Source organism: Phyllostomus discolor, chromosome 3 (genome assembly GCF_004126475.2).
Source record: "Phyllostomus discolor isolate MPI-MPIP mPhyDis1 chromosome 3, mPhyDis1.pri.v3, whole genome shotgun sequence".
In the NCBI taxonomy this organism is placed as follows: Eukaryota; Metazoa; Chordata; class Mammalia; order Chiroptera; family Phyllostomidae; genus Phyllostomus; species Phyllostomus discolor.
In genome coordinates this window covers 147,379,236-147,451,324 of record NC_040905.2, presented here as the reverse complement: position 1 = coordinate 147,451,324, position 72,089 = coordinate 147,379,236, and the positions used below count along the sequence as shown (strand labels likewise).

At 40.7% G+C, this 72,089-nt stretch overlaps 4 protein-coding genes across 4 annotated transcripts; 1 reads left to right on the top strand and 3 right to left on the bottom strand.

Annotated features, from left to right (window-relative positions):
• Nucleotides 1-17,789: 17,789 nt before the first annotated feature.
• Nucleotides 17,790-18,626, bottom strand: LOC114502765 (interferon alpha-4-like). Its single transcript, XM_028519940.2, has one exon. It carries the CDS (start codon nt 18,581-18,583, stop codon nt 18,017-18,019), a length of 567 nt encoding a protein of 188 aa, XP_028375741.1. The 5' UTR covers nt 18,584-18,626; the 3' UTR covers nt 17,790-18,016.
• An 8,223-nt stretch (nt 18,627-26,849) lies between these two features.
• LOC114511668 (interferon omega-2-like) lies at nt 26,850-27,419 on the bottom strand. The gene has a single exon (XM_028530444.1). The coding sequence runs from the start codon at nt 27,417-27,419 to the stop codon at nt 26,850-26,852; it is 570 nt and encodes a 189-aa protein (XP_028386245.1).
• Nucleotides 27,420-50,705: 23,286 nt separating this feature from the next.
• LOC114507612 (interferon omega-2-like) lies at nt 50,706-51,533 on the top strand. The gene has a single exon (XM_028525521.2). The coding sequence runs from the start codon at nt 50,964-50,966 to the stop codon at nt 51,531-51,533; it is 570 nt and encodes a 189-aa protein (XP_028381322.1). The 5' UTR covers nt 50,706-50,963.
• Nucleotides 51,534-67,927: 16,394 nt separating this feature from the next.
• Nucleotides 67,928-68,575, bottom strand: LOC114502773 (interferon alpha-4-like). The gene has a single exon (XM_028519954.2). The coding sequence runs from the start codon at nt 68,573-68,575 to the stop codon at nt 68,009-68,011; it is 567 nt and encodes a 188-aa protein (XP_028375755.1). The 3' UTR covers nt 67,928-68,008.
• Nucleotides 68,576-72,089: the final 3,514 nt, after the last annotated feature.

Sequence of the window (72,089 nt, the reverse complement as noted above, 5' to 3'; positions counted from 1 at the left end):
AAAGGTGAATATTTAGCAATAATGTGAAATTGAAGAGATTGTGGGACAAAGAAAATGAACCACCAGCAACCACACCAAAGGCTGATCTTCATCCAAAGAGGGTGATGTGTATATGGTAGGATTGAGAGGGAGTCCTCTATTATGAGATCCTTCCAGAAAACCAATCAGTTAATTCCAACAAGCACTGCTCCAATTAGACCACCTAAAGCAGCACAGAATCAGTCAACAGAAAACACATGATCTTCCACATGGATCACACAAGGCCACACGATTCTTAGAAACCCAGCACAAACCATTACAACTAGGCTGGGAAGTTCTGATTCATCTGCCATATTCACCAGACATGTACCTTTGGATTTCCATTTCTTTAGGTTTCACAAACTCTCTTAATGTAAAAAATTACAACTCCTTGGAAGACTGCAAAAGGCACCTGGAAGAGGTTTTTGTTCAAATGATAAAAAGTTTTTGGAGGATGAGATTACAAAGTTGCCTGAAAGATGGCAGAAGGTAGGAAACAAATGGTGACTACGTTGTTCAATAAAGTTATTGGTGAAAGTGAAAAATGTGTCTTTATTAGTACTTAACACTGAATGAACATTTTGGTGAATGCAATATATAGAAAATTTTGTTACACAGGTTCTTGCTTTACAGACTAAATGGATGTCATTCAGTGTGTTACATTTAAATTACATATGTGTTGTTTGCCAACTTGAAGTTCTGCTGGTTAAACAGTGACCATGGGGGCTGCTACACTTATGCTTCTCTACCTCCAGCTACATTTTAAGGCAAGTTCAGCATTGCTAGCTGTTGATTTCGCCAAGTTGATGCATAAAATTAACCATTACAAAAGCTGCCCTGGAAAAAAGATGTCCAGATTCTCTGCAGTCACTTTGGTTCTTGTGAACAGTGAAATTATAGAACGTTAGGAGCTCAGACTCTGGTGTCAGAAGGCCTAGCTTCTGAAATGCTGCTACTGTCTTGAAAAAGTTAATCTACCTGTGGCTCTGTTTTCTTTTTCATAATATGGGGACAGTGGAAGGAACTGTAATCTGCCACTTTGTTAGTTCATGTGCACTAAAGCAAGTAGAACAAGACTGATGCATGAAAGTGCTTGACAAACACCTGTTTTTAAAATGCAGGCACTCAAAAGAGTGTTTAGAGGGATGGGTTGTGGTATTAATTCCATGTTTAGCATCAGCCCAGACCATAGTAGGTACTCAATATGCCATTCTTATTTTTAATATGGTGATAATTTTCCAGCTGTATCATCCTGAGTATTACTGAGATTGAGGTAACTCCAGTTTCTGAAGGGATTCATTAATCATATGAAATCACATTGAAAACAGATAACATCCTGATTTTGCCAGTTAGAATTCAAATTGGCTGATCTTATTTAAAAGTGAGAGTCTTGTTAGTGGTGGGCATGATTCTACCTCAGTGTTCACAAACTGATGACATCTGGCAGGAAAAAAATAAAGAATGGTCATGTGGCTGGTTTTGCTGAGCTGGCAGTTGGCCATTGAACAGAATTACTTTCTTTAAGACCCTGTCAGAGCATCAGCTTCTGTCCTTTCTTCATTCTACTGTGCCCTTGAATCCTTTCCTTTGCTACAGTTTTCTTGCATTAAATTGAACTAAATTATATTTTGTCATTTTGTAACTTAAGGGTCAGCTTTTTGTTCTATTCAGGCCTGAAAACTGGTTAGATCAGGGCTACTCACATCAGGGAGGAAAGCCTGCTTTACCTGGTCCATCCACTGAAGTGTCAATCTCACCACAATACACCTCACAGACACACTCAGAACGATCTTTACAAGGATCTGGATACCGCATAGTCCTGTCAAATTGACACTTAAAATTAACCACCACAAGGATCTTGTAGGAGAGTGCAGCCAGAGGGGGCCCCAAATAGAGATTTGGAATGGGGTCCAGAACTCAAGGTGTCCAGGTGATTTTAAGATGTCCTCACCCCCCCACCCCAGGTGTGGGTTGGGGGAAGGGACAAATGAAGCAGGGCCATTGAGAGCTGTTTTGCATAGCAACAGCCTTGCACCTACCCCTCTGGGGTGGTCATTTAACATATCTATAACCTTAACTGGTTGCATAGATATGTTAAATAGCTGTGGCCACACTCTGAACCAGGGGAAGGGAAGTAACTTCCCCAGCAAGAGGTAACTAGTGGGGGGCAGGTCCCCCAGTTACAGTGCCTGAATGGGAGCTTGGAGATGATTGGCTCCAAGACATGGGGCCACGCCTGCGCAGACTCATGATGGCAGCCCAGTAAAGCTGGAAGGATATGAGTTCTGGCTTATGAGGCTGAGTGTGGGAGGAGTCGGAAATGGGGCTGCAGAGGAAGATTGGCACCGGGATTTAAACTCAGGCGAGGCAGCAATTGAGAAGAGATCCATGAGGTTTTGGCTAACTGGAAACTCCTGCAGCCTTGTGAGGCGGGGGCAGGGTCTGGCGCAGACAGGACGGAGTCTCCGCGGCCGCCTGCATCTCAGTAGCCCATAGACACTGCCAGCGATGTAGCCGCCTACAGCTCCTCTACCGCCTGGCTCCGAGCCCCAGCTGGCTTTGCAGCCGAGGCCGTGAGAAGGGGCCACCAGTAAGTGACTTGGGAGCACCGGGTCACCGCCTGGCCGCCGCAGCCACCGCCAGGCCTCACCGCACTGAGCCCACGCTCACCGCTCAGGATCTCGGAGCCTCAGGCCAACCTCACAGTCACCTGTTCTGGATCTGGGGCCAAGACACGATGAGCTCCGCACTAGCCCTCTGGGTGCTGCTGCTGCTGCTGCCACTGTCGCTCTCCCAGAAAGGGGGATACCTGCTCCCCCAGGAGCCAGGAGAAGAATCACCACGAGACTTTAGCTGGAGATCCTGGCAACACAACCAATGGTGCTGGGAACTAAGGAAGGCCTGCCAGCTGAGCACAAATTACTAGGAAAAACCGAGAGCTGCCTAAGCCACGCACTTCTCTTTCTTTTCCTGAGATACAGTACCCCAGACTGGGCAAAGGGAGGAAGGAAGGACTGTGTGTTTGTCGGTGTTTCAAGGGACTTTGGGATTTTAACAAAGACATTAAGTCATTACTTTTAGGTCTGTATAACTTGAAAAACTAATTCCGTTCTTTTCACCAATCTCTAATATGGAGAGCTATAGTTCTCTGGCCAAGGGAAAGGTGAGCCTAGTACAGGGGGACCCCAGTCAGAAAAGGGGATCAATTTGGTAGCATTGTGGGACCCTCTTCCCTGGCGGCCAGTCGGGGAGGATCATGGGAAACCACATGCGCAGTAGCTTTAAAGTAATGCAACTATTTGTATATACTCAGTAAAAGCCCACCAAAACTAGCCAGAAAGGATCCTCCCTATAAGAATAGAGTCCCTCTAGTCCATGAGGTCAATCTCTGCTTGGAGTTGGCCTGCTCCCATGTTCTCTACTATGAACTCTGGGTGTTTGGTTGAATTCTTTGTCCCAATCACTAAGAACCTGGTTACCTGTGCTCCCCTGTGACAATCTGAAATAAAATACTGAGAATTTTATTACTAGTATTGCTAAACCTGAATATTTGTCACCCTAGGTAGTCTGAATTTGGTTACATCATTTCATCCTGACATAAAATCATGTGAGAACAGTCTCTTGGAACATAATGTGAGTGATTAAAGGGTTTAAAGTAAGTTTTGTTTCCGTCACAAAGTGCTTTCCTTCTATAGGAAGAAAATAGCACAGGGGTTGCATACAACATTTTGGCAGTTAAGAATAGCCACGATGTCTACATTGTGTGAAATTGTGTGGGTCTGCAGAAAACCATGACCCACACCCCCAAACTGGATGTGTGTTGTCAGGACAGATCAAGTGCCCACAAATCACCCCTATCAAAGCCCTGAATTCACACAGAGATTCTGCCCTGTTCACCCTGAGCCTCCCTTCTTCCATAATTTGCTTATTTTTCTGGAACACAGGTCATACATCTGCACTATAAGGTCTGTTCAGTCCCCAGCCTCCCTCTTCCCCAAGCAAGTTTATAGTTGGAGTAGCATCTGCACATTCAGTCCAGAAACATGGACAGTGTGGACTTTGTCCAAGTATAGCATCACCCACATGCCCAGCACTGAGCCAGGCCTGCAGGAGAGAGGAGACTACAGCTCTTTCCACCCTGCTTGACCTCAGGCTCTTCCTCTTTTGTAGAGGAGTGAAAAAGAATGGCTCCTAGTCTATTTTGTGCCCAAACCTGCCTCTGTTCCTCAATTTCACTGGACTTTGGGCAGGTCTCTCCTCTGAGCCCTTGACTTCTACATTGTCTTTTGAGATACAACTTAAAAATAAGTTCTTTAAGACCTGTGTAACCATCTAAAAACTACTGTGTGGAGGTCAGTGGTTATTCTACAGCACCCCTAATTCTGTTTAATTGGACTGTCTGTGCAGCTTGTCATATTTTCACAGCATTGTTTATTGGTTAAAGCATATGATTCTGTACCCTAACTCTATAAGCTGTACCCTAACTCTAATTAAGAGCAGTGTCAGCTTGACAAATAACATAAACTTTTATCCTCTGATGCGTGCCCACCTGCCTGCAGTGAGCACGGAAAGCTGTGAATGGTTCATCAAAACATGAGAAAAACGTACACAGAGACAACCAGGTCTTATGGGGGAATCCGGACAGAATGGCCACCCTCTCTCAAGTGAAGAGAGTGCCCTGCCCCCCTGCACCCTGCTGTGCAAGCAGGGTTTTATTCTTGAATACCAATACAGTTTGCAAATTACAAGTAGTTAGCTTTTGAAAGGTGTTGGCAGACTTCCTACTGGGATTGTAAGCCAGAGATTTTGGGGTTTTATCATTTAAAAAGGCTACAGGACTTAAAGCTTAGTTCTGTTTCCTGCCCATGACTTCATATTCTAATTGAAGAGCATCCTCCAGCAAGCAGATTTCACAGGGTCTTTCATATTCTATGTCTTAGGCCTGATTACCTCGGGGAGTCCACCCTTTCTGGTTTGGACTGTTTTGCCCCTTCAGGTCTCAGAAGACAAAGTCAGCCAGGAGACTTAGATTTCTCGTATCCAAGAGCAAAGACTCAGGCTCTGACAAAGCCAAAGGGGGCAGGGGTTGATGTCTGATCACCCCTTCATTTCCACAGCCTGGTGAGTCTTGTCCCTATCATTTCTTCGTGAACGCGTCTGTCTTAGATTCATTCTCTATCCAAGAGAATTGTTACCCGTCATTGACTGTCGTTCAAGCATGAGGAATGAGGCATATGAACAGGCAGCGTTCATGCCAGGGAAATAAGTTTTGTCTCCTTCAGTGGCTCCTGGTCCAGAGGTCTTTCACTCAGACTAAGTCAAGGGGGGTTACAGCTTCCTGAGACCAGGCAGGGCGGTCCTCAACAATTCTCCAGTGTTTTATCCTCTTTCACATGAGGCCAATAATGATGTTGTTTCATAGGAGTTTTGTCAGGACTAATGGGTAAATACACACAACACCCATAAAAGTATGGTTGGCAAAAATAATCAAGATAGAGGTGCTATCTGCAGAGAGGAGGCAGGAGAGCCGGCTGAGGGAGTGACTGGAAGGCAACACTAGGGAGCCTTTGACGTCCTGGGCAGAACCATTTTCATTCTTTTGTTGTTTTTCAAGGGTAATAGTTTCACAGTGCATTCAGTGAATGAATATTCCTTCTGCCATTTCCTGAAGACACATGCAATTTCTGTGCATTATACTTCTAAAAGGGTTCTGGGAATTAGGAAACATCATTGGTAGATTTTTATCCTCCAGAAGCTGAGATATGATGGGATCCAGGCCTATTTTTCTAAGGAATAATGGGAAACCCATCTAATGTGTTGAGATAAAACTAAAGCAAAGAGAAAAGCATAAATATTCCTCCACCCTTTAATGGCCTTTACCACTTTCCACCTACAGCCTTTGAACATGCCTGTACCTACACATTAAACATACCACAGATATCTTAGGTGTATATATATGTGTGTGTATATATATATATATGTGTATACACACATATATACATATGTTACATACGCCACACACATATATGAGATGCCCAAAAGTTGTGGTTTGAAGGTAGGACCATGATAGGAATTGCTTTGAATCTGTAGATGGCTTTGGATAGTGTAGGCATTTGAATGACGTTAAGTCTTCTTATCCATAAACATAGCATGTGCTTCCACTTATTTATATCTTCTTTGCTTTCTGTCTTCAGTGCCTTATAATTTTCTGACTACAGGTGTTTTACACCCTTGGTTAGGTTTATTCCTAGGTGTTTTATTAATTTTGAAGCAATTGTGAATGGGATTGTTCTTAATTTCCCTTTTTGTTTGTTTGTTATTGACGTATAAAACCTTATTGACGCAAGCAATTTCTGGATATTAATTTTGTATCCTGCTACTTTGCTGAAATCATTCACCTGTTCTAGTAGCTCCTTGGCAGAATCCTGGGGATTCTCCATATACAGCATCATGTCACCTGCAAATAAAAACAGCTTTACTTCTTCCTTTCCAATTTGGATGCCTTTTAGTTTTCTTCTTGTCTGATTGCTGTGACTAAGACTTCCAGTACTATCGGGAATAACTGAGATGAAATAACTAGATATCCTGAGAACATGACATCCCTGTCTTGTTCCTGATCTTAAGGGGAATGCTTATCATTTTTGCCCATTGAATATGATGCTGCTAGTGGATTTCTCATATGCAGCCTTTATTTTGTTTGGGTGTACTCCCCCCATTCCCACTTTGCTGAGTGTCTTTTATCATAAATGGGTGCTGGATTTTATATCAAATACTTTTTCTGCATTATTGATATGATCATGTAGCTTTTACCCTTCATTTTGTTTATGTGTTGAATCACCTGTATTGATTTGCTATTGTTGTACCAACCTTGCATTCCTGGAATAAATCCCTCTTGATCATAGTGAATGATCTTTTTGATACATTGCCACATTTGGTTTGCTAATATTTTGCTGAGGATTTTAGCCTCTACCTTCCTAAGGGATATTGACCTTTAATTTTCTTTTGTAGTGTCTTATCTGGTTTTAGAATTAGGATAATGTTGGACTCATAAAATGAACATGGGAGACTTCTCTGCTCTTGAACTTTATGAAATAGTTGGAGAAGGAGAAGTATTACTTCCCCTTGTAATATCTGGTAAAATTCACTTGTGAAACCACCTGGCTCAGGGCTTTTGCTTATTGGGAGTTTTTGGTTACTGCTTGAATCTCATTAAGTGTAGTATGTATATTCAGATTATTTGATTCTTCCTGGTTTACGTTTGGAAGACTATATGTTTCCAGGGATTTATACATTTCATCCAATTGGTCCAATTTGTTGGCATATAGTTGTTCATAATATTTTCTTACAATCCTCTGTATGTCTTTGGTGTCAATTGTTATTTCTCCTCTTTTATTTCTGATTTTATTTGTTTGGGTATTTCGCTTTTTTCTTGATGAGTCTGGTTAAGGGTTTGTCAATCTTGTTCATCTTTTCAAGGAAGCAGGTCTTGGATTCGTTGATATTTTGTAACATTTTTTAGACTCTATTTTCTTTACTTCTGCTCTGCTCTTCAATATTTCCTTCCTTCCTTCCACTGCCTTTGGGCTTCATTTGGTGTTCCTTTTCGAGTTCCTTTAAGGGTAAAGTTAGAGTGTTTATTTGAGTTTTTCTTGTTTTTGAAAATAGGCATGTAATGCTATGATTTTCCCTCTTAGGATTGCTTTCCCAATATCCCACAGGTTTTGGATTGTCGTGCCTCATTTTCATTTGTTTCAAGGTATCTTTTGATTTCTTCCTTGATCTCATTGTTGAGCCATTCATTATTTAATAACATATTATTTAGGTTCCACGTGTTTGCATGTTTTTCACTGTTCTTCTTGTGATTGATTTCTAATTTCTAATTTCATAGCATTGTGGTCACAGAAGATGCTTCATGTGATCTCAGTCTTCTTCCATTTATTGAGACTTCTTTTGTGTCCTAACATGTGGTCTATCCTAGAAAACGTTCCATGTGCACTTCAAAAGTGTGCATATTCTACTGCTCGGTGTGAAATGCTCTGAAGATATCAAGTAAGTCCATTTGATTTCCTGCCTGGAGTAACTATCCATTGAAGTCAATGGAGTGTTAAAATCCCCAACTATGACTGTATTTCTGTCCATCTCTCCCTTTATGTCAACCAATATTTGCTTTACATATTTAGGTGCTCCTATGTTGGGTGCATAAATGTTTACCAGGGTTACATCTTCTCATTGGATTGTTCCCTTTTTCACTATGTAGTGTCCCTCTTTGTCTCTTAATATGCCCTTGGTTTTAAAGTCTAATTTGTCAGACATTAGTCTTGCTACCCCACCGATTTTTTTTCTTTTCCATTTGCATGGAATATTTTTCCATTCCTGTACTTTTAGTCTGTGTGTGCAGCGATGTATTTCACAGAACTAGAACAAACATTTAAATTTTTTTTATGGAACCCAGAAAGGCCCCACACAGCAACTATGAACCTGAGAAAGAAGAACAAAGTTGGAGGAATCATACTACCTATAAGGCAATAGGAATAAAAATATACTATGAAGACATAGTAATCTAAAGAACATGGTACTTACATGAAAACAGACACATAGATCAATGGAACAGAATAAAGAACCCATAAATAAACCCACTCCTCTATAGTCAATTAATATTCGACACAGGAAGCAAGCACATACAATGGGCTAAATATAGTTTATTCAATAAATGGTGTTTAGAGATTGGACAGATGAGTGCACAAATAGAAACTAGACCACCTTCTCTCACTATGCAAAAGAATAAATTCAAAATGGATCAAAGATTGAAAAGTTAGGCCCAAACCATAGAAATCCTAGAAGAAAACATAAGCAGCAAAATCTCAGACATTGCTCATAGATTGCTCTCAGAAATATTTTTTATCAGAAATATCTCTTCAAGCAATGGAAATAAATGAAAAAATAAACAAATGGGACTACATCAAACTAAAAAGATTTTTCACAACAAAGGAAAATATCAACAAGATTTGAAAACACACAGGATGGGAGAATGTATTCACCAATACATCTGATAGGGGTTAATATCCGAAATGTATCAAGTACTTATGAAACTCAACACCAAAACCACAAACAACCCAATTAAAAAATGGGCAAAGGCTCTGAATAGACACCTCTGGGCCCTCTGTGTGTCCTCCTTGGAGAAGTGCCTGTTCGTGTCTTTTGTCCATTTCTTAATTGGGTTGTTGGTCTTCCTGGAGTGGAGTCATGTGAGTTCTTTACATACTTTGGAGATCAAACCCTTGTCTGAGGTATCATTGGCAAATATCTTTTCCCATATAGTTGGTTCTCTTTTCATTTTAAGGCTATTTTCTTTAGCCATGCAGACGCTTTTTATTTTGATGGGAACCCATTTGTTTATTTTTTTTTCCTTTATTTCTCTTACTTAAGGGGACATAACGGTGAAAATATTGCTGTGTGGAACATCTGAGATTTTCCACCCTATGTTCTCCTCTAGGACCTTAATGGTGCCACAGCTTACATTTAAATCTTTTATCCACCTTCAATTTACTTTGTGTATGGTGTATGTTGGGAATCAAGTTTCCTTTTTTTTGCATGTAGCTGTCCAGATCTCCTAACACCATTTGTTGAAGAGGCTGTTTTTACTCCAGTTTTTTGCTCCTGCCCCCTTTGTCAAATATAAATTGACCACAGAGACTTGGGTTTATTTCTGGGCTCTCTATTCTGTTCCATTGGTCTATGCGTCTGTTCTTATGCCAGTACCAGGCTGTCTTGATTACAGTGGCCTTGTAATACAGTTTGATATCAGGTATTGTGATCCCACTTACTTTGGCTTTGAGGTTAGTTGTGATTCTTCCCGTGGCTGCATGAGGAGGGAAAGCATGTCTACCTACACCTCCATCTTGACTGGAAGTTACCTAATTTTCTTTCTTTCCTTTCTTCACCTTGTTTCTATTCTTTACTCTTAATTATATGACTTCCCTCTATCCTTTAAAATCATTTTTCTTTCCTTCAGTAATATCATGCTCTTTCTTCTTTCTATAATATTCCTATTCTCTTTGGGCATTTATTGATCACTACTGAATTGTCATTGATATTGCTGCCATTGTTGTTTCTCTTCAATTTTGTTCTATTTTTCACTTTATTTCATGCCTCATATTTTACTCTTCTCTTTTCTTACTCCATTTGCCTTCTTCCTTCCCTTTCTTATTAATGTTGTCATTTTATTTTTCTCTTTGTTTGTGTTGATTCTATTCCCTACTTTCATTATTTCTTCCCCATCAATGCTCTCAAATCAATTTTCTTTACTTGAGTTATGTCATATTCTTTTTTTCTTTCTTATAATATTCATATTCTCTTTTTGCCTTTTTAAATCTTTGCTCATTTGTCATTGATATCACTGTTGTTGTTGGGGGGTACGTGTGCTGGCATGAGTTTGTTTTCCGTGCCATTTTGTTTTGTTCTGTCAGCACCTGTACAACAGCATACAAGAGGTGGTGGGGTTTGAGACTCTCAGTCAGCTTGCCAGAGCAGGGAACCCCACCAATGAATGAACCCAAAATATCACAGTACAAACATGGTAGGAGGGACCACATAAACTGCATATAGTGCATCTCTACACTATCCAGCTCAAGGGATCAAGGAGACTGCACAACTGAGTCCCATAGTACTCATCCCACAGAAGACCACCCGATGAAGAAAGGCAGGCAAAACACAGCAATCTAATATGCAGAAACAAACAAGAAGAGTCACAAAAATTCTTTGTATTCCCAATTCTCCGTATTCCAAAAATACGGAGACAAAGAAACAACCCCTAATCAAAATGAAAGGAGGAATCCCTAGAAACAGAATCAAATGAAAATGCGACCAGGGATTTATCAGACATAGAGTTCAAAGTACTTGTTATAAGGACACTCAAGGAGCTCTGTGAAAACTACAAGAACTTTATGGGAGCTGCAAGGAAGTTAGCGGTAACTATATCAGCATGAAAAAGACATAGAAATTGTGAATACAAACCAGGTAGTAATGAAGCATACAATATTTGAAATGAAGAGTACACCAGAAGGAATTGAAAGCAGGCTAGATGAAGCAGAGGATAATCAGTGACTGGGAAAACAAGGGAGAAAAAAACACTCATCTAAGCAACAATAGGAAAGAAGACTCAAAAGAGAATACAGGTAGTTTAAGGGAGCTGGGGGACAACATGAAACATAACAACATTCACATCATAGGAATACCACAAGGAGATGAAAAAGAGCAAAAGATAGAAAACCTGTTTGAAAAAATAATGACAGAAAATGTCTCTAACTTGGTGACGGAAAAGTCACACAGGTCCAGGAAACACAAAGACTCCCAATCAAGATGAACCCAAAGAAGCCCACTGGAAGATATTTTATAATCGAAATGGCAAAATTTAAAGACAAAGAGAGAATCTTAAAGGCAGCAAGGGAGAAACAGCTAGTAATATACAACAGATCTCTGATAAGGCAATCAGTTGATTTTTCAACAGAAACGCTACAAGTCGGGAGTGACTGGCATAAATATACCAAGTAATGAAAAGCAAAGGCCTACAACCAAGGCTACTCTGTCCAGCAAGGCTATCATTACGATGGAAGGGAAAATAAGGAGCCTCCCAAACAATGACCAAAAACAGGCTAAAAGAGTACAACTCCACCAAACCAGCATGGCAAGAGATTCCAGTGGGACTACTTTCAGAAGCAGAAGAAATGGAGAGAGAGAAAGAGGAACAAAAGTACAAAGGGAAAAATGGCAATGAATAAGTACCTTAATCAATAATAACCTGAACTGTAAATGGATTATGTGCTCCAATAAAGACGTAGGATAACTGGCTACATAAGAAAACAGAACATATATGCTGTCAACAAGAAACTGATCTCAGAACAAAAGATTTAAACTAGTTGAAAGTGAAAGGATGGAGAAAATATTTCATGCAAGTTAACATTATAAAAAGCTGGGGTAGCGATACTTAAACAAATTAAATTTCAAGACAAAGGCCATAATGAGAGATAAATAAAGTCGCTACGTAATACTAAGGGAGTTTACCAAATAATTCTTATAAATATATATGCACCCAATGTAGGAGCACCTAAATGTATAAAGAAAATCTTGGGGGATTTTTAAGGGATAAACAGCATACACTCATGGTGAAGGACTTTAAAACTGCACTGTTAACAATGGATAGATGTTTCAAACAAAAAATCAACAAGGATAATGCTGCATTAAACAACACTTTAGATCAAATGGCTGAATTGATATTTATAGAATATTTCACCCCAAAGAAGCAAAATATACATTCTTATCAGATGCACATAAATCATTTCCACAGAGAGACCAAAAGGTAGGACACCAAATAAACATTAAATTCAAGAAAGTTGAAATCACATCAATCATCATCCTGGATCACAATGGCTTGATACTAGAAACCAACCTCAAGGAAAAAAACCTCAAAGACATTGAAATACGTGGAGGCTAAATAACATCTTCTTAAATAATCAATGTGTTAGCAATGAGATCAAGGAAGTAATCAAAAAGTATCTGGAAAAAAAATGAAAATGAACACAGACAAACCCAATCTACGGTACACAGTGAAGGCAGTCCTTAGAGGGAGTTCTTAGCAATACAGGCCTACATAAAAAAGAGAAAAATCTCAAGTAAACAACCTAACCCTACATCTGAAAGAACTAGAGGAACACTGACAAAGTCCAGAGCAAGTAGAAGGAAGGAAATAGGATCAGAGCACAGTTAAATGACATAGAGACTGAAAAAAAAAAAAAACAATTCAAAAGACCAATGAATCCAGGAGCTAGTTCCTTGAAAAAATGAACAAAATTGACAAACTTTTAACCAGACTCATGAAGAAAAAAAAGACAGAAGACCCAGATAAATAAAATAAGAAATGAAAAAGGAGCAGTAGCAACTGATACCACAGAAATACAAAGGACAGTAAGAAATTACTATGAACAACTATATGCCAAGAAATTGTACAATCTGGGCAAAATGGATAAATTTCTAGCCACATACAATCTTCAAAAACGGAATCAAGAAGAAGCAGAAAGCCTGACGAGACTGATAACGACTAGCAAAACTGAAGCAGTCATCAAAAACTCCCAGCCCACAAACGCCCTGAGCTAGATGGCTTCTCAGATGACATTCACCAACCACTCAAAGAAGAAATAACTACTCTCCATTTCAATTGATTCCAAAAATTTCAAAAGGAGGGAAGACTCTCAAACTCTTTTTACGTGGCCAGCATTATCCTAATTCCGAAACCCAGTAAAGACACAACAAAGAAGAAAATTAACGGCCAATATCTTTGATGGACATAGATGCTAAAATCTTCAACCAAATATTGGCAGTCTGGGTCCAGCAATGCATTAAAAAGATCATGCACCATGATCAAAAGGGATTTCTCCCAGGGATGCAAGAATGGTACAATATTCACAAATCAATAAATGTAATACACTACATAAACAAAACAAAGCACAAAAATCACATGATCCTATTAATAGATGCTAAAAACTTTTTTTTTAAGATTTTATTTTTATTTATTTTTAGGGAGGGAAGGGAGGGAGATAGATACAGAGAGAGAGAGAGAGAGAGAGAGAGGGAGAGAAACATCAATGTGGGGTTGCTGGGGGTTATGGCCTGCAACCCGGGAATGTACCCTGGCTGGGAATCGAACCTGGGACACTTTGGTTCCCAGCCCGCGCTCAATCCACTGAGCTACACCAGCCAGGGCCTGCTAAACTTTTTAATAAAATCCACCACACATTTATGATAAAAACACTCAGCAAAGTGGGAATAGAGGGTGCACACCTCAACATAATAAGGGTCATATACAAGAATCCTACTGCCAAGATCATACTCGACAGGCAAAACCAAAAACAGTTCCCTTAAGCTCAGGAACAAGATAGAAATGTCTACTTTCACCACTCTTATTCAAGACACTACTGCAAGTTCTAGCCACAGGAATCGGATAAGAAGGAGGAAAAAAGGCATGCAAATTGGAAAGGAGGAAGTAAAACTGTCATAATTTGCAGATGACATGATAGTGTACATAGGATGCTCTATAGATTCCACCAAAAAAGTACTCTGCCTAATAAGTGATTTCAGCAAAGTAGCAGCATATAAAATCAATCTTCAGAAATTGATGGCATCTTTGTATACCAACAATGAACACTAACAAAGAGTAAATAAGAAAAAAATCCTATTTACTATAGCAACAACAACAAAGAAAAGTACCTAGGAATACATTTAACCAATGAGGTAAAAGATCTGCACTTGGAAAACCATAGGACACTGTAGAAAGAAAGTGAGGAGGATACAAATAAGTGGAAGCAAATATCGTGGTCATGGATTGGAAGAATTAACATCAATAAAATGTCCATACTACCCAAACCAATCTATACATTTGATACCATTCTTATGAAAATACTAATGGCATATTTCAGAGGTCTAGAACAAATACTCCAAAAATTTATATGGAACCAAAAATGACCCCAAGTAGCCTGAGCAATCTTGAGAAAAGAAGGACAAATTTGGAGGGATCACAATCCCTCATATAAAACTATACTATGAGGTTAAGGTAATCAAAACAGTCTGGCACTGGCATAAGAACAGACACATAGATCAATGGGACAGTATAGAGAACCCAAATAAACCCCTATCTCTATGATCAATTAATATTTGACAAGAGGGGCACAGCCATACAATGAAATAAAAATTGTCTCTTCAGTAAATGGCTCTGGCTGGTGTGGGTAAGTGGGTTGACTGCTGGCCTGTGAACCAGGTTGATGGCTTGATTCCCTGTCAGGACACATGCCTGGGTTGTAGGCCAGGGCCCTGGTTGGGGGCGTGTGAGGGTTTCCCCTCACATGCCCCAACGTGTGTGAGAGAAACACCCTGATGTGTGTTTCTCTCACACATCAATGTTTCTTTCCCTCTCTTTCCTCCTCCCTTTTCCTCTCTCTAGAAGTGATTAAAGAAAATCTTTTTATAAAATGAAAATAAATCGTGTTGGGAGACCTGGACTGGTACATTAAAAAAATGAAACTAGACCATCAATTTACACTGTACACCAGTATAAACTCAAAATGGATAAAAGACTTAATATAAGCTATGAAACAATAAAAGTCCTAGTGGAAAACATAGGCAGTAAATTTTCAGAATCATTCATAGCGATTTTTAGGCAAAGGAAATAAAAAAAATAATCAAATGGGACTATATCAAATTAAAAACTTCTGCATGGTTAAAGTAACCATCATCAAAACAGAAAGGGAGATGACTCTATGGGAGAACATACTTGCCAAAGGTACACTGGACAAGGGTTTCATCTCCAAAATACATAAAGAATTCATAGGGCTCAACACCAGGAAGACAAGCAGCCCAATTAAAAAATAAGCACAGGACCCGAACAGACACCTCCAAGGAGGTCACACAGATGGCCCATAGACATATGAAAAACTGGTCAACATCACTGGTTATCAGAGAGATGCAAATTAAAACCACAGTGAGATATCACATCACACCTGTCACAATGGCTACCAATAATAAGTCAACAATCAACAGGTACTGGTGAGGATGTGGACAAAAGGGAACCCTAATGCACTGTTGCTGGGAATGCAGACTAGGGAAGCCACTGTGGAAGACACTATGGAGTTTCTGCAAAAAATTAAAAACAAACTGTCTTTTGACCCCAAAATTTGACTGCTGGAAATAAGAATCCTGGAACACGAATTCAAAAGAATTTATGCACCCATTTGTTCAAAGCAGCACTATTTATAATCACCAAGTACTAGAAACAGCCTAAGTGTGCATCAGTAGATGAGTGGGTCAAAAAAGTACGGTACATTTACACAACCAAATGCTATGCAGCAGAAAAAAAGGAGGACCACCTACCTGTTGCAGACACACTGGATGGAGCTGGAGATTATCATGCTAAGTGAAATAAGCTAGTCAGTGAAGGACAAATAGCATATGATGTCACTTGTAAAAGGAATCTAATGAACAAAATAAACTAATGAGCAAAATAGAACCAGATGTGGAAACATGGAACAGACTGAGAGTGGCCCGAGTGGAGGGGAGAGGGAAGTAAAGTTGGAAAGAAGGGGAAGGGATTAGTCAAACACCATGTATGAATGACCCATGGACATGGGCATCAGTGTGGGGATTGATTGCGGGAGTGGGGATGAGCTGGGCAGAAGAGGGAAAAGGGTCAAAAATTAGGACAACTGTAATCGAACAACAACAAAAATGATTGTCATTCAATATGACAATGTGAATATTATTCTATGAAGTAATAGTTGATATCTGATATAATAAATCTGTGAAACTAAAAGTACACTTTTTAGAGTTGTTTAATTAATGTTGATGAGATTTTCCTGATTACCTGGGCTCCCATTCATGGACTAGCAGCTCCACCTGCCCCCTAGAGTCCCACAGTATGTGGAAGGGGTAAATCAGAGGGAGCCTTTCCTCTGCAGAGTAGGGGTAGCCAGAAAACACCTCTCTGTCTCTCCCTTTCACTGCCCAATCCCAAAGTGTCCATGCCCTGCCTGAAGCTGGAGACTCTGTCTGTAATACAAAGAGTAAGGAAACGGGCTAGTGACAGCACTAGAATCCATTGTTGCCAAGAAGTAGCCTTTCTGTAGCAGCGTCAAGGGACACCTGCAGGAAGTGGTAGGACTTCTGTCCACAACAGAAGCCTGCCCTCCTGTTGGTGGCTGCCCTTGTTGCACTGGGAGACCAGGGGGCGGTCTTCCCTGAGAGGACTTTCATTTGCCCACCCACAAATTGCATCTTGCTTTCTGTTTCCTTTTAGCTACAGGGTCTGTTACATCACAGTCCACAGACATTAAGGAAAGCCTCTCTTGCAGATGTTTCTGCAAAACCTAGAAATGTTACTTTTGCTTTCTACTTGTGACATTCTGCTCTTTAGGGAAAACTTGATAGTGAGACAAGGATGCTGAAACCATGACTGAACAAAAGCAGTTGTGTGGTTGGGTGGAGAGGTAGAGAATGAATGGCAAGCATGCTCTGGGGATTTCCACCTGGAGAGGAGGGAAACTTGTGTGATATGGGCATGTATTCTGGAATGCCTCCATGGCATTCCTTGTAGATTGCAAACTCGCATACCCAGCTATCAATGGACATTTGCCCTTAGATGTCTACCAGTCAACTGTAGAGCAGACCTACTGCTTCGAATTGTATGCCCTGGCATTCTCCACAGTAGCTGCTGGTGAGAGAATTCACTTGTTTTTTCTTCCTTCAATATGCCATTTAACATAACCGATAGTAATTTTAATTCATTGTGTTTAGGATTCTTTCCCACCAAAAACCAAAAATACATGAGAACAGTAACTGTGTTTGTTACAATCACCTCTATATCCTGAGGGCACCACACCGCCTGGCTTAGAAGAAGTCAGTGGGTACTTCTAGTTTGAATATAATGTGATGGGTAAATGAATTGTGCCATCCATGTTTTAATCAAGCTGCACAATCTGGCTTGCTGTTTCTCTTTGGGATAAGTCAATACAAAAAGTTTCCTACTGTAAAAATTTAATACACACAGATAATTATAAATCGACTAAACATAAAGACTATATTTTATTATAATAACAATATAAAGGGGCACATGCTGAACATTACAGCAGCCAAAAAGTCAAACTTTCCAAATACATAAATAATTGAACTTTTAAATTAACGAATGAGTGAATAAATAAATAAATAAATAAATAATGCATACACACATACATACATACATATAAATGTAACAAAACATCAGCATAGGCCTCTGTAAGCCACTGGTGCCTGTAAGGCTGAACAGGATTTGACTTACTATTCCTGGAAACTTTTAACAAATCGATTTCATTCATGAGAAGATCAGAGCAGAAACAAAGGAAGTTGGACCTGGCAGAACAGGAGGAAGTGTGATATTATTAGGGAGGGAGAATCATGTCCATGCTGAGCCAGGTGTCCCTCCTTACTGCACAATCTCCTCTTCCTCCAAGTTTGCTGATAAAGTCAAGGATCTTCTGATTTCTGCTCTGACAATCTCCCAGGCACAAGGGCTGTGCTGCTTCTCCTGCAGGTAGAAAGTGATTCTCTCAAAGTATTTCCTCACAGCCCAGATGGAGTCTTTACTCATCAGGGGAGCCTCTTCCAGCCCCATCTCCTGCGTCAGACAGGCTTCCAGGTCCCTCAGCTGCTGATCAAGTCCATTGCAGAGTTGGTGTAGGAGGGTCTTGTCCCAAGCAGCAATCACGCCCTCTGAGCAGAAGAGGTGGAAGGTCTGCCTGATCATCTCATGGATGGCAGAAGTGGCTTGAGCCTTCTGGAACTGGTTGCCACTGAACGCCTCCAGGGGGAACCCAAAGTCCTTGCTGTCCTTCAGGCAGAACAAAGGGGTGATCCTTCTCATTTGTCCCAGGAGCACCAAGGTCTCCTCGTTAACCAGGCTGTGGGTGTGAGGCAGGTCACAGCCCAGAGAGCAGATGGAGTTGCAGCTGAGAGCCACCAGGGCCACCAGGAAGGAAAAGGGCAGGGCCATTGGGGACCTTGCAGATGCTGCTGGCCTGGCTGAGCTGGGGGACTGTCTGAATCTTGTTCTCTAGACTCTCTGAGGTCCAGCTTTGTGCCGGTGTCTTATATAGGGAACATAGGACTTTTCAATTTCTGAATGTTTCCTTTCCTTTCCACTTCTGCTTTTGCTTTCTTTTATGCACTTTCTACATGCATTTTGATCAATATTTGTCAACCACATTTTTTTCACTATTGCCCCCTGTCCACAAAGACTTTCAGATGTTTTTCTAGTTGAAGCCCCCAAGAAAACCATAAACACAGATATATATTGTATATATATATTGTATATTGAATGTAAATAGTAATGTACTGCATTTTTACCTGTGTTTTATAAATAAAAGAAGAAAGTGTAAACTGAACTCATTTTATTCAGTACAGGATTAAAAATGAATAAATGCAAATTTTACACTTCAAGGTACATTTAAAATCTATTGTCATTTAATTTAGTTAAAATGTCAATGTCAATAACTTTATAACTAACTTATGCAGCAAATTTTTAGAAGATTTTATTTATTTTTGGAGAGGGGGAGCGAGGGAGGAAGAGAGGGAGAAAAACATCAATGCGAGGTTGCCTTTTGCATGCCCACTGCTGGGGCCCTGGCACACATCCCAGGCATGTACCCTGGTTGGAAATTGAAGTGGAGACACTTTGGCTCAAAGGCCAGCCCTCAATCCATTGAGCCACACCAGCCAGGGCCATATACGGCAAATTTTAAAGTGATGTATTAATTTATATAAATAGTGATGTATCCAATTACATGTTCAAATAAAATCACCCCCTGGCTTATTTCACTTAGCATAATGCTTTCCAGTTCCATGCACACTGTTGCAAAGAGTAGGAGCTCTTTCTTTCTGCTGTGTAGTATTCCATTGTGTAAATGTATCACAGTTTGTTGATGCACTCATTTACTGATGGGCACCTAGGCTGCCTCCAGCACTTGGCTATTGTAAACAGTGCTGCTATGAACATTGGGGTGCATAGGTTCTTTTGAATTAGTGTAGAATTCAGGATTCTTAGGGTATAATCCCAGCAGTGGAATTGCTGGGTCAAAAAACACTTCCATTTTCAATTTTTTTAGGAAATTCCCTACTGTTTCCATGGTGGTTGCACCAGTCTACACTTCCAGCAACAATGCACTAGGGTTTCCTTTTCTCCACAACCTTGCCAAGTCTTGTTGTTTGTTGCTTTGTTCATCATGGCTATTCTGACTGGTGGGAAGTGATATCTCATTGTAGTGTAATTTGCATCTCTCTGATGGCTAGTGATGCTAAGCATCCTTTCCTATGTCTCTGGGCCCTCTGTATGTCCTTCTTTGGGAAGTGTCTGTTGAGGTCCTGTGCCCATTTTTAAAATGGATTGTTTGTCTTCCTGGAGTGGAGTCCTGTGAGCTCTTTATTTGTTTTGGAGATCAAACCCTTGTCCGAGAGATCATTGGCAAGTATATTTTCCCATACATTTGGTTCCCTTTTCATTTTGCTAATGTTTTCTTTAGCCTGGCAGAAGCAGTTATTTTGATGAGATGCCATTTGTTATTCTTTCTTTTATGTCCCTTGCTCTAGGGGACATAATGGTGAAAATATTGCTGTGTGGAATATCTAGATTTTCCTGTCTATGTTCTCCTCCAGGACTTCTATGGTATCACGACGTATATTCAAGTCTTTTATCCATCTTGAGTTTATTTTTATTTCTAGTGTCAGTTGGCTTCATTTTTCGCATGTAGCTGTCTAGATGTCCTAGCACTATTTTTGGAAGAGGCTGTTTTCACTCCATTTTATGCTTCTGCCCCCTTTGTTGAATATTAATTGACCATAGAGACTTGGGCTTATTTCTGGGCTGTCTATTCTGTCCCAGTGATCTGTGTGTCTGTTCTTATGCCAGTACCAGACTGTTTTGATTCCAGTGGCCTTGTAATACAGTTTGATGTCAGGTATGCTGATCCCTCCTACTTTGTTCTTCTTCCTCAAAATTGCTGAGGCTATTCAGAGTTATTTACGGTTCCATATAAAAAATTTTAAAAATTAAATAACACTTTAAAATAATACCCATGTATAGATATATTTTTACATCATAAAAACCAGTGAACACTGTTTTAAAATTATTTTCTTAATATTTATATTTAACTTTTCATACTGTTCATATCAAGAAATAATTTTTAACTTCATCAGCTGCTATATATGTTTACATATTGTCAACATTTTACCTGTTTAGCACTTGACATACTTTGTTGAATAACTTTAGGAGCACTAAATAACACAACTATTGGCATTCAATTTCAAAGCCCATATCACACTGAGACTTCAGCCTAAGCAACATCCACAAGATGGTCGGCGGCAGCTCGTGAGTGAGCAAAGGCTAGGCTACCTCTCACAATATCACTGTGAGATCCAGTGAGTATGGAAGGAAAGTCCTCCAAGGAGCCCTCAGGTCACCATAGGTCCGTGGCGCTGATCTGGCATGTGTTTTGTGTTTCCTCCCCCAACACAAGGCCAATCCTTCCAATGTGATGATACACAAGGGACTTCAAAGAGAAGAATGAACACTGAGAAATACAATTTTGGGGATAAAGTTGAGTTCTGGAGCACCGAAAACCAGTGTAATACCTATGATTTGTTCACACTCATAAGAACTAATTTTTGCACACCTTTGGAGGTAATATTACCCACAATGAGAATATATGATTTAAACATCAATTTGAATCCTTCTCTGTATTTTTGTGTGACTTTTCAAAATACTCAAAGGACTTTCACAGTTTCCCATCAAGTCTCTTATTCCCTAGCAAAAGGAAACTGTCTATGGAAGCAATGAAACTCAATTATTATTAACTATGCCTGTGTAAAGAATTAACATTCAGATTTGATCCTAAACTCTTTGCTTTGCGTAAGAAGTTATGTTGTCTCAGCTGTCCAGATTCTTACCCTTTAAAAGGTAGGTAGAGCCCTGGCAGGTGTGGCTCAGTGGATTGAGTGCTGGCCTGTGAATCAAAGGGTTGTTGGTTTGATTACCAGTCAGGGCACATGCCTGGGTAGTGAGCCAGGTCGCCAATAAGGGGCACACAAGAGGCAACCACACACTGGTGTTGGTTTCCCTCCTTTTCCTTCCCTTCCTCTCGCTAAAAATAAATAAATAAATAAATAAATAAATAAATAAATAAATAGTCTTTTAAAAAATAAATGGTAGGTAGGACATCCTTGGTAAATCAGCTCTCTAGTAAATACACTCTCTTATTTTCTGTGTTATGCTGGGCACCAAGCCCAGTGTGATCACTGTTAAAGTAATTTTTACTGAAGCAGTTTCTCACATACTGGAAGGCATTCATGAATGACCAGGCTATTTTGCTTTGTTATGGCAACATTTTACTAGGATTATAATAGACAATGGCTAATATTTTCACTCTCTGTCTAATGTTTCCACTCTACTCATACTGGTGTCAATAACATCTACTGAGTTTACTGCTAAAATCCCTAGGATTTTTTTTAAAGGTGCACACACTCTGGACATTCAAGTTGCAAGAGCAACAGCATATTTTCAGCCTTTGCCTAGCATTATGTTAAACTCACATGTATGCATGCCTTAAATTCTCACTTGCTCTCTGCTTCCTCATGGTAGAAAAATAAGTAGGCTGGTGTCACATAGAGAACCATAAATCGAAACTCAAGCTCTCCCTGCTTCACACAGCTCACAGCATCAGACAATTTCTCACACTACTGTTTGGTGCATCTTTACTGAAGTGGCAATGATGTGTCATCATGATGAGCTTTTTGGAGACCCCTCACAAACACTGGTGAGTGATCACATGCTTTCGGGTTCCTCCATGCATTTCTGGGGGATAGTGGCTCTATTTCAGTCGGAACTCTAACATTTGGCATGCAGTAGTTGGAGCACAACTTCAGGTCAAAAGGCAAGAGTTTGGATGCTAATCCTTCACCTGCTGTGTTGTGTCCTATCCTGCTCATTTTTCTTCATTTTCTAAATATGGCTGTATTCCCTCTTCTACACACCAGACATGTAGACTTTAATTATCTGCTGTGGTCCGAATGTTTATGTTCCCAGAGAACTCCTATGTTGAAGTCCTAACCCCCAAAGTGAAGGTGTAATGTGGTGGAGCCTTTGGGGAATACTTAGGGCATGAGAATAAAGTCCACTTTAGTGGAACAAGTGCCCTCATAAAAGAGGCCTGAGGCAGACCCCTCCTGGTTCTGCCTTGTGAGGATACAAGCAGAAAATAGCAGTGTGTGCCAAGAAGCAGGCTCTCTTCAGAGCCCAACCTTCCTGATACCCCGATTTGAATTTCAGCTTCTAGAACTATGAGCAAAACATTTCTATTCTTTACAAGCTACTTAGTCTATGCTACATTGTTAAAGGAGTCCAAATGGACTAAGATGTGTCCTGACCGATTTTCTTTTGGGAACACTTCCCAGGATTTTGTGAAATACTTAAGGAGAGAAAAGTCATTTCACACAACCTTGTCTGCTAGGTGTCCATCCCAGTCCCTACAGTTCAGGAGCTCGATCAATACTCACAAAAGGAGCAATCATCGTCCTAGAGGGAAAACAAATAATACCAACATATACTACACAAATATGAACTGAGAGACCAATAGAGCTAAAGGTACTTTATAAATATTTCACAGCTCTACAAGAAAAGTTATAGCTGAATATTGTTTGAGGTACTATTTTTTAAAAATTGTTTGTTTCCAGAAAAATATATTCTTCAAGTATGTATTTTCAGTATTTATAACATCAAAATGAGAATCATGGGCCTGGTCATAAATGGGAGACTCACTCCCCACTTTTATTTCAGTGATTCTCAAGTTGCTCTTAAAGACTTTGTTTTCCAAATTATTTCTCAAAGGCGGTGTGGGGGCCAGTCATGCAAAGGTGACAGAATAAGGAACAGAGCCAGATTTGAGCACAAACTAGACTAGGAGCCATTCCTTTTCACTCCTCTTCATAGAACAGGAAGAACCTGAGGCCAAGCAGGGTGGTCGGAGCTGTAGTCTCCTCTCTCCTGCAGGCCTGGCTCAGTGCTCAGCATGTGGGTGATGCTACACTTGGACGAAGTCCACACTGCCCATGTTTCCTGACTTAATATGTAGATGCTACTCCAATTATAAACTTCCCTGGAGAACAGGGAGCCTGGGGACTGAACTGCCCTTGTCATGTGGATTTATGACCTGTGTTCTATGAAAATAATAATGTTAGGGAAGGAGCAAGGCACAAGGTGAACAGGGCAGAGTCTGTGTGTGAATTCAGGGCTCCAGTAGGGGTGATTTGTGGGCACTTGATCTGTCCTGACAACACAGAACCAACCTGGGGGAGGGGGTCATGGTGAGCCCAGAACTCACAAGATATCACATTATATAGACATTGTGGGCATTCTTAATTGCCAAAAAGTAGTATAGAAACCCTGTACTATTCCCTTCTTGTAGAAGGGAAGCACTTTGTGACCAAAACAAAACTTACTTTAAATTCTTTAAACTCTCACCTGATGTTCCATGGAACGTTCACACATGGTTTTAAGTCAGGGTGAAATGATAACCCAATTCTGACCACCTGGGGTGACAGAGATACAGGTTAACCAATCCACTGGGCTTCACAGTATTTTATTTCAGATCCTTGTGATGGTTAATTTTATGTGTCAGTTTGACTGGACTGTGAGGCGCCCAGATACTTGTAAAGAACATTCTGAGTGTGTCTGGAAGTGTGTTTTGGGGAGAGACTGACACTTAAATTGGTGGACTGGGTACAGGGGCTCGTGCTCCCTGACATGAGTAGCCTGGATCTAACCAGTCTTCAGGCCTGAAGAGAGCAAAAAGGCTGACCATTGAGTAACAAAATGACAAAACATAATTAACTTCAATTGCCTGCAACCAGACTTCCAGCAAAGCAGAGGAGGAGGGGCCCTAGAATAGAGAGAGAACGCACACGGACTGCTCTGGCAGAGCCTTAAGTGAGAACAGTTCGTGGTCGATGGCCAGCCTTCACCTTTGCACGGCCAGCCACATGATCATTCTCCTATTTTCTTTACCCCAGGTGTCATTACTCAGTTTCTGGACACTCAGGTGGGATCGCACCCACGAACTCACAGGAGACTCCCTTTACATAAGACCACTGAATTCCTAATTCTGTCTGGCAAACGGAGGGATGGTGGTTTTTTCAATGTGCACTTCCTAGGATCAATGGAAAACAATTCAGAAATGTGAATTACCTCCATAACATTAGTACTCAAGATGGTACAGCTGGGAATTACGGCAATAATAAAAATGACAGTACCGATCACTACCATGGTCTAGGTACAATGCTAAACAGGTTAATTAATAATCACAACCCACCCCCTGAACACTCCTTTGAGTGCATGCGTCTTAGAAACAGGGGTTTGTCACACACTTTGATGTGCCAGTCTTGTTCTACTCACTTGACTACACGCAGACCTGCAAAATGAGGAGATGTCATTTCTTTCATTATCCCCATTTAGAGAAAAAGAAAACAGAGCCACGGGGATATTAACTTTCACCAGGTCAGAGCAACATTTTGGAAACTAGGCCTTCTGACACCACAGTCTGTGCTCTTACCATTCTCCCAAGTGCACTGTTCACAAGAAGCAAAGAGGCTGCTGAGAAACTGAACGTCCTTTCTCCAAGACAGTCTTCGTGATGATTAATTATATGTGTCAGTGTGGCTGGGTCAACAACCAGCCCTTCTGAAATCCCCTTTAAAATGTAGCTGAAGGCAGAGAAGCCTAAGTGTAGCAGTCCCCGGGGTCACAGTTCATAGCAGCAGACCTTCAACTTGGCCCAGCAACACATTTGTAACTTAAGTGTAGCAGACTTCACATCCATTTAATCTGGAAAGCAAGAGCCCCCTGTACCAGGATTCCCCATACATATAGTGTATCATTTACAGCACCCGATGTACAAGGGATCACAATATGTGAAAGGAACTAGGCAATCAAAGGAAGACACAGACAAGTCCAGAATAGCCAAGCTTGCTCCTGCTAATCTGGTCCATGAAGAAGTAGTAGAATAGAGAAAGATAAAGGGCAAAAATTTATTGAAACATTACATTCAATTTATGGAAAGGCAAACTACAAAGCACTGGCTAGGTCATCTGAGGCCAAGGTTCAAGGAATCCTCCCAAATTGACATCTCTCCCTGCTGTCTGAGAAATTCACACAAAACACACACACACACACGCACACACACAAACACACAGTAAACCGAATTCAGCTGATTCCTTTGAAATCAGCGCCTATTTCTTCACAGTAACAATGGCCTTCACTCAGGGCCCCCAAATATACATGAGGACACTCAGAGAAACAGACCTGACTACAGCAGTCTTGAAAGACAGAGCTTCCACTCACTGTTTACTCCATCCCCCTGGCTTTGTACTCTGAGTAGAAAACCTTGAAGCTGAAACCACCAAGAACCACAGCAGGTGTGTGGGTGGGCACTGAGGTGAGGGGCACAGGGACAGTATTGGGGAGTGAATGCAATCAGCGAAGCAGGACCGGGGAGAGGGTGGGAGGAAGAGTACCGGGTGCCAGGATCAGACAATAAACACGTGTATCTTTCCCACTTCACCCTACATGACTCCTCTCAGATATTTCTACCCACCACTCCTTGCTGTCTAAATATAATTCGGTTAAAACTCAGACATGAGTTTTACAGACGACATTCCATATTTTCCAGGAATCTTCTCAAGTTCATGGATTTCCACCTTTTGATAGGCATTTCATGACTAGCTCGGGAACTGTTCTATACGACTTAATAAGCAGGTACCATTCTGAAACAAATTTACAGAGAAAAATAAGTACTTATATTTTCAGACTAAAAGAAGACAAGATGCTTTCCTTTATAAGAATTTAATTAAAAAGGAAATGAAAATTCAATAACATAAAGAAGTAAGCATGTTTTTTCAAGTCTAATACAAGGGGAAGGCAAATATTGGTGACATAAATACAAAATAGTGGTAAGACAAAAGAATACATAAATAATAAGTACACAAAATATACATAAATAAATAACATCAGATGATCACCACTCCAAAACTCATGTCCCAGGAGCTGAATTTTGTAACATGATCTTGCCTAACACTCTGAAAAATGTGCTCAATTAACATCAATACATTCTGTGACTGAAGCAGAAAGAAGAGCCTTTCCCCATGGTCTGAGTCCTATGTGCAGGGGAGATCGGGCACATTCATCCGTGACACCTGGATGAAGGTGACCACAGGTCTCAGTCCATGTTACTTAACCTTTCTTGCAAGGTTATTATGGAAGAGAAGGATCTCATGATTTCCACTCGGACAACCTCCCAGGCACAGTCACTGTACTGCTTCTTTTCCAAGTAGCGAAAAAGGTACTCGAAGTACCTCCTCACATCCAGTGTAGGTCTCTGGGATGGCAAGGCAGTTCCTCCCTCTCCCATCTCCTGCAGCAAACAGGGCTCCAGGTCTTCCAGCTGCTGATAGAGTCCCATGCGCAGCTGGTTCAGGAGGGTGGTGTTCCAGGCAGCAGAGGCGTGCTCTGTGAGCAAGAGGTCGGAGACGTCCTGGAGCATCCTGTGCAGGAGAGAGATGGCCTGGGCCTCCTGGACCTGACTGCCATTTACCATTCTGCGGGGGAATCTGAAGTCTTTTGTGTCGTTCAGACAGGACAAAGTGGAGATTCTCTGCATTTGCCTCAAAAGCGCCAAGTTCTCCTTGCTGAGCAGGATGTGCTTCTGAGGTAGGACACAGCCCAGAGCTCCACTGGGGCCACAGCTGAACACCACCAGGATGGTGAGCAGAGACAGCGGGAGGGCCATGGGATCAGGAGGGGCTGCTGGCCTTGCTGAACTGGACGTCTGATGAACAACCTTGGACCCCAGTTAGCCTATGACTTTCTCCCTAAGCACGGCCATTAAATAGGGAGACACCATAATTTTCATTTTCTAAACATTTCTTTATACTTTTACTTCCTTTTTTTTTTGTTTTCATTCATGAGTTCTCCACGTGGGCTAAGAAGATGTCATCAATCTGCAAGGTTAATTTTGTGGTTTTAATTTTCCCTCCTAACTTGAGGTGTGCTGCCCTGACCAGTGTGGCTCAGTTGGTCGGGTGTCGATCCACAGAAGGAGCGGTTGCCAGTTCCATTCTGGTCAGGACACACTCCTAAGTTGAGGGTTTAGTTCTGCCCAGACACACAAGAGAGGCAACCAACTGATGTGTCCCTCTTGCTTCAATTTTTCTCTCTCTTTCTCCCACCCTTCCACTGTCCCTAAAAAATAATAAGTAAATAAAATCTTCCATAAAATTTAAAAAAAAGGAAAACTTGAGATGTGTCAAGTCAAATGGATACTTATCAGTCTAATGACAAACCTCACTGTCCTAAACTCAGAAGTGTATCTAGGTGTGTAAATACACATGCACATTCAGACATATTTTAACACACGAATATTGCTCTTCTCTGTATTACAGGCAAAATTTGGCCTGGAATCTGGGAAGCACTTTTGCCCTCCTTACTTCACGTACGCAGCCAGGCTCCCTCTGCCCTGCGTGTCTGTGTTTTTGTGAGGCACTCACCAGGCCATGTCTGGCAAATGAGCTCTTTAGAACCAAGGACAGAGTTTTTTTACAGTTTCATTCACAGCAAAGGCTGAGGTTTTCAGGGAATGAGTTCCTGGGGTGTTTCCCTACCTTTCAGACACATTCATGCAGGAATTGTATAGACGTGCCATTTCTTTCCAATATCTTGAAACTGGTTGTCAGTGTTCCCCGGGCTGTGCCCATACCCCCAGCAGGAATCCTGGTCCTTTTCTGTTGCGTGTTGGTGAGGAGTGCCCCCAAAATCCTCGCGACTGAGTTTTCCTGAAGCACCACCTCATTCTGGAGGGAGATATTGGCTCTAGGCAGCTTTTTCCTCTGGGATGACAGTGTTCTCAACCCCAAATCTCCTGGACTCCCTCCCTGAGGGCAGGCTGACCACATCTTGGGGTCTTTAGAACTCCCCTGCTGTGGAGGGGCTTGAGTCTTGCCCTTCCCCCTGGAGTGTCTGTGTGAAGGACCCTGGTGCTCACTGGTGACCTCCTGTTCCCCTGAGCCATGACCCAGGTGTCGGTGGTGTCCACAGCCCTCAAGCTGATAGCCAAGTTTACTTTGTCTAAGTAGGTGGGTGAGTTAGTGAGCGAGTTGCAATCATTTAACTGTCAGTAGATGAATACTTTTTATGTTGTAGGTACAACTTCTCTCCTTCACTTTTTACTTAATGATTGAACACTTGTTATGCTTAAAACCTCTGAGCTGGGCACAGGAGATCCCATGGAGATCCACAGGAGATCTCCTGGGATGGAGATCCCAGGACGTCCCTCCATCAAAACTCATAGTGCAGACACTGCTGAACTTCAGTTGTCCGCTTAGTCTGCGTTTTCCTATTGGGCTTCTTTGTTCGCCCAGCTCTGTCTCATGCCCAGAATGCAGGGCAGTGGGCTCAGGCTGCTGTGTCAGGGAGAAACATCCTTCTTACCTGTTCCATTACCTGCTCATGACACCTCACTGTAAAGTTCATTGACAACATAGTTATTACCTGTTGGTTTACTGGGCAGAGTGTGTCTTGCTCCTCTGACATTACTTTGCACTTCATCCTGAGGTTGATACGAACAAAGGGAGGAAAAAGAAAGGCAGTGGAGCTTCACCATGTTTCTCTCTATTTTTGAGGACTTCAGATGTTTTATTTCCCATTTAAAATTTCCCAGGAAGCAAAATTCACAGTTGTTTGCGGGCGATAATAAAATTCTGAACGTCATGAAAGTGAAAGAAGGGAAGTGACTTTCCTGCTGACAAAATGACACCATGTACGTTGGCAAAATTCAGGGTAGCCAATTTGGCACACTTCTCTATGGGAGGGCGTGGGGGTGGGGCGGGGTGGAGGATGAAAGCCAGAATGAATTACACAAAATCAGAAGTGGGCTGTTTCTGCCAGAGAGAGGCTCAAGGAAGAGGAATCTCTGTGTCAATGACTAGCCTTCAGCTTTGCAAGAGCAGCCACTTCATTTTCCTCTCATTTAATCCACCTGTGATCAGTCTGAGGCAAGGAGGGAAGAGTGACAACAACCGACTGTGAAGAGACTGGCAACCCCCACCCACACTGCTGGGCCAGGAGGCTCTCTGGTAGCCTTCTGGGTACTGCCTCGTGCCTGAGCTCTCTCCCTAGTTCACCAATCCACTCAGGCAAAGAAAAGATCGCCTTGGAGAAACTAGAATTAAGAGTAAGGGAAATGGACAATCCTGAAAGATACTGCTCTTAATCTAAGCAAAAACCATGATGATATTTTAAAAGATGGCACCAACATTTATTGCATGCTAAGTATAAAGCAGCCGCTTGTTCTAAGGCATCTGAAATTCTTAACTCGGCCATCTCAACAGCCTTATTTGGATTATAGAGGTTTATGCCACTGTTTGGTGAGCAGTACAAATGGGGAAGGGTGACCTATGCTGAAGGTACCAAAGGTCCCAGGTCAAAACTTAAGGACCTTGAGATAAGGACTTGTCTGGAACGATCTGTTACAGGAAGTCAAGCAGAGAAATGGACATGGGCCTTATGAACCAGGGGAAGGCATGGCATACAGTGACAGAGCAGCTAGGATGAGATGCTAAAGGATTCCAAGTTCCACTTCAGATGCCAAAGGATTGCTGCCTATTGTATACAACAGGGGTGTGGTGTGAGTCCATTCAACTGACTGACTTTAAATCCCAAGGAAAAGTACACAAAACAACACTTAAGTAGTTTTAAGGGAGGTGATTTTTCTGCCAAGTGAACCAAGTTTACAGCCGGCACTGGAGTCACCCTCATCCCTTCCAATACTCAGGAGGCTGCTGTGCTCTCAGTGTCACCTGTGCTGGGGTGTCACACTGCTGTGACCTCATCTCTGAGGGAGAAGTCCGTACACTAATGGCCACTTCGATCCTCTCGCCCTCTGAATGGGAGTGACCTGGAGACACATTGACTCAGAGCTGGCCTTTCCCATTGTTCCCCCTCCTGAGCACCTGCCTGTGGCAGCCCACACTTTCAATGTCTCCCTTCTTCCAAGTTCTCCTGCTGCTGCTGACTTTCAACTCCTTCCTGTTTCTAGAGGTGCCCTGTGGGCTTTTGCGGGTGGGCAGGGGGATTGTGGTTGTTGTTGCTGCTGTTTTTGAGCAAAGCTGAGTCTTGAAGGGAGGCAGCCGCCTCCCAGTGGAATCAGAGGTGAAACTGCCCAACAGAGGCTGGGATGAGCTTCTGGATTCTTTCCCAAGTCCCATGTGCACCAGGCTCCCCGACTTTACTGAGTTTCCCTGGGAGACTGGGCATGAGGGAGTGTTGACAGCTGTGGCCCAGGAATCACAGGCAGAGGCTGGACCAGATTCACATTCCCCACTAAACTGTGGAGGATGTCTGCCTCCTCCAGCTGGTGCTGCTCAGTGATCCCTCACAGGCGGTCCCTGGGCACCAGCATCCCTGCTCACAGCTGGGCTGTAAAGGCCAGCTCCACTGTGGGACCTGTGCGGGGCTGTGGGGGCTCAGCACTCCCTCCCCCTCACCCAGCCGCCCCCCAAACCTGCTGCTGGATCCTGGAACACTGTCACATATTTAAGAACTTCTAGATATAAAACAGGTTATGGCCATAGAGATTTCCAGGGCAGGATGGCAGGTTGACAGCATGGAACCAAAATACCATATTTTGCCATGTATAAGGCACACTGTTTTGACCAAATATTTGAGGGGAAATTAAGGATATGGATTATACACGGATAGTACTACTTCCATACGTATATGAATGTCTTTAAGTGTTTTATGTATGCCTATGTGTTAGAAGTGTAATTCTAGAAAGCAATTAACATATCTGCAGGAAAAATAATACCCTGGAGTGAATGTGGGCTAAGATGGCGTCAGAGTAGGAGGGTGCAGATTTGGCTTCCCTCTGCTCAGGGGAGAAAATCCTGACCAATCTATGCAGTAGAGAAGCAAGCAACCAACATACTGCAGCATATGTGAAAATAGGGGACCAAGGATTGTGGTGGAACCAAAAAACTGTACCCTAAGAATTGTGTTGCAACAAGTGAGACAAAATCCTGGATCTGTGAAAAGACCAACGTTGAACCAAAGAAAGGGCATCACAACAGCTGGGACAGTGAGACAAACTTCACTCTGTTATTACAGAGAACCTAATAGGTGGAGGCGGTAAACACCAGCATACCCACTGGAAGAGGAAACCCAACAACAAAGGAACCACTAACAGATAACAACAGAAGAAGGTGAAGGAGCGAGTGGTAACCACACAAACCTCAATCCAGGACCTATCTGGAAATACAACTAAATAGTAGAGACAGTACCCAATACAAACAACTGAACAAGAGCAAGAGAGAATTCGTTAAACCTTATACACATGGAAGAACCAGCTTCAATACAAACTGCCCTCACGAGCAAAACAAAATACAAGAGGTGGTGGACAGAGTGACCCTCATTTAACCAGCTGGTGGGAAGGAACCACCAAAGAAAGACTCAACAACAACCAAAACCCAAAGGCAAACATGAAACCAACTTAAATGACAGCCCAAGACCAGTGAGTTTGAAAGATCAAGGAAACTGCACCACTGAAACTCACTGCTATTCTACTAAAGAAGTTCACACCACAAACCCAAGGAGCCAGAACAGATCAATTTAAGAAGCTGAGGCCAACAAGAAGAGTCTCACAAACAATGTGAAGACAAAGAAACAATCCCCAAATGAAAGGAAAGGAGGAAGCCTCAGAAAGAATGCTAAATGAAATAGAGGGAATTCAACTATCAGATATTGATTTCAAAGCAATGATCGTCAGGAAGCTCAATGAGCTCACAATGAGCTACCAGAAACTACAGGGAAGCTACAATGAACTCACTGAAAACTACATCAACATGAAAAAGGAAATGGAAACTCTCAACAAGGGCCAAGAGGAAATGAATTATACTATTTCTGAACTGAAGAACACAGTAGAAGGAATGAAAAGCAGGATCGATGAAACAGAAGATCAGATCAGCGAGCTAGAGGACAAAGTAGAAGAAAACACCCAGAAAGAGCAAGAAAAGGAAAAGAGGCTCTGAAAGAATGAAGAGGGATTAAGAGAAATGCAAGACAATATGAAACATAATAATATCCGTATAATAGGGATACCAGAAAGAGAAGAAGAAGAAAAAGGGATAGAAAACCTATTTGAAAAAGTAATGATGGAAAACTTCCCTAATTTGATGAGAGAAAAAGTCACAGAAATCCAGGAAACACAGAGAGTCCCAATCAAGAGAAACCCAAAGAGGCCCACCTCAAGACACATCATAATTGAAATAGCAAAATTTCAAGACAAAGAGAGAATATTAAAGGCAGCAAGGGAAAAACAGGAAGTAACATACAAGGGAACCCCAATAAGGCTAACAGCTGACTTCTCAATGGAAACACTCCAAGCCAGAAGACAATGGCAAGAAATATTCCAAGTAATGAGAACCAGAGGTCTGCAACCAAGGCCACTTTACCCAGCAAGGCTCCAAATCAAGATAGAAGGCCAAATAAGAAGCTTCTCAGACAAAAGAAGTCTAAAAGAATACACCTCCACTAAACCAGCTCTGCAAGAGATGCTAAAGGGATTGCTTTAAGGAAAGAAAGGAAAAGAGAGAGAGAGAAACACACGTACATAAAAGGCAATGAATAAGTACCTATCAATGATAACCTTAAATGTAAATGGATTAAATGCTCCAATCAAAAGACATAGAATAGCTGATTGGATAAGAAAACATGACCCACACATATGCTGCCTACAAGAGACCCACTTCAGGGTTGAAGACCTACACAGGCTGAAAATGAAGGGCTGGAAACAAATTTTCCAAGCAAATGGACAGGAAAAAAAAGCCGGGGTAGCAATACTCATATCTGACAAAATAGACTTCCAAAAAAAGGACCATAAAGAGAGACCCAGAAGGTTATTTCATAATACTCAAGGGAAGAATACACCAAGAAGACATAAATATTGTAAATATATATTCACCCAACATAGGAGCACCCAAATACATAAAGAAAATCTTAGAGGACTTCAAGAAAGACATTGACAGCAACACAATTATTGTGGGAGATTTTAACACCCCACTATCAAAAATGGACAGATCTTCCAAACAAAATATCAACAAAGATATTGTGGCATTGAACAATACCCTAGATGAAATGGGCTTTACTGATATATACAGAACCCTCCATCCCAAAGAAGCTAAATACACATCCTTTTCAAATGCACATGGAACATTTTCAAAGATTGACCACATGATAGGACACAAAACAAGCCTCAAAAATTTCAAGAACATTGAAATCATACCAAGCATTTTCTTGGATCACAAGGGACTGAAGCTAGAAAACAACCTAAGGAAAGAAACGCAAAACACTCAAAATCATGGGGATTAAATAGCATGCTATTAAACAATGAATGGGTCAAGAATGATATTAGGGGAGAAATCAAAATGTTTCTGGCAATAAATGAAAGCAAACTCACAACAACCCAAAACTTATGGGAGAAAGCCAAGGCAGTCCTGAGAGGGAAGTTCATAGTGATACAGGCCCACCTAAAAAAGTTAGAAACATTTCAAACAAACAACCTAACCCTACGTCTACAAGAATTCGGGGAACAACAACAAAGACAGCCCAGAGCAAGCAGAAGGAAGGAAATAACCAAGATCAGAGCAGAATTAAATGACATAGAGACTAAAAGCACAATTCTAAGCATCAAGGAATCCAAGAGCTGGTTCTTTGAAAAGATAAACAAAATCGACAAGCCTTTAAGCAGACTCATCAAGAATAAAAGAGAGAAGACCCAAATAAACACAATCAGAAATGAAAGAGGAGAGATTACAACAGGTACCACAGAAATACAAAGCATTGTAAGAAATCACTATGAAGAAGTGTATGGCAAGAAATTTAAAAACCTAGATGAAATGAACAAATTTCTAGAAAAATATAATCTTCCAAAACTCAATGGAAAAGAAGCAGAAAGCCTGAACAAACCAATAACAGGAAAAGAAATTGAAGCAGTAATCAAAAAACTCCCAACACACAAAAGCCCTGGACCAGATGGTTTCACAGGAGAATTCTACAAAGCATTTAAGGAAGAACTAACCCCTATCCTTCACAGACTATTTCAAAAAATCCCAAAAGATGGAAGACTCCCAAACTCCTTTTATGAGGCCAACATCATCCTAATTCCAAAACCAGATAAAGACACAACAAAGAAAGAAAACTTCAGGCCAATATCGCTGATGAACATTGATGCTAAAATCCTCAACAAGATACTGGCAAACTGCATCCAACAGTACATTAAAAAGATCATACACCATGACCAAATGGGATTCATTCCAGGGATGCAAGGATGGTACAATATTCCCAAATCAGTAAATGTAATACATCACATAAACAAAAGCAAAGACAAAAACCACATGATCATATCAATAAATGCAGAAAAAGCATTTGATAAGGTACAGCACCCATTTATAAAAACACTCCTGAAAGTGGGAATAGAGGGAACATTCCTCAACATAATAAAGGCCATATATGAGAAATCTACAGCCAACATCGTACTCAATGGGCAAAAATTAAAACCTTTTCCACTAAGATCAGGAACAAGACAAGGCTGTCCATTTTCACCACTTCTATTCCATATAGTCCTGGAAGTTTTAGCCACAGCAATCAGACAAGTAAAAGGAATAAAAGGAATCCAAATCAGAAAGGAGGAAACAAAAGTGTCACTGTTTGCAGATGACATGATAGTGTACATAGAAAATCCTATAGACTCCACCAAAAATCTGTTTGAGCTAATAAATGAATTTGGCAAAACAGCGGGATACAAAGTCAATATCCAGAAATCAAAGGCATTTCTGTACACCAACAATGAAACAGCAGAAGCAGAAATCAAGAAAAAAAATCCCATTTGAAATAGCAAAAAGAAAAATAAAAGACCATGGAATAAACCTAACCAAAGAGGTAAAAGACCTATATTCAGAAAACTTCATAACACTGAGTAAAGAAATCAAGGAAGACACATACAAATGGACACATATACCGTGTTCATGGATTGGAAGAATTAATATCATCAAAATGTCCATACTACCCAAAGCAATTTACACATTCAATGCAATTCCTATTAAAGTACCAATGGCTTATTTCACAGACATAGAACAAACACTTCAACAATTTATATGGAACCATAAATGATCCCGAATAGCTGCTGCAATATTGAGAAAAAAGAGTAAAGTAGGAGGGATCACAATACCTGACACTAAACTATACTACAAGGCCACTGTAATCAAAACAGCCTGGTACTGGCATAAAAACAGGCACATGGACCAATGGAACAGAACAGAGAGCCCAGAAATAAACCCAAGTCTCTATGGTCAATTAATATTTGACAAAGGAAGCTGCAACATAAGATGGAATAAAAATAGCCTCTTCAAGAAAGGTGTTGGGAGAACTGGACAGCTACGTGCAAAAAAATGCAACTCGAGCACCAACTTACACCTTCTACAAAAATAAATTCAAGGTGGATAAAAGACTTCAATATAAAACGTGACACCATTAAAGTCCTAGAGGAGAATGTAGGTAGGAAAATCTCAGATATTTCACACAGAAAATTTTTTACTGACATGTCTCCTAAAGCAAGGGACATAAAGGAAAGAATAAACAAATGGGATTTCATCAAAATAAAAAGCTTTTGCACAGCTAAAGAAAACAGTATCAAAATAAAAAGAGAACCAACTGTATGGGAAAACATATTTGCCAATGATACCTCAGACAAGGGTTTAATCTCCAAAATATATAAAGAACTTATACAACTCCACTCTAAGACAAGTAACCCAATTAAAAAATGGGCAAAGGGCTTGAACAGACACTTCTCCAAGGAGGACATACAGAAGATCCAAAGACACATGAAACAATGTTCAATATTGCTAGCTATCAGAGAGATGCAAATTAAAACCACAATGAGATACCACTTCACACCAGTCAGAATGGACATCATAAACTAAGCAACAAACAACAAGTGTTGGAGAGGTTGTGGAGAAAAGGTGTCCCTAGTGCACTGTTGGTGGGACTGCAGACTGGTACAACCACTATGGAAAGCAGTATGGAACTTCCTCAGAAAACTAAAAATGGATCTGCCTTTTGACCCTGCAATTCCACTGCTGGGTCTATATCCTAAGAGCACTAAAACACCAATCCAAAAGAACCTTTGCACCCCGATGTTCATAGCAGCACAACTTACAATAGCTAGATGCTGGAAGCAACCTAGATGCCCATCAGTAAATGAATGGATCAAAAAACTATGGTATATTTACACTATGGAATTCTATGCAGCAGAAAGAAAGAAGGAGCTCCTACCCTTTGCAACAGCATGGATGGAGCTGGAAAGCATTATGCTAAGCGAAACAAGCCAGGCAGTGAAAGACAAATACCACATGATGTCACCTTTAACAGGAACCTAAACAACAAAACAAAGAAACAAGCAAAATATAACCAAAGACACTGAAATAGAGGACAGTCTGACAGTGACCAGAGGGGAGAGAAGAGGGAATTTCAGGGGAGAATGAGAAGGGTTTACAGAAACAAACTTAAAGGACACATGGACAAAAGCTAAAGGGATGGTGGTAAAGGGAGGGAAGTGTGGAGGGTTGGGTGGGTGGGCTGGAAGGGGAGTAAATGGGAGAAAACTGTACTTCAACAATGATTAAAATAAAACTTAAAAAAATAACAACAACAATAATAACACCAAAAAATGCAAAAGCTAAGGAAGTGAGCGTCGCCAAGTGTTGGGCTCAGTTCTTCCTGGGACAGGGCCCTTTGAAACTCTGAAGGTATTGGGGGAAGGGACCAGACTGTTTTGCACAGAACAGAAAGAAGCCTGCCTGCTCTTTCCTCACTTGGGGGATGGCCTTGCCTGTCATGAGCCATAGGTGGCACTCTTCCTCTGTGAATGTTCTCATGAGTCAGTCCTGGGGGTAAAAGGTATCTGACTCCCCAGTCCCTTTAGCTTCAGCGATTGTTGCATTGTTGTAACAGGGCCACTCCTCGGCTCCAAAATTATTCTTCAGAAGAAGATAAATAGTCTCTCAGATGGGAGTTCTCAAAAACCTAGAACTTCCACCCAACTTTGCTTCTAATTGGTGGTTTTCTACTCTTAAATGGAAAATGGTGGCTGGAAGCCTCAAAGGGACAGAACACAGTTGTGTGTTGGGGGGGGAGGGTGAGGGGGGTGCACTGAAGGGGGAGTGAAAGAGGAGAGCATGCTGGGACTGTCTCCCCTGGAGAGGGGGAACGGTTGTGATGAGGAATAGAAGAGTGTAATTTAGAAAAGCAAGGAGGTAAGGCCAAAGTGTGCCAGCACTTATTAGGAAGTATAGATGAGTATGTTTCACAGTCTCGGTGACAAACTTCTTTCCAAAGCACCATGCAAGCCGCCATTCCCTAACTGAACGTGCAAGTCAGACTTCTCTTCCATGTGAGTCGTGACTGTGCTTGAGTCTTGTTCACAACACAACTCAGAATTCTGTCTGTTCACCTGCCCTGCACTGGTCCCCAGAGGTGGGAGGTTCACTCTTCCGGTATATACCCATGGAAGAAGGAAGAAAACAATTACCAGTTTCTAGTTTGTGTGGTGCAACATAGCTTCAGTCTTTTAAATATTTCCATTTCTTTAACCGTCCAGGAATATTTCTACTTTATTTTATGTTGGAGAAAACTGGAGGCCTAGAAATTAAGTGAATTTCCCAGGATCCCACACAATTACTAGTAAAATAAAGATTCAGTACAGAATCCGATATTGTGTAGACCCTAACAGGCAATTGAAATGTTTCATATTTTAGATTTCCATTAAGTTTTAAAATATGCTCTGACCCCAAATTAAATGCCCTTATCTTGGTTTTATTGCTGCATGGAATTTTTTTGTTTTATTTTACTGATTTTCACCTCTAATTACCCTAGACATTGTGGAAGAGAAATTCCTTGATTTAGATTCACTTTCCACCATAGAAAAAAATTCTCTCTGACTACTATCATCCTTATAATGTGTTTTTTGTGTACCTCCAAGAGCCTATGATTTTCAAAAAATTGATGATTTATGCATTTAATGACATACCAGTTTATTCAGGAAGAAGATAAGAATGTTCAGAACATAAAAATCATTTGGCATATCTATCTTGCCTGCAAAGTAAAGTGATATTAATGTAGGGACACTAAAGACAGCGTGACAAAGGGGGAAATTAGGTACTGATATTATTAAAGCAAATAATCTATGAAGTTGTATCACCTGTGTTCATTATATTTAAGGTGAAAGATATATCTGGTATTAATGTGGTGAAAAGAGGGTATTGCGTGCATGGTGGTCAGAAGATTAGGTAGCAAGTTTCTAGGAAGAAACTGATGTGAAATCCCATCTTGTACAATGGGCAATAATGAAATCTTGAGGAAATGAAAGGTTGATGGTAAGATTAGAATTTGAAAAAGACAGAGGGACCCCAAGGTAATATGTTCAGCTTATGAGAAAGCCAAACCACCAAAGAAATGTTGGTTGTTTTTAAATGTATGTAGTTTTTCTAACTTCATATAAGTAGGACATGGCTACAGTGACTTGCGTGGCAAGTTGGGTGACTGAAGTTTTATATCAAGATTACCTCACCTAGAAATTAACAAAATAAAGAAAATTAATAAATTATATAAAATGCATAAGCAGCCCTGTCCTGGGGGCTCAATTGGTGGGAGGGTAATCCTGTACATCAAAAAGTTGCAGGTTCAGTTCCCAGTCAGGGCACAAAGCTAGGATGCAGGTTTCAGTCCTGGCCCGGGTCCATGTGGGAATTGCTAATCTCAGTTTCTCTCACAGACTGATGTATATCTCTTTCTCTCTTTCCCAGTTCTACTCTCTCTGAAATTAATGAAAAAAAAACCCTCAAAAAAAAAAACATAATCAGACTTCAAAGACTAGAGAAAGAAGAAGAGTCAGAAAATGTTAGAACATCAATGAGAGAAGACCAGTGTGATTTTTTATGTTACATGTCAGTTCAGCTAGGCCTCAGTTCCCAGATATGTGAACAAACATTACTCTACATGTTGCTGTGAATGTGTGTTTCACATGAGATTATAGGCCATGTAACATGCAAGTTCACAGACTTTGAGTAAAGGAGATTTCCCTCCAAACGTGGGTGGGTCTCATTCTATCAGTTGAAGAACTTAATAGGGAAACAATGATCTCCCAGAAAAACAACAAAAACAAAAAAGGCTGCCTTTACACTTGAAAAGCAATTCTCCTGAGGGTTTCCTACCTGTTCCTTCTGCTCCTGAAAACTCCTGACTAATACCATCCAGAAACCAAGTGTTTACAAGTACTGTCCACCTCCTAGAATCTTTTATTCTTCCCTCTGCCAGCTGGTAGGATGAGACAGCAAAGCACAGAAGTCTGTTGAAATGTCTCTAAGGTCCTGGGCAAGCCCAAGCTGGAGAGCAGCATATCCTAACGAGGAGTGTGTTACAGAAGGAAGAGATTCAAGACCCCTCCACAGTTGGGGGCCTCTCTGCCACCCTAGCAATTCACACATGCATCCTGGTGAATGGCACACTGATAATTTTGTGCTGATTGTAGAAAATTCCTACAAAATTATACCAAAATGGATACATTTGAATAAATAAAAGGTCACTAGCTTTCAGGTAACAATCATACTATTCATTCACATTCTCTAGCTTACGTGAAAACTCTCTCCCCTGCTTCCAGGGAGAGTTTTCTACTGCATGACAGAGATGTGAGGATCGATATCCAGTGTGACAAGAAGAATGTTGTTCTAATAGATGAAGTCTGCCATTAGGAATCAGCTGTGAAACTAAAATTGTACTATTGTGAGTTGCTTAATTAATGTTTACTGAGATTTTCCTCGTTACCACTGTGTTTCATTTCCTTCGTGCATTGGCAGCTCCACCTGCCCCCAGAGTCCCATAGTATGTGCAATGGGAAGTTCATAAAAGGGTCTGGTCTACACAGTGGGTATAGGCAGAGAACACATCTTTCACCACGCCTTTCACTGCCCAGTGCTGGAGACTTTCTTTTAGAATTAATAAGATGTCTGGAAACAGGTTCATGACAGCATTAGAATCCATTCTAATAGTCAAGAAGTAGCCTTTTTGTAGCATGGAGGGACATCCTCAGGAAGTGGTGGGATTTCTGTCCAGAGCAGAAGTCTGACCTCCTCCTGGTGGCTGCCCTTTGGACATTTGGCCACCAGGGGGTGGTCTTCCCTGAGAAGAGTTTTACTTGTCCACCCACAAACTGTATCTTGCTTTCAGTCTGCTTTTAGCTACAGGTTCTCTTACATCATAGTCCGGAGACATTAAGGAAAGCATCTCTAGCAGATGTTTCAGAAAAACCTAGAAATATCACATAACTCGTGCTATGTACTTGTGACATTCTGGTCTCTAGGGAAATCGTGATGCTGAAAGCACGACTGAAAAAAAGCAGTTGTGTGATTGGGTGGAGAAGTAAAGAGAGTGAAGGAGGAGGTGAGGGTTTCTTCCTGGAGAGGAGGGAAACTTGTGCGATGTGGGGATGCATCTGGATGCTGAGAGGGAGGGAGGGAATGTGCAGGTGACAGGACCCTTAAATATCATGTGCTTCTGCCCCATATCTGGGTATTTATTCCCCTTCTCAGATATTAATACAAGCCAACATATCATTATGGAAAAAATAGACACTACATTAAAATGAGAAGGGCAATTTTTCAGCCTTCCCCAGCATTGGGACAGAATTCTGGTTTTTTTTTTTTAACTGACTCCTTTGAAGGTGAGGTACTGAGGGTAATACACTAATCCTAAGACTTCATAGGAAAAGACACATAATTATACTGTCCTATATAGCTGTCAGGAGAAAAACAGGAAAATACCTATCCTGTTTGAAGTTCTCAGTCTTGGAAGATATATTGTATTCGGTGCCTTAAAATGAAGTATCTGACCCTACGTGTGCACATGCAGCTCATCTCTCTACTCCCTGTCATGTACCCTCAGTTTCCCTTTGCCCCTGCCCTGCTCAAGCAAAGTTCACAATAAATTCCATCTTACTCAGGTCAAAGATCACCATCGGTGCAGCATGGCCCACATTTCAGAAACATCTGGCATTGGCCACATCCTCCATTTGAAGTTGACCTTCCCTAGGCTTCTATGTCATCACCATCTTCTGCTTTTCTGCTCCTCCTGCCTTCTTTCCTCTGCTGGCCAGCCCCTGTCACCTTAGGGAATCGTGTTGGTCCTCAGTAGTCTAGGCTAGGTGCCACACTTCATCCTCTCTGCACATACCGTCTCAACCTCCCACATAGTTCTAAGTGTCATCTCTATGGTTGTGACTGGCATGTGCATGCCTTTACTCAGTCTTATGTCTAAATGTGAAATCTCTACTTTTACCTGCTATGCTGGAATACTTGCTCTTTACATGACCAACTTGGATCAGCATGCATTTACCAGGAGAACTCCTAAAGATCCTTGGGTTGTCAGCTGACAACTTGCTAGCCCTGGAAGCTTCCCATGACCCATACCAGACGTACATGCTCCCAGCTGCCTCTGCTAATGTCATGTGCATTAGCATTAATTCAATTGAATGCTCAATCACCCATATCCCCACCCGCCTACAACAAGCTCCCTGGCAGCAGGAAACAGATGTGCTTTTTTGCCTTGCATCAGGCACACACCACAAAACCCACAAACACACCATACATATACAATACTGACATGGTGAAATTAAATTCTGTGATGCTATATTTCCCTTTAGATTCCGATTCATGCAATGACTGAAATTGAAACCATAACTGCCCGACAAATTTCTCCAGGGAATCATGAGTGGAACGGAATAGCTATAGTCTGTGGGAGTGTTTACGCATGTCCTTCACAGGCCTGGGAAGGGGCCTGCTTGGTTATTGCTCTTTCAGCCCTGTCTTCTCCTCCAGGGTGCGCCATGAAAGAAGCTAGTGTCTTTGTTGTATTTACCAATATATTTACAAAAACAAGTAAATTACCTAGAAAAGAGATAGTTTCAAATATTTTGAGAATCCATGAAATGAGTAAAACCATTAATGTTTCTTTTCAATTTCAATGAAGATGAAAAGTTTAAGGGGTCACCGCATGTCCTTTAGAGGATGAGTAACATCTAGCACATAATACATAGATTGCACCGCCCCCCAAACAAACAAAAACAAAACACAAAGTTGATTATAAAAACCTTCAAGGATAAATTTTTAAATACTAAAGTCACCATAGATGACAAATTCTAATCACTACCATGGTGCCCAGGGTGTTGGGGACCCCTGGAGTGAGGTATAAAAACCTGAAAAGTGGAACATTAAAGGTTTTGAATTATTACATTAGTTTTGCATTAAGTATTGAATGTAAGATTATGAAAGTATTCTAACCTTAAAACATCATTTAATTAAACAATTTAAAATACTTAACAAGTATTTATGAAATGAATATCAACATGACGTTTAACATTTTTAAATTTTTAACATTCAGATAATTGAAACAGCGTGGATTAAGATTCAACTTTATTTAAACTGTATTTTATTTATTCCAAAGTTAAAAATTAATGTAATTTAGCATCCTTGGCTTTAATGGAAGGAAACACATTAATATTTTCAAGATGATTGGTGTTTAGTTCAGAATATTGCGATGTTGGAAACTTTCTTGCAACTTTGTGACAGTTTTGAATAATTTTTCTGTACCTCACATTACTGAAAAGTCCTCACAGGCTCCCAACTTGTGTAGACTGTTAAAAATGAAAATCAGGGTTGTTTAGGACCAAGGTTGTAATCAGCTTTAATAGTGTATTTCGTCTTCCCACAGGTACCCTACAGACTGCTGGGAGCTGCTCTCAAGAGAAGATGCAACATACATGTTCTCAGGTTATAGAAGTGAGGATACAGCCATGCTTTGTCATAGAGACAGCACATTAGCAGGCAATAAATGAAGACTCAAAATAATGTTGAAGTTTTTAAATATCACAATAGAAGCTCAAACTCAAATGGAGCCCACTACACTGTGCCTTAATGTGAGTGGACAGAGATAAACACAGTATAAGGTCAATATGCAAAAGTCAATTGCATGCCTCCTGCAGCAGAGGTGGATTTACACCGTGAGTTTCTTCCAGTCAGCCTTAGATGGGTCACCGGGGAGCCAGGGATCGGCACCTGGTGCCCTTGGATGGGCTGTGAGGGATCCCCTGGTACCCCTGCTGGAAGCACGAGAGGTTTTTCAGGGTCAAGTACCAGAATGTGAACATGGCCTCCACCCTCATTTCCTGTTAATTCAAGTGCTGAAGAGGTCAATCCACACCCAATACCCAGCCCTGCAAGAAACTCTTAGTTGCAACCCTAGAGAGAAGGGATTTCACTGGATTCTAACAGTAGACAACAGGACACCCAGTTTAAGCTGCAGGTCAGAAATAGAGTTGTTTCGGGGAATAAGAACAACCAACTGGCCTGACAGGTGGTCTGCTGTGGAATTGTTACTGAACAGCAAGGTGGGTCCTGCTGCCTGCCACCACCCTCTAGGCAAAATTCTGGAGGCAAAGTTTTGGTGGTAAAGGAAAGGCGTCTTTATTCAAAAGCTGCACAATTGTTAGAATAACAGCATTCCACATGAATTAGTCACTTAAGCCTATCAAATGAAACTAAAATCTTTAACACCTTAACTATCCTATCATTCCCCTGTTAGTTTTTAATGATGTGATTCCATAGGTTTAGTGTACAAAGTAAAACAACATAAGATACAAAAGCTACACAATTGTGGAAGAATGACAGGCTTCTGCCTCACTGCTTGTCACTTGTAGAACACCCAAAGAAGAATAACCCTGCCACCCTCTGCCAGGCCAGCTCAAGCCTAGTCTGTGCCCAGGCTTTCTCCTCCCATCCAAAATCCATCAAAAATACCATCCTTTGTGAAACACAGGCATTGCAGCATCATCAACCAGACATCCTCAAGGAAGAGAGCCTAGGGCCAGTCTCTCCCCTCTCTTTATTTTAAATCTTCTGGCCCAAAATTCTATTGGTTCCAGTGGCATTCAGCTCTCAGCCAGTCCCATCCTAGACTGTTTCCCATTGCCTCAGACAATGCCCTCCTGTGACCCTTGCCCACTTCTCCCCAGGGATCTGCTCAGGTGTCTCTGTATCAGAATCCCTGAGGTCCTGAAGGAGAAAAGTCAGAGCCTATATGTGGCTGAGCTACGTCTCGACTGGAAACGTTTAGGTGCTTTGTGTTCTGAAATTCACATGAAAACACAAGACTCCTGAATAACTTCCAAGAGTCAACAATACATGGATTAAGAAAATTAGTTCATCGTACAACACATTTTACTGAAGAAATTTTGGACTTTTCTTCAATTGCCTGAAAAAAATATCATAAGCAAACTGGCTGTTTAAAAAGTATTTGCCTACTTTTCAGTAGTGCTCCAAAGCCAGTCATTTCAACTCCCTTACACCAAAGGGAGTTGGTGTGTCCTACAAAGTAATAGACAGCAGCCCTTTGGAATTTGAGGTGGAACTTGGAATCCTTGGTCATTTCCCTCTCTCTGCTATACTCTCGGAATCTCCTGGACTCTCTTTTGTCTTAAGTGCCCTGTCATTTCCATCCTTTATTTCCTTTAATGGGCTATCTTAGAGACAAGCATGATCTCCACTCTGCCTAAGGGGTTTTGGTACATTTGCAATGCAGGCACACATCAGAGATAGTGCAGGTTGATTCCACACACCTCAATAAAGCAAGTATTTCAGTAAAGTGAATTGTAATCTTTCTACTGGTAGATGTTCTGCCCTTCGTTTTGTAAAATCCTCAATACCTGTATCCACAGTTCAGTGAGGTGTGCCTGTGGTAGTTCATCATTCCAAGTTTATAATTCAGTTCTATAAATAAGTAGTAATATAAACAGATTTGTCAAGAGGATTCAGTTATTTGTGACAATCTTACATAGTGCCTATGCCATAGTTAGTATGCAGTAAAACTTAATATCATTATTTTTAATATCATGGTTATTACCCAGATTAAGAGAAGAATCTTTGGGGATCATCTGTTTTCTTTCTAATTCTCAGTTTCTTAAAGTAATCTTTCCATTGTGTTTAGGGGATTTATCAACCAAGCCAAGCTAGTGTCCACCATTCTGCTAGACAGGGCTAGCGTTCTGGCAACTGGCTTTCTGGTTGCCAGTCTCTTGTGAGCTGACTGGTGTGATTCCTCTCTTTATCTGCAGCGCTCATCACGTGAGGGTTAAAAGGAAGTTGAATCAGGTGGGTGTTCTTGCAAAGCTGAGGGCAGTCCACTGAACCAGAAGAAGAGCACAGAAGTTCTCCTTTGAGCGTCTTGCAAGAGCAGCCTCTTTCCTGCCTCTGTGTGACTCAATATTGGCCTTTACTTTCCCTGTGCCACAGCCCCTAGCACCCCCTTTGGTTGCATCAGGTTTGGCTAACTTATATTTTGCCATTTTGTCAACATAAAATTCACTTTCCTTCTTTCGTTTTCATGATATTTAGACCTATATTTGTTTTCTTTTTGTCTACACATGACTGTCAAGTATTACTTTCTAGAAATAATGAGATGAGAAACTAGAAATCTGAAGTCTTAAAAATTGTGCAGAAAAATGATACAGCCCTTGTGGGTATTTTTTTCCTTTTATTTGTATTAAACTTATGATGAGTCAGAACATCATGGGGGAGCAGCAGGCCAAACCTTGTCTCCTAAATCACCATTTTAAAAAGAAATTAGAGAAATTTAAAATAAGACAAAAATCACAAGCAAGTAAGGGACGAGTAAAGGACAGAAGGCTATTTCTCTCTGACTTTGCAGCCTAAGCCTCACCACCCTGGTTTCTCAGAATGAGATAGAAATAGACCCCCAAAAAGGCAAAACCAAAAAAACCTCAAGAGAATCACACCGACTGAGTGAATAGTTAGAGGACTAATTCTATATTATAAGTCTCTATTGGGAGAGTCATCATTGAGCGTAATATGTGCAGTAATGTAAGAGTTGAACAATGGAAGTTGTACTGGCAAAATAAAAATTATTGGCCTACTAAAAATAAAGTGATTCCAACTGGATAATCAATTTTATCATCTACTTTGATAAAACAAAGTTTTTCTCTCAGCATTGAGGGCTGCTGACACTTTTGATACCAGGGACTTGTGTTCAGGAAATGAGAAGGTCACCGCTCATCATCAGGGTACTCAAACACTCCAAGGGCAAAGAAAGGCAAGGTTCCCAGAAAATAATTATTTTGCCAACAGAGCCACAAGCCCCTCCACAACAGGGAAATTCTAAAGGCCTCAGGATGTGGTCAGCCTGCCCTCAAGGAGTGTGGTTCTAGGAGAGTTCGGGTTGAGGACACTGTCACTTCTGAGGAAAGGGGTTCTTAGACCTGACATCACCCATGTGAATGAGATGGTGCTGCAAAAATAATATTATCTTGATATTAGATAATCTCCACACATATGTACAAATGAAAAGAACCAGGATTCCTGACTGGGTACTGACACAGCCTGAGGAACACCAATGGCCACTTATAAAATGTTTGAAAGAAATGACAGTGTCTACGGAAGTCCTGACCTGTTGGCCACAGTGAAGAAGCATAACAACATGGACCTGCTTGAATGGGTTCTAGAAGGCAGAGAAACATCCCAGTGACTCTTTCACTAAAACTCATCAGCCTCTGCTGTGAATGAAAGAGCCAACAAAATCCAGTCCTTGGTTCTGAGGAACTTAATTGCCAGAGGTATTCTGGTAAATCCCTTGTAGGTGCTTGGTAATCACTGTCACATGTAATTAGTAATCAGTTCAGAATTCATTCATGTGTCATAAGAAAATGAAGGAAGCCTGAGGGAATGTGTCCTTATTCTCAAATTAATGTGGAGAGTGAAAAATATTCTAATGAAACCTTCTAATAACCAAAATACCTTGGGATTTTTTATCCTGTTGTCATGGACTGAAGTTTGGTTTGTACCAAATATTAACCTGTTGAGACAATATTCCCCAATATGATACCTTAGGAGGTGGGGTCTTTGGGAGGTAAGTAGGATTAAATGAATTTAAAAAGGTGGAGCCCCAGTGATGGGATTAATGTCTTAATGAGAGTCACTACTATCTTCCTCTCTACACTCTCCACCATTAGAGGACACAAAGAGAAGACACCTGTCAGCAACCCAGACGAGGGCTCTCAACAAAACTCAGTCATTCTGGCACCCTGAACTTTAGGCTTCCAGTCTCCAAATTATGACAAATTTGTTGTTTATGAGGCTCCTGTTCTACAGTACTTCTCTATAGCAGCCTGTACTGAGACATGTGGCATCATTTATCTAGCACCTATGACACACTAGTTGACAGGCAAGGTCAAATCATACATGACAGAGAAAATGTCATGTATAATTATTCTCATTCCTTTTCTTTAAAAGAAGATCGAATATTTGTGCTCACAAGTAAAAAGCATTGATGCAGAATCAAAGAAAAAGGGAAGGATAGCCCCATGTAAAAGGCATAGTGTATTAATAAACGAGTCAGAGATACATCTCAGGTGAAAATGGAGGCATAGGTAAACACACTTCACCTCCAAGCACAACTAGAGCAAAAATTACTACTAGACTACAAGACAAATATCAGCCAGATTTGCCAGAAAATCGAGCTGTATGAAAGTCCAATAAGGAAGGATTTAAGGAAGCCACACTCATCCAGATGGGTAGGAGGACCAGAGACATGGAGAGGCAAGGAGAGGCGAAGAGGGGTGGAGAGGCACTGAGACATGGCGTGGTGTGGACAGGTGGTGGAATTGGCGGTCCCACCAGGGCTATTATGGAAGGCTCTGCCCCCCACAAAATACAGGTGACTTTTCCACAATAGGCCACGCTACTAAAGCAGGAAGTCAAAGCAGCTCTACCTAGTACACACAAACAAACACAGGGAGACTGCCAAAATGAGGAGACAAAGAAATATGGCCCAAATGAGAGAACAGAATAAAACTCTAGGAAAAGAACTAAATGAAATGGAAATAAGCAACCTATCAGATGCAGAGTTCAAAACACTGGGTGTCAGGATGCTCAGGGAAATCATTGGGTGCTACAACAGCATAAAAAAGACACAGGCAGAAATGAAGGTTGCATTAAGTGAAATAAAGAAAATTCTACAGAGAACCAACAATCAGTGGAGGGGATGAAGCCAAAAATCAAATCAATGGTTTGGAACATAAGGAAGAAAAAAGCATTCAATCACAAGAGCAAGAAGAAAAAACAATTCCAAAAAATGAGGATAAAATAATGAGCATCTGGGAAACCTCCACATGTACCAACATCTGAATAGTAGGGTTGCCAGAAGGGGAAGAGGATGAGCAAGAAACTGAAAACTTATTTGAAAAAATAATCAAAGAGGCCCTGGCTGGTATAGCTCAGTGGATTGAGCGCAGGCTGTGAACCAGGCATCGCAGGTTCGATTCCCAGTCAGGGCACATGCCTAGGTTGCAGGCCATGGGCCCCAGCAACCACACATTGATGTCTCTCTCTCTCTCTCCCTCCCTTCTCTTTCTAAAAATTAAATAAATAAAATCTTTAAAAAATTACATCAAACTGACATATTGAAAAACAAATAATCAAAGAAAATGTTCCAAGCTGGTGAAGCAAATAGACATACAAGTCCAGGAATACAAACAGCCCCAAGCAAGATGGATTCAAAGAGACCCATGTGAAGACACATCATAATTAAAATGCCAAATGTAAAAGACAAAGAGGGAATCTTAAAAGAAGCAAGAGAAAAGCAGCGAGTTACCCACAAACGAGTTCCCATAAAGCTCTAGGCTAATTTCTCAAAGGAAACTTTGCAGGTAGGAGGGACTGACAAGAAGTATTCAGAGTGATGAAAAGCAAGGACCTAGAACCTAGATTACTCTATCCAGTAAACCTATCTGGTTTAGAATGGAAGGACAGATACAAGTGCTTCTTACACAAGGTGAAGCTAAAGGAGTTCATCATCACCAAGCCTTTATTATAGGATATGTTAAAGGGACTGCATAAGAAAAAAAAAAGTCAAAACTATCAGCATTCAAATAGCAACAAATTCACAAATATCAACAACTGAATCTGAAAAAATAAGTTAAGCACACAACCAGAGCAGGAAGAGAATCATAGTTATGGAGATTATTTGGAGGGTTTTTGGAGAGAGAGAGGTGGCCAGAGAGAGATACAAAGAGAAACATCAATTTGTTGTTCCACTTACTTATGCATTCATTGGCTGCTTCTTGTATGTGCCTTGAGCAGGGGGCAAACCTGCAATGTTGGCTTATGGGGACAATACTGTCACCAAATGGACAAGAGGACCAGGGCCTCCTATCAACTTGTTAGTGAAGCCAAAGAGCTTAGCTGATTTTAGGGCCTAATTATTTATATTGCCTATCATCTTGAAATAGACCAGACAAATGATATTTTTTAAAATTTAATCTACTCATGGAAAAATATTCTGAAAGCAGTAGGCCATTTTTGTCTGGATTCTTAGTTAACCTAAATACACTTTAATGCAAAACTTGGTATGAAATAGCTATAACATAGGCAGATATGGAAACAAATGACTCACTGGTGAAACAAGACTCATAAATCTTTAAAAACATTGTTTATTTTATACTTGGTAACATGATCTCAAGATCTGTTTCTTAACAATGTATTTTTATACATGTTTAAAATTACCATAAATTTTCACACATATGGAGACAATATAGGATGTGTTAGATGTGAAAGAAAAAGCCCTCTCAATTTGGTATTTGACTTTACTGAAGAGCTTATTTATCATACACGGTCTGGTAAGTAAGTACCTAACAAAATACACAAAGCCACAAGGCTGAGGGAGCCTAGTACCCTAGGTAAAGATGGCAAAAATGTTGTCCGTATTGAAGACCAAATTTTGCTTTTAATACAAAGAAGAGTAAAAATTGGTCATGAGTATGTGCATGTGTGTGAGTATTTAACACCTAAATGCACTTCTGACTTTGGGACAATGATGCTTCTCATTTGACTGTTAAGGATCCCTTTGAACTGACACATGTCTACTTCAGTGAGAAAATTAAAATGGCAAAATTAACAGTGTAGATTGATGACATCTTCTTAGACCACAGCTTAGAGCTCATGAATGAAAACAAAAAAGGAAGTAAAAGTATAAAGAAATGTTTAGAAAATGAAAATTATGGTGTCTCCCTATTTAATGGCCATGCTTAGAGAGAAGGTCATAGGCTAATTAGGGTCCAAGGTTGTTCACCAGACGCCCAGCTCAGCCAGGACAACAGACAACTCCTGTGCCCATGGCCCTCCCACTGTCTCTGCTCACCGTCCTGGTGGTGTTCAGCTGTGGCCCCAGTGGAGCTCTGGGCTGTGACCTACCTCAGAACCACATCCTGCTCAGCAGGGACAACTTGATGCTTTTGAGGCAAATGCAGAGAATCTCCACTTTGTCCTGTCTGAAGGACAAAAAAGACTTCAGGTTCCCTCAGGCAATGGTAAACAGCAGCCAGGTCCAGGAGGCCCAGGCCATCTCTGTCCTCCATGGGATGCTCCAGCACATCTCTGACCTCTTGCTCACAGAGCACGCCTCTGCTGCCTGGAACACCACCCTCCTGAACCAGTTGTACATGGGACTCTATCAGCAGCTGGAAGACCTGGAGCCCTGTTTGCTGCAGGAGATGGGAGAGGGAGGAACTGCCCTGGCATCCCAGGGACCTACACTGGCTGTGAGGAAGTACTTCCAGTGCCTTTTTCTCTACTTGAAAGAGAAGCAGTACAGTGACTGTGCCTGGGAGGTTGTCCGAGTGGAAATCATGAGATCCTTCTCTTCCATAATAACCTTGCAAGAAAGGTTAAGTAACATGGACTGAGACCTGTGGTCACCTTCATCCAGGTGTCACGGATGAATGTGCCCCATCTCCCCTGCATATAGGATTCAGGTCATGGGGAAAGGCTCTTCTTTCTGCTTCAGTCACAGAATGTATTGATGTTAATTGAGCACATCTTTTGTCAGAGTTTGTCTGCAAGAAATTGTTACATAATTCAGCTCCTGGGCCATCAGTCCCTATGGGATGACTGCCCTTATGTTATTCATTTATTGCTTCTGTGTTTATTTATTATGTATTTATTCTTTTATCGTATCACAGTTAAATAATTTTTGCCCTTATGTCATATTAAAATTTACAAATCATGTTTATTTTTATGTTATGATATTTGCATTTGCCTTAATAATTACATTCTTATCAAAAAATTTTCTTGTGTTTTTATTATAAAAATTTAAATCTTTATTTATTTTCTATATACATCTATCTCAGAATAGTTCCTGTGTCAGAAAATACATATCAAAAGGTGGAAATCCATGGACTTGGGAAGAGTCCTGGAATATGTGGAGTATGATCAGTACTTATGTCTGAGCAGTACCTAATTCATATACAGTCCAAAGGGGGCGGTGGGTAGAAATGCCTGAGAGGAGTCATCGAGACTGAAGTGGAAAAGATACACGGTGTTTACTGGCTGATCCTGGCACCTGGTACTCTTCCTCCCACCCTCTCCCTGGTCCTGTTTCACTGATTCCATTCACTCCCATATACTGTCCCTTCACTCCCCCCACCTTACTGCCCACACCCACAGGTGCTGTGGTTCTCTTGTGGTGTCGGCTTCACGGTTTCATTAAGGGTAAAAAGCCACAGGGATGGAACAAAAGCTGAGTGGAAGCTCTGTGTTCTTCAAAACTGTTGTAGCCAGGTCTGTTTCTCTGAGTGTCCTGATGTATATTTTTGCGCCCCGAGTGAAGGCCATTGTTACAGTGATGAAATAGGTGCTGACATAAAAGGAATCATATCAATTCAGTGTACTGTGTGGGTTGTGTGAAATTCTCAGACAGAAGAGAGAGATATCAATTTGACAGGATGTCTTGAATCATTGCCTCAGGTGACCTGGCCAATGCATTAGTTTGCTTTTCTATATATTGTGCGTAACGTTTTAATAAAGTTTTGTCATTTATCTTTCTCCTTATTACTGCTTCTTCTTGGTGGACAGTTTCAGCAGAAGAGAAGCTTGGCAATTCTGGACTTTCATACGCCTTCCTTTGACTGTCCTTCACTTCTGAAATATCATGACTGTATCTATACAGGGAGCTGAGGAAGATGTGCTATGTACTGGGCTGACTAAAGGGTTTGTTTGCTTTAGTCAACCTCCAGCTATGTTTTAAGGCAAGTTTTAGCATGGCTGGCTGTGGATTCAGCCAAGTTGATACATAACATTAACCACCACAAAAACTGCCCTGGAAAAAGGATGTCCAGATTCTCTGCAGCCTCTTTGGTTCTTGTGAACAGTGAAATCGCTGGAACGTCAGGAACCCAGACTCTGGTGTCAGAAGGCCTAGCTTCTAAAATGCTGCTACTGTCTTGAAAAAGTTAATCTACCCGTGCCTCTGTATTCTTCTTCCTAAAAAGGGGATGGTGGTAGGAACAGTTTCTGTCTACTTTGTTAATTCACGTGCACTAAGGAGGGTGGAACAATTTGACACATGAAAGTGCTTGACAAACACCTGTTTTTGGGCTGCATGTACTCAAAGGGGTGTTCAGAGGGATGGGTTCCAGTATTAATTAACATGTTCATCATCAGACCCACACCAGAGTAGGTGCTCAATAATGTCATTCTCACTTTTAATATGGTGATAATTTTCCAGCTGTATCCTCCTGAGTATTACTGAGTTGAGGTAAATCAAGTTTCTGAATGGTTTCATTAATCATATGAAATTCACATTGAAAACAGATAACATCCATGATTTTGCCAGTTAGAATTCAAACTGGCTGATCTTATTTAAAGTGAGCCCCTTGTTAGTGTCTGGGCATGATTCCACCTGAGTGTTCACAAACTGATGACATCTGGCAGGAAAAAATAAAAGAATGGTCATGCGGCTGGTTTTGCTGAGCTGGCAGTTGGCCATTGGATGAGAATTACTTTCCTTTAAGGCCCTGTCAGAGCAATCAGCTTCTGTCCTTTCTTCATTCTACTGTGCCTTTGATCCTTTCCTTTGCTACAAGCTTTCTTGCATTAAATTCAGCTAAATTATATTTTGTCATTTTGTTAATCAAAAGTCAGCCTTCTTGTTCTATTCAGGCCTGAAGACTGGTTAGATCAGGGCTACTCATATCAGGGAGGAAAGCCTACTTTACCTGGTCCACCCACTGAAGTGTCAATCTCACCACAATACACCCTCACAGACACACTCAGAATGATCTTTACAAGGATCTGGGTACCTCATAGTCCTGTCAAATTGACACATAAAATTAACCACCACAAGGATCTGAGATGAAATGCTGAGAACTTTATTGCTAGTATTGCTAAAGCTGAAATATTTGTCACCCCAGGTAGTCTGAGTTTGGTTACATCATTTCAACCTGACATAAAATCATGTGAGAACAGTCTCTTGGAACACCATGTGAGTGATTAAAGGGTTTAAAGTAAACTTTGTTTTGGTCACAAAGTGCTTCCCTTCTACAGGAAGGGAATAGCACAGGGGTTACATACAACATTTTGGCAATTAGGAACAGCCACGATGTCTACATTGTGTGAAATCATGTGGGTCTGTGGGGAAACCATGACCCACGCCCCCAAGCTGGATGTGTGTTGTCAGGGCAGATCAAGTGCCCACAAATCACCCCTATCAAAGCCCTGAATCCACACAGAGACTCTGTCCTGTTCACCTTGTGCCTCGCTCCATTCCATAATTTGCTTATTTTTCTAAAACACGGGTCATACATCTGCACTACAAGGTCTGTTCAGTCCCCAGCCTCCCTCTTCCCCAAGCAAGTTTATAGTTGGAGTAGCATCTGCACATTCAGTCCAGAAACATGCACAGTGTGGACTTTGTCCAAGTGTAGCATCACCCACATGCCCAGCACTGAGCCAGGCCTGCAGGAGAGAGGAGACTACAGCTCCTTCCACCCTGCTTAGCCTCAGGTTCTTCCTGTTCTATGAAGAGGAGTGAAAAAGAATGGCTCCTAGTCCATTTTGTGCCCAAATCCGACTCTGGATTATTCTTAACATAAGAGGCCTTTGGGCAGGGCTGTCCTCTGAACCCTGGGCCTCTACATTGTCTTTTGAGATGCAGCTTAGAAAATAAGTTCTTTAAGACCTGTGTAACCATTTGAAAACTGCCATGCATGTGGAGGTCAGTAATTATTCCACAGCACCCCTAACTGTGTTTAACTGGACACTCTGTGCAGCTTGTCATATTTTCACGGCATTGTTTATTGGGTGAAGAATATGATTCTGTAGCCAGGGCTATGGGCTGTACCATAACTCTAATTAAGAGCAGTGTGAGCTTGACAAATAACATAAACTCTTATTCCTCTGTGTTTTATCACCTTTCATATGAGGACAATAGTAGCATTGTTTCATAGGAATTTTGTCAGCATTAATGGGTAAATACACACAAAAAGCCTAAAAGTGTGGTTGGCAAAAGTAATCCAGATAGAGGGGGCTATCTGCAGAGAAGAGGCAGAAGAGCTGGCTGAGGGAGTGACTGGAAGGCAACAGCAGGGAGCTTTTGATGTCCTGGGCAGAACTATTATTGTTGGGAACCGCCCTGCCTGGTTTCAGAAGTTCTAATCCCCCCGTGCTAAGGCTGAGTGAGTGACCTTCACATGATAAGCCACTAAGGAGGCAAAGCTTATCTCCTTGGCAAGGGCACCACCTCTGCTCCTTTACTTCACCCTGCCTGGCCTCCAGTGCTTGATCAATTAGCCAATGACGGGTAGGATTCCTCAAGGGAGGGACGATCTAAGACAGGCATGATCATGGGGCCCCCCAGGGAAGGACTTGGGGGCCCCAGAAAAGGGATGATGGACCCTCGCTCCTTGGCTTTGACAAAGCCTGAGTCCTCATTCTGTCTGCAACAAGTCTAATCTCTTGGCTGCCTTACTTCCTCTACCTGACTTAAGCCTGAAACAATGCTGGTGGTGGGTGCCACCCTGTGTTGGAAAGGGCGGGTTGCCTAGGGTGATTAGACCTAAGAAAGAATATGTAAAATCCTGTGAAACCTGCTTTGTTTAGAATGCTCTCAATTAAATGGTAAGGGTCCAAGCAGGAAGTGAGTTTGTTCCCCAAAGTTTTATGGCCGCTCAGCTATCTGACCCTGATTCAAAATAGACCCTCAGAGTTCTTTGTATGTTATCTATTGTTTGATCTTTACTGCCTGATAATGATTAATGAACTTTACCTGTATTCATGTGCAAAAGGTACCTAATGAAAGCCCATTGAGGAAGAGGCCCTTGGACCTTCTCCTTTGAGAGATCCTCCACCTTTCCTCCCCAAGCAGATCATGTCTTGGTAGACTGATTCTGATGGATGGCAGATGGGGGTCTCCGAGGACAAAGTTCCCACACACATTTTTATTTGTTTGTTGTTTTTCATGGGTATTAGTTTCACACTACATTCAGTGAGTGAATATTCCTTCTGCCATTTCCTGAAGATACATGCAATTTCTGTGCATTATACTTCTTAGAGGGTCCTGGGAAGTAGGAAACATAGTTGGTAGATTTTTATCCTCCAAAAGCTGGCATGTGATGGGATCCAGGCCTATTTTTCTAAGGAATAATGGGAAACCCATCTAATGTGTTGAGATAAAACTAAAGCAAAGGGAAAAGCATAAATATTCCTCCACCCTTTAATGGTCTTTACCACTTTCCACCTATAGCCTTTGAACATGCCCTTACCCACACATTAAACATACCACAGATATCTTAGGTGCATATATATGTTACATACACCACACACATATATGAGATGCCCAAAAGTTGTGGTTTGAATGTAGGACCGTGGTAGGAATTGCTTTGAATCTGTAGATAGCTTTGGAAGGTGTAGGCATTTGAATGACGTTAAGTCTTCTTATCCATAAACATAGCACGTGCTTCCATTTATTTGTATCTTCTTCAATTTCTGTCTTCAGTGCCTTATAATTTTCTGACTACAGGTGTTTTACACCCTTGGTTAGGTTTATTCCTAGGTGTTTTATTAATTTTGAAGCAATTGTGAATGGGATTGTTCTTAATTTCCCTTTTTGTTTGTTATTGACGTATAAAACGTTACTGATGCAAGTGATTTCTGGATATTAATGTTGAATCCTGCTACTTTGCTGAAATCATTCACCTGTTCTAATAGCTCCTTGGCAGAATCCTGGGGATTCTCCATATACAGCATCATGTCACCTGCAAATAAAAACAGCTTTACTTCTTCCTTTCCAATTTGGATGCCTTTTAGTTTTCTTCTTGTCTGATTGCTGTGACTAAGACTTCCAGTACTATCGGGAATAACTGAGATGAAATAACTGGATGTCCTAAGAACATGACATCCCTGTCTTGTTCCTGATCTTAAGGGGGATGCTTATCATTTTTGCCCATTGAATATGATGCTGCTAGTGGATTTCTCATATGCAGCCTTTATTTTGTTTGCGTGTACTCCCCCCATTCCCACTTTGCTAAGTGTTTTTATCATAAATGGGTGCTGGATTACATGTAGAACACGTTCTCTGCATCTATTGATATGATCATGTAGCTTTTACCCTTCATTTTGTTTATGTGTTGAATCACCTGTATTGATTTGCTATTGTTGTACCAACCTTGCATTCCTGGGAAAAATCCCACTTAATCATAGTGAATGATCTTTTTGATACATTGCCACATTTGGTTTGCTAATATTTTGCTGAGGATTTTAGCCTCTACCTTCCTAAGGGATATTGACCTATAATTTTCTTTTGTAGTGCCTTATCTGGTTTTAGAATTAGGATAATGTTGGCCTCATAAAATGAGCATGGGAGCCTTCCCTCCCCTTGAATTTTATGAAATACTTTGAGAAGAAGTATTATTTCTTCTTGTAATGTTTGGTAAAATCACTTGTGAAACCACCTGGCTCAGGGCTTTTGCTTATTGGGAGTTTTTTGGTTACTGCTTGAATTTCGCTAACTGTAGTCTGTCTATTCAGATTATTTGATTCTTCCTGGTTTACTTTTGGAAGACTATATGTTTCCAGGGATTTATACATTTCATCCAATTGGTCCAATTTGTTGGCATATAGTTGTTCATAATATTTTCTTACAATCCTCTGTATGTCTTTGGTGTCAATTGTTATTTCTCCTCTTTTATTTCTGATTTTATTTGTTTGGGTATTTCACTTTTTTCTTGATGAGTCTGGTTAAGGGTTTGTCAATCTTGTTCATCTTTTCAAGGAAGCAGGTCTTGGATTTGTTGATATTTTGTAACATTTTTTAGACTCTATTTTCTTTACTTCTGCTCTGCTCTTCAATATTTCCTTCCTTCCTTCCACTGCCTTTGGGCTTCATTTGGTGTTCCTTTTCGAGTTCCTTTAAGGGTAAAGTTAGAGTGTTTATTTGAGTTTTTCTTGTTTTTGAAGATAGGCGTGTAATGCTATGATTTTCCCTCTTAGGATTGCTTTCCCAATGTCCCACAGGTTTTGGATTGTCGTGCCTCATTTTCATTTGTTTCAAGGTATCTTTTGATTTCTTCCTTGATCTCATTGTTGAGCCATTCATTATTTAATAACATATTATTTAGGTTCCACGTGTTTGCATGTTTTTCACTGTTCTTCTTGTGATTGATTTCTAATTTCTAATTTCATAGCATTGTGGTCACAGAAGATGCTTCATGTGATCTCAGTCTTCTTCCATTTATTGAGACTTCTTTTGTGTCCTAACATGTGGTCTATCCTAGAAAACGTTCCATGTGCACTTCAAAAGTGTGCATATTCTACTGCTTGGTGTGAAATGCTCTGAAGATATCAACTAAGTCCATTTGATTTCCTGCCTGGCGTAACTATCCATTGAAGTCAATGGAGTGTTAAAATCCCCAACTATGACTGTATTTCTGTCCATCTCTCCCTTTATGTCAACCAATATTTGCTTTACATATTTAGGTGCTCCTATGTTGGGTGCATAAATGTTTACCAGGGTTACATCTTCTCATTGGATTGTTCCCTTTTTCACTATGTAGTGTCCCTCTTTGTCTATTAACATACCCTTGGTTTTAAAGTCTAATTTGTCAGACATTAGTCTTGCTACCCCACCGATTTTTTTTCTTTTCCATTTGCATTGAATATTTTTCCATTCCTGTACTTTTAGTCTGTGTGTGCAGCGATGTATTTCACAGAACTAGAAGAAACATTTAATTTTTTTTTTATGGAACGCAGAAAGGCCCACACAGCAACTATGAACCTGAGAAAGAAGAACAAAATTGGAGGAATCACACTACCTATAAGGCAATAGGAATCAAAATATACTATGAAGACATAGTAATCTAAAGAACATGGTACTTACATGAAAACAGACACATAGATCAATGGAACAGAATAAATAACTCATAAATAAACCCACACCTCTATAGTCAATTAATATTCGACACAGGAAGCAAGCACACACAATGGGCTAAATATAGTCTATTCAATAAATGGTGTTTAGAGATTGGACAGATGAGTGCACAAATAGAAACTAGACCACCTTCTCTCACTATGCAAAAGAATACATTCAAAATGGATCAAAGATTGAAAAGTTAGACCCAAACCATAGAAATCCTAGAAGAAAACATAAGCAGCAAAATCTCAGACATTGCTCATAGATTGCTCTCAAAAATATTTTTTATCAGAAATATCTCTTCAAGCAATGGAAATAAATGAAAAAATAAACAAATGGGACTACATCAAACTAAAAAGATTTTTCACAACAAAGGAAAATATCAACAAGATTTGAAAACACACAGGATGGGAGAATGTATTCACCAATACATCTGATAGGGGTTAATATCCGAAATGTATCAAGTACTTATGAAACTCAACACCAAAAACACAAACAACCCAATTAAAAAATGGGCAAAGGCTCTGAATAGACACCTCTGGGCCCTCTGTGTGTCCTCCTTGGAGAAGACTGTTCATGTCTTTTGTCCATTTCTTAATTGGGTTGTTGGTCTTCCTGGAGTGGAGTCATGTGAGTTCTTTACATACTTTGGAGATCAAACCCTTGTCTGAGGTATCATTGGCAAATATCTTTTCCCATATAGTTGGTTCTCTTTTCATTTTAAGGCTATTTTCTTTAGCCATGCAGACGCTTTTTATTTTGATGAGAACCCATTTGTTTATTTTTTTCCTTTATTTCTCTTACTTAAGGGGACATAACAGTGAAAATATTGCTGTGTGGAACATCTGAGATTTTCCACCCTATGTTCTCCTCTAGGACCTTAATGGTGCCACAGCTTACATTTAAATCTTTTATCCACCTTCAATTTACTTTGTGTATGGTGTATGTTGGGAATCAAGTTTCCTTTTTTTTGCATGTAGTTGTTCAGATCTCCCAACACCATTCATTGAAGAGGCCATTTTTACTGCATTTTATGCTTCTGCTCGCTTTGTCAAATATTAATTGACCATACAGACTGGGGCTTTTTTCTGAGCTCTCTATTCTGTTCCATTAATCTATGTGTATGTTCTTATGCCAGTACCAGGCTGTTTTGATTACAGTGGCCTTGTAATACAGTTTGATATCAGGTATTGTGATCCCACTTACTTTGGCTTTGAGGTTAGTTGTGATTCTTCCCATGGCTGCATGAGGAGGGAAAGCATGTCTACCTACACCTCCATCTTGACTGGAAGTTACCTAATTTTCTTTCTTTCCTTTCTTCACCTTGTTTCTATTCTTTACTCTTAATTATATGACTTTCCTCTATCCTTTAAAATCATTTTTCTTTCCTTCAGTAATATCATGCTCTTTCCTCTTTCTATAATATTCCTATTCTCTTTGGGCATTTATTGATCACTACTGAATTGTCATTGATATTGCTGCCATTGTTGTTTCTCTTCAATTTTGTTCCTATTTTTCACTTTATTTGAAGCCTCATAGTTTACTCTTCTCTTTTCTTACTCCATTTGCCTTCTTCCTTCCCTTTCTTATTAATGTTGTCATTTTATTTTTCTCTTTCTTTGTGTTGATTCTATTCCCTACTTTCATTATTTCTTCCCCATCAATGCTCTCAAATCAATTTTCTTTACTTGAGTTATGTCATATTCTTTTTTTCTTTCTTATAATATTCATATTCTCTTTTTGCCTTTTTAAATCTTTGCTCATTTGTCATTGATATCACTGTTGTTGTTGGGGGGTAGGTGTGCTGGCATGAGTTTGTTTTCCGTGCCATTTTGTTTTGTTCTGTCAGCACCTGTACAACAGCATACAAGAGGTGGTGGGGTTTGAGACTCTCAGTCAGCTTGCCAGAGCAGGGAACCCCACCAGTGAATGAACCCAAAATATCACAGTACAAACATGATAGGAGGGACCACATAAACTGCATATAGTGCATCTTTACAGTATCCAGCTCAAGGGATCAAGGAGACTGCACAACTGAGTCCCATAGTACTCATCCCACAGAAGACCACCCGATGAAGAAAGGCAGGCAAAACACAGCAATCTAATATGCAGAAACAAACAAGGTGAGTCACAAAAGTTCTTTGTATTCCCAATTCTCCGTATTCCAAAAATACGGAGACAAAGAAACAACCCCTAATCAAAATGAAAGGAGGAATCCCTAGAAACAGAATCAAATGAAAATGCGACCAGGGATTTATCAGACATAGAGTTCAAAGTACTTGTTATAAGGACACTCAAGGAGCTCTGTGAAAACTACAGGAACTTTATGGGAGCTGCAAGGAAGTTAGCGGTAACTATATCAGCATGAAAAAGACATAGAAATTGTGAATACAAACCAGGTAGTGATGAAGCATACAATATTTGAAATGAAGAGTACACCAGAAGGAATTGAAAGCAGGCTAGATGAAGCAGAGGATAATCAGTGACTGGGAAAACAAGACAGAAAAAAACACTCATCCAAGCAACAATAGGAAAGAAGACTCAAAAGAGAATACAGGTAGTTTAAGGGAGCTGGGGGACAACATGAAACATAACAATATTCACATCATAGGAATACCACAAGGAGATGAAAAAGAGCAAAAGATAGAAAACCTGTTTGAAAAAATAATGACAGAAAATGTCTCTAACTTGGTGAGGGAAAAGTCACACAGGTCCAGGAAACACAAAGACTCCCAATCAAGATGAACCCAAAGAGGCCCACTGGAAGATGTTTTATAATCGAAATATTTAAAGACAAAATTTAAAGACAAAGAGAGAATCTTAAAGGCAGCAAGGGAGAAACAGCTAGTAATATACAACAGATCTCTAATAAAGCTATCAGTTGATTTTTCAACAGAAACGCTACAAGCCAGGAGTGACTGGCATAAATACACCAAGTAATGAAAAGCAAGGGCCTGCAACCAAGGCTACTCTGTCCAGCAAGGCTATCATTACAATGGAAGGGAAAATAAGGAGCCTCCCAAACAATGACCAAAAACAGGCTAAAAGAGTACAACTCCACCAAACCAGCATTGCAAGAGATGCCAGTGGCACTACTTTCAGAGGCATAAGAAATAGAGAAAGAGGAACAAAAGTACAAAGGGAAAAATGGCAATGAATAAGTACCTTAATCAATAATAACCTGAATTGTAAATGGATTACATGGTCTTATGTAGCCACATAGGGTAAGTGGCAACATAAGAAAACAGAACATATATGCTGTCAACAAGAAACATCCCAGAACAAAAGACTTACACTAGTTGAAAGTGAAAGGATGGAAAAAATATTTCATGCAAATTAACATTATAAAAAGCTGGGGTAGCAACACTTATACCAGTTAAATTTCAAGACAAAGGCCATAATGAGAGATAAATAAAGTCACTACATAATACTAAGGGTGTTTACCAAATAATTCTTATAAATATATATGCACCCAATGTAGGAGCACCTAAATGTATAAAGAAAATCCTGGGGGATTTTAAGGGATAAACAGCATACACTCATCATAAAACCCCACTGTTAACAATGGATAGATGTTTCAAACAAAAAATCAACGAGGATAGTGCCACATTAAACAACACTTTAGATCAAATGGCTGAATTGATATTTATGGAATATTTCACCCCAAAGAAGCAAAATATACATTCTTCTCAAATGCACCTCAATCATTTCCACAGAGAGACCAAAAGGTAGGACACCAAATAAACATTAAATTCAAGAAAGTTGAAATCACATCAATCATCATCCTGGATCACAATGGCTTGATACTAGAAACCAACCTCAAGGAAAAAAACCTCAAAGACATTGAAATACGTGAAGGCTAAATAACATCTTCTTAAATAATCAATGTGTTAGCAATGAGATCAAGGAAGTAATCAAAAAGTATCTGGAAAAAAAAATGAAAATGAACACAGAAAACCCCAATCTACGGTACACAGTGAAGGCAGTCCTTAGAGGGAGTTCTTAGCAATACAGGCCTACATAAAAAAGAGAAAAATCTCAAGTAAACAACCTAACCCTACATCTGAAAGAACTAGAGGAACACTGATGAAGTCCAGAGCAAGTAGAAGGAAGGAAATAGGATCAGAGCACAGTTAAATGACATAGAGACTGAAAAAAAACAATTCAAAAGACCAATGAATCCAGGAGCTAGTTCCTTGAAAAAATGAACAAAATTGACAAACTTTTAACCAGACTCATGAAGAAAAAAAGACAGAAGAACCAGATAAATAAAATAAGAAATGAAAAAGGAGCAGTAACAACTGATACCACAGAAATACAAAGGATAGTAAGAAATTACTATGAACAACTATATGCCAAGAAATTGTACAATCTGGGCAAAATGGATAAATTTCTAGACACATATAATCTTCAAAAACGGAATCAAGAAGAAGCAGAAAACCTGACGAGACTGATAACGACTAGCAAAACTGAAGTAGTCATCAAAAACTCCCAGCACACAAATGTCCTGAGCTAGATGGCTTCTCAGATGAATTTCAACAACCACTCAAAGAAGAAATAACTACTCTCCATTTCAATTGATTCCAAAAATTTCAAAAGGAGGGAAGACTCTCAAACTCTTTTTACATGGCCAGCATTACCCTAATTCCAAAACCCGGTAAAGACACAACAAAGGAGGAAATTAATGGCCAATATCTTTGATGGACATAGATGCTAAAATCTTCAACCAAATATTGGCAGTCTGGGTCCAGCAATGCATTAAAAAGATCATGCACCATGATCAAAAGGGATTTCTCCCAGGGATGCAAGAATGGTACAATATTCACAAATCAATAAATGTAATACACTACATAAACAAAACAAAGCACAAAAATCACATGATCATATTAATAGATGCTAAAAACTTTTTGATAAAATCCACCACACATTTATGATAAAAACACTCAGCAAAGTGGGAATAGAGGGTGCACACCTCAACATAATAAGGGTCATATACAAGAATCCTACTGCCAAGATCATACTTGACAGGCAAAACCAAAAACAGTTCCCTTAAGCTCAGGAATAAGATAGAAATGTCTACTTTCACCACTCTTATTCAAGACACTACTGCAAGTTCTAGCCACAGGAATCGGATAACAAGGAGGAAAAAAGGCATGCAAATTGGAAAGGAGGAAGTAAAACTGTCATAATTCGCAGATGACATGATAGTGTACATAGGATACTCTATAGATTCCACCAAAAAAGTACTCTGCCTAATAAGTGATTTCAGCGAAGTAGCAGCATATAAAATCAATCTTCAGAAATTGATGGCATCTTTGTATACCAACAATGAACACTAACAAAGAATAAATAAGAAAAAAATCCTATTTACTATAGCAACAACAACAAAGAAAAGTACCTAGGAATACATTTAACCAATGAGGTAAAGGATCTACACTTGGAAAACCATAGGACACTGTAGAAGGAAAGTGAGGAGGATACAAATAAGTGGAAGCAAATATCGTGGTCATGGATTTGAAGAATTAACATCAACAAAATGTCCATACTACCCAAACCAATCTATACATTTGATACAATTCTTATTAAAATACTAATGGCATATTTCAGAGGTCTAGAACAAATACTCCAAAAATTTATATGGAACCAAAAATGACCTCAAATAGCCTGAGCAATCTTGAGAAAAGAAGGACAAATTTGGAGGGATCACAATCCCTGATATAAAACTATACTACGAGGTTAAGGTAATCAAAACAGTCTGGCACTGGCATAAGAACAGACACATAGATCAATGGGACAGAATAGAGAACCCAAATAAACCCATATCTCTATGATCAATGAATATTTCACAAAGGGGACACGGGCATACAATGAAATAAAAATTGTCTCTTCAGTAAATGGTCCTGGCTGGTGTGGGTAAGTTGGTTGACTGCTGTCCTGTGAACCAGGTTGATGGCTTGATTCCCAGTCAGGACACATGCCTGGGTTGTAGGCCAGGGCCCTGGTTGGGGGCGTGTGAGGGTTTCTCTCACACATCAATGTTTCTTTCCCTCTCTTTCCTCCTCCCTTTTCCTCTCTCTAGAAGTGATTAAAGAAAATCTTTTTAAAAAATGAAAATAAATGGCGTTGGGAGAACTGGACCGGTACATTAAAAAAAATGAAACTAGACCATCAATTTACACTGTACACCAGTATAAACTCAAAATGGATAAAAGACTTAATATAAGTTGTGAAACAATAAAAGTCCTAGTGGAAAACATAGGCAGTAAATTTTCAGAATCATTCATAGCGATTTTTAGGCAAAGGAAATAAAGGAAAAAAATAAACAAATGGGACTATATCAAATTAAAAACTTCTGCATGGTTAAAGCAACCATCATCAAAACGAAAAGGGAGATGACTCTATGGGAGAACATACTTGCTAAAGATACATTGGACAAGGGTTTCATCTCCAAAATATATAAAGAATTCATAGGACTCAACACCAGGAAGACAAGCAGCCCAATTAAAAAATAAGCACAGGACACGAACAGACACCTCCAAGGAGGTCACACAGATGGCCCATAGACATATGAAAAACTGGTCAACATCACTGGCTATCAGAGAGATGCAAATTAAAACCACAGTGAGATATCACATCACACCTGTCACAATGGCTACCAATAATAAGTCAACAATCAACAGGTACTGGTGAGGATGTGGACAAAAGGGAGCCCTAATGCACTGTTGCTGGGAATGCAGACTAGGGAAGCCACTGTGGAAGACACTATGGAGTTTCTGCAAAAAATTAAAAACAAACTGCCTTTTGACCCCAAAATTTGACTGCTGGAAATAAGAATCCTGGAACACGAATTCAAAAGAATTTATGCACCCATGTGTTCAAAGCAGCACTATTTATAATCACCAAGTACTGGAAACAGTACCTAAGTGTGCATCAGTAGATGAGTGGATCAAAAAAGTACGGTACATTTACACAACCAAATGCTATGCAGCAGAAAAAAAGGAGGACCACCTACCTGTTGCAGACACACTGGATGGAGCTGGAGATTATCATGCTAAGTGAAATAAGCTAGTCAGTGAAGGACAAATAGCATATGATGTCACTTGTAAAAGGAATCTAATGAACAAAATAAACTAATGAGCAAAATAGAACCAGATGTGGAAACATGGAACAGTCTGAAAGTGGCCCGAGTGGAGGGGAGAGGGAAGTAAAGTTGGAAAGAAGGGGAAGGGATTAGTCAAACACCATGTATGAATGACCCATGGCCATGGGCATCAGTGTGGGGATTGATTGTGGGAGTGGGGATGAGCTGGGCAGAAGAGGGAAAAGGGTCAAAAATTAGGACAACTGTAATCGAACAACAACAAAAATGATTGTCATTCAATATGACAATGTGAATATTATTCTATGAAGTAATAGTTGATATCTGATATAATAAATCTGTGAAACTAAAAGTACACTTTTTAGAGTTGTTTAATTAATGTTGATGAGATTTTCCTGATTACCTGGGCTCCCATTCATGGACTAGCAGCTCCACCTGCCCCCTAGAGTCCCACAGCATGTGGAAGGGGTAAATCAGAGGGAGCCTTTCCTCTGCAGAGTAGGGGTAGCCAGAAAACACCTCTCTGTCTCTCCCTTTCACTGCCCAATCCCAAAGTGTCCATGCCCTGCCTGAAGCTGGAGACTCTGTCTGTAATACAAAGAGTAAGGAAATGGGCTAGTGACAGCGTTAGAATCCATTGTTGCCAAGAAGTAGCCTTTCTGTAGCAGCGTCAAGGGACACCTGCAGGAAGTGGTAGGACTTCTGTCCACAACAGAAGCCTGCCCTCCTGTTGGTGGCTGCCCTTGTTGCACTGGGAGACCAGGGGGCGGTCTTCCCTGAGAGGACTTTCATTTGCCCACCCACAAATTGCATCTTGCTTTCTGTTTCCTTTTAGCTACAGGGTCTGTTACATCACAGTCCACAGACATTAAGGAAAGCCTCTCTTGCAGATGTTTCTGCAAAACCTAGAAATGTTACTTTTGCTTTCTACTTGTGACATTCTGCTCTTTAGGGAAAACTTGATAGTGAGACAAGGATGCTGAAACCATGACTGAACAAAAGCAGTTGTGTGGTTGGGTGGAGAGGTAGAGAATGAATGGCAAGCATGCTCTGGGGATTTCCACCTGGAGAGGAGGGAAACTTGTGTGATATGGGCATGTATTCTGGAATGCCTCCATGGCATTCCTTGTAGATTGCAAACTCGCATACCCAGCTATCAATGGACATTTGCCCTTAGATGTCTACCAGTCAACTGTAGAGCAGACCTACTGCTTCGAATTGTATGCCCTGGCATTCTCCACAGTAGTTGCTGGTGAGAGAATTCACTTGTTTTTTCTTCCTTCAATATGCCATTTAACATAACCGATAGTAATTTTAATTCATTGTGTTTAGGATTCTTTCCCACCAAAAACCAAAAATACATGAGAACAGTAACTGTGTTTGTTACAATCACCTCTATATCCTGAGGGCACCACACCGCCTGGCTTAGAAGAAGTCAGTGGGTACTTCCAGTTTGAATATAATGTGATGGGTAAATGAATTGTGCCATCCATGTTTTAATCAAGCTGCACAATCTGGCTTGCTGTTTCTCTTTGGGATAAGTCAATACAAAAAGTTTCCTACTGTAAAAATTTAATACACACAGATAATTATAAATCGACTAAACATAAAGACTATATTTTATTATAATAACAATATAAAGGGGCACATGCTGAACATTACATGAGCCAAAAAGTCAAACTTTCCAAATACATAAATAATTGAACTTTTAAATTAACGAATGAGTGAATAAATAAATAAATAAATAAATAATACATCGATTCCATTCATGAGACGATCAGAGCAGAAACAAAGGAAGTTGGACCTGGCAGAACAGGAGGAAGTGTGATATTATTAGGGAGGGAGAATCATGTCCATGCTGAGCCAGGTGTCCCTCCTTACTGCACAATCTCCTCTTCCTCCAAGTTTGCTGATAAAGTCAAGGATCTTCTGATTTCTGCTCTGACAATCTCCCAGGCACAAGGGCTGTGCTGCTTCTCCTTCAGGTAGCGAGTGATTCTCTCAAAGTATTTCCTCACAGCCTGGATGGAGTCCTCTCTCGTCAGGGGAGCCTCTTCCAGCCCCACCTCCTGCGTCAGACAGGCTTCCAGGTCCCTCAGCTGCTCATCAAGTCCATTGCAGAGTTGGTGTAGGAGGGTCTTGTCCCAAGCAGTAATCACGCCCTCTGAGCAGAAGAGGTGGAAGGTCTGCCTGATCATCTCATGGATGGCAGAAGTGGCTTGAGCCTTCTGGAACTGGTTGCCACTGAACGCCTCCAGGGGGAACCCAAAGTCCTTGCTGTCCTTCAGGCAGAACAAAGGGGTGATCCTTCTCATTTGTCCCAGGAGCACCAAGGTCCCCTCGTTAACCAGGCTGTGGGTGTGAGGCAGGTCACAGCCCAGAGAGCAGATGGAGTTGCAGCTGAGAGCCACCAGGGCCACCAGGAAGGAGAAGGGCAGGGCCATTGGGGACCTTGCAGATGCTGCTGGCCTGGCTGAGCTGGGGGACTGTCTGAATCTTGCTCTCTAGGCTCTGTAAGGTCCAACTTTGTGCCGGTGTCTTATATAGGGAGCATAGGACTTTTCAATTTCTGAACGTTTCCTTTCCTTTCCACTTCTGCTTTTGCTTTCCTTTATGCACTTTCTACATGCATTTTGATCAATATTTGTCAACCACATTTTTTTCACTATTGCCCCCTGTCCACAAAGACTTTCAGATGTTTTTCTAGTTGAAGCCCCCAAGAAAACTATAAACACAGATATATATTGTATATATATATTGTATATTGAATGTAAATAGTAATGTACTGCATTTTTACCTGTGTTTTATAAATAAAAGAAGAAAGTGTAAACTGAACTCATTTTATTCAGTACAGGATTAAGAATGAATAAATGCAAATTTTACACTTCAAGGTACATTTAAAATCTATTGTCATTTAATTTAGTTAAAATGTCAATGTCAATAACTTTATAACTAACTTATGCAGCAAATTTTTAAAAGATTTTATTTAGGACTTCCGGCAAGATGGAGTAGTAGGTGGACGCACTGTACCTCCTCGCACAACCAAGAACAGAACCACAATAATTTACAAAAATGATTTGCAGTCATAATATCAGAAGTGTCAGAGGATTTATCTAAATGGAAGTCGGACAGCCAAGAAGTTGAAGTAGACTCCTACATCCAGACTGGTAGGGGACGACGAGCCGAGTGAGCGGGCGCGGGGCTGGCGCGGGTTGCAGGCGCGCGTAGGTCGGGGGAAATTTGGCGCAAAATCGGCGCAACAGCAATCTGGGACGCGAGGAGCGCAGCGGTTGTAGCGGTGATCCCCGAGTACGCAAGCAGCGGCTTGGGGAATCAGTGGGGCAGCAATTGTGGACCAGGGCAGAGCTCACGGCCCGGAAGCCCAGGGAAGTGTCTGACTCCAGGAGAATGGAAGGGTTGCCATTGATCCCTCCTGTCCCCGCTCCCGCCCCTGCCCCCACATACAACGTCACAAGCTAGCGACTGGGGCGCCCAGCCCTGGTGAACACCTAAGGCTCCGCCCCCCACCATAACAAGAGCGACCAGACCGGAATAAAAATAAATAAATAAGTAAAATAATAGGAGAGATAAGGAAAGACAAAAGACATGTTTCCAGAAGAACAGATCAGTCCCCCAGGACTCATCCTTTTGAGTGACCAAGAAATAGCCAATCTATCAGATGCACAGTTCAAAACACTGGTGATCAGGAAGCTCACGGAACTGGTTGATTTTGGATCCAAATTACATGAAAAAATGCAGATTACCATAAAAGGGATGCAGGAAGACATACAGAGGAGAGCCAATTGTGAAAGGAAGGAATCTGAGTCTCAAAACAACACAGTGGACCAGAAGGAAGATAGAATCAACCAAGCAGGAGAGCATGATGAAATAAGAATTCAAAAAATCAAAGAAAAGCTTAAGACCATCGAGGGCACCTTTAAACGTTCCAACATCCGACTTATAGGGGTACCAGAAGGGGAGGACCAACAAGTGGAAAAGTTATTTGAACAAATAATAAAGGAGAACTTCCCCAAACTGGCAAAGGGAAGAGTCTTCCAAGAAATCCAAGGAGCGCAGAGAGCCCCAAAGAAGCTGGACCCAAGAAGAAACACACCAAAGCACATAATAATTACATTAGCCAAGGTAAAAACGAAGGAGAGAATCCTCGAAGCAGCAAGAGGTAAGGGGACAGTAACCTACAAAGGAGTTCCCATCAGACTGTCACCTGATTTCTCAAAAGAGACCTTACAGGCAAGAAGGGGCTGGAAAGAAATATTCCAAGTCATGAAAGACAAGGACCTACATCCCAGAGTGCTCTATCCAGCATAGCTCTCATTTAGAATGGAAGAGAAGATAAAGTGCTTTTCAGATAAGGTCAAATTAAAGGAGTTCATCATCACCAAGCCCTTACTTTATGAAATGCTAAAGGGACTTATCTAAGAAAAGAAGATAAAGAAAAGACATGTATAGTAAAAGGACAGCAAACTCACAATTATTAACAACCACACCTAAAGCAAAACCAAAAGAAACTAAGTAAACAACTAGAATAGGAACAGAACCACAGAAATAGAGGGCACATGGGGGGGGGGGGCTAGCAGTAGGGGTGGGAGGAGGAGAGAGGGGGGAAAAGGTATAGAGAATAAGTAGCATAGAATGTAGGTTGAAAATAGATAGGGGGAGGGCAAAGAATAGTACGGGGAAATGTAGAAGCTAAAGAACTCATAAGTATGACACATGGACATGGACTAAAGAGGGGAATGTGGGTGGGAGAGGGGGCACAGGGTGGAGGGGAGTGAAGGGGGAAATGGGACAACTGTAATAGCATAATCAATAAAATATATTAAAAAAAGATTTTATTTTTAGAGAGGGGGAGCGAGGGAGGAAGAGAGGGAGAAAAACATCAATGCGTGGTTGCCTTTTGCATGCCCACTGCTGGGGCCCTGGCGCACATCCCAGGCATGTACCCTGATTGGAAATTGAAGTGGAGACACTTTGGCTCAAAGGCCAGCCCTCAATCCATTGAGCCACACCAGCCAGGGCCATATACAGCAAATTTTAAAGTGATATATTAATTTATATAAATAGTGATGTATCCAATTACATGTTCAAATAAAATCACCCCCTGGCTTATTTCACTTAGCATAATGCTTTCCAGTTCCATGCACACTGTTGCAAAAGAGTAGGAGCTCTTTCTTTCTGCTGTGTAGTATTCCATTGTGTAATGTATCACAGTTTGTTGATTGCACTCATTTACTGATGGGCACCTAGGCTGCCTCCAGCACTTGGCTATTGTAAACAGTGCTGCTATGAACATTGGGGTGCATAGGTTCTTTTGAATTAGTGTAGAATTCAGGATTCTTAGGGTATAATCCCAGCAGTGGAATTGCTGGGTCAAAAAACACTTCCATTTTCAATTTTTTAGGAAATTCCTACTGTTTCCATGGTGGTTGCACCAGTCTACACTTCCAGCAACAATGCACTAGGGTTTCCTTTTCTCCACAACCTTGCCAAGTCTTGTTGTTTGTTGCTTTGTTCATCATGGCTATTCTGACTGGTGGGAAGTGATATCTCATTGTAGTGTAATTTGCATCTCTCTGATGGCTAGTGATGCTAAGCATCCTTTCCTATGTCTCTGGGCCCTCTGTATGTCCTCCTTTGGGAAGTGTCTGTTGAGGTCCTGTGCCCATTTTTAAAATGAATTGTTTGTCTTCCTGGAGTGGAGTCCTGTGAGCTCTTTATTTGTTTTGGAGATCAAACCCTTGTCCGAGAGATCATTGGCAAGTATATTTTCCCATACATTTGGTTCCTTTTCATTTTGCTAATGTTTTCTTAGCCTGCGAAAGCAGTTATTTTGATGAGATGTCATTTGTTATTCTTTCTTTTATGTCCCTTGCTCTAGGGGACATAATGGTGAAAATATTGCTGTGTGGAATACCTAGATTTTCCTGTCTATGTTCT

Excerpts from the sequence above, each read along its gene's own strand:
- LOC114507612 (XM_028525521.2), top strand. The coding sequence starts at position 50,964 with ATGGCCCTCCCACTGTCTCTGCTCACCGTCCTGGTGGTGTTCAGCTGT.
- LOC114502773 (XM_028519954.2), bottom strand. The coding sequence starts at position 68,575 with ATGGCCCTGCCCTTCTCCTTCCTGGTGGCCCTGGTGGCTCTCAGCTGC.
- LOC114511668 (XM_028530444.1), bottom strand. The coding sequence starts at position 27,419 with ATGGCCCTCCCGCTGTCTCTGCTCACCATCCTGGTGGTGTTCAGCTGT.
- LOC114502765 (XM_028519940.2), bottom strand. The coding sequence starts at position 18,583 with ATGGCCCTGCCCTTTTCCTTCCTGGTGGCCCTGGTGGCTCTCAGCTGC.